The following is a 71,530-nucleotide window of genomic DNA, read 5'->3' on the forward strand; positions in this document are numbered from 1 at the left end:
GTTACCTCATTCTCTATATCCATGCAAAATATCTATCAAACAAATAAAATTAAAATTTTCTTTTGAAAAATGCAACCATTCATCAGTATTTTCTTATGACGTTATCACGTTAAACTATCGTCAGTAAACCGACTTTACAGACAACCTCTTTTTTTCATTGCATAAAAAATTTAGTTACAAATTCTATAATTATATGTACATATGTACCTATGTATATATTAATGGATACGACTCTAGTGAAACAGATAACTCGTAATGAACTGTTACAACAGCAACTCTAATGAGTCAAAGTCGTAAATGTATTTTGATTATTTTTATTAATTGTTTTTCTTTCTTAGAATGAAAAAAAAATATGGCAACCCATATAATAATATATACAGTGCACTCGCGGTAACTCGAATAGCCGCTAAGTCGAACGACGTGCTAACTCGAACACATTTTTTCCCCTATTGACTTCTTTGTAACTCGAACAATAAAATAGCGCTATAACTCGAACAAAAAAACAAATTTATTTGTACACACATTCTTTTCAAACATGTACATTTTGTACATACATACATATGTAATAGTATATGTATATAAATTATATGTATACTAGTGTATTGTCCATATGAATATTTCGACGTTAATATCCCGTTAGTTTTCTGGGAACAACATCTTGCATTGACCAAATTGCTTTAAATTTGTCATTTGTAGTGTATCAGTGCATGTGAGTAATGGATCGTAAAAGGTTGAAGTGTTTAACATTAAAAGAGAGGGCTGAAGTCCTTAACAAAATTAAACGTGGATGTAGTGTTACTTCTCTAGCGAAGGAATATGGGGTAGCCAAGTCCACCATAAGTCTTATAAAAAAGAAAGACAAGGCAATTTTAAAAGCAGTAAACAACACGTTTTTGGGTCCTGGGAAGAGGAGAACTTTAAAAGCTTCTGAGTTTCCTAAAATGAAAGCCGCTTTATACAAATGGTTTCTGTCCCAAAGAAAAAAGAATTACCCAATAATGGACTCATCTTGAAAGAACATAACATGAAAAACATAATTTACAGGTCGAATTTACGCTTTATGATGTTAACAAATGGAATGATGGTGCCGAATTTACCGACACAGAAGTAATAATTGAAACTAGTGATTCTGAGTCTGAGTTTAACAACACAACTGAGACATGTGAGCGGATATCATCTGAGGAGGCAGTTAGCTCTATCAATAAGGTAATTCAGTGGGCCACAACTGAACAAGTAAGCCCCGCAAAGGTTAACACTCTTCAATTGCTGCGTGAAAAAGTCATATTCAACATTGCTGCAGGCAAGAAAATACAAACACACATTACAACTTTCTTTTCGGCCTAACTTTTCTGTTAAAGCTGACTTTTTTTGTGTAACTGACACAAAGACTGCCAAATATTTGATGAAAAATATTGAAACGAATTAATTATTTTAAACATATTCATGTTCATATCCATATGTAAATAAATAAATAAATTTAATTGAAAAAAATCGATATCGATGACTGTTTTTTTAACATGGCACACTCAATTGATAAGTCGAACAAATTCGATAAATCGAACAGCGCCTGTTTTAATTAGTTCGAGTTATCGCGAGTGCACTGTAATGTGCCGAACTGGTTTTACTGAGTCAAACGCGTAAACATATCAGGTCAGTCCATAAGTTCGTGTGTTTTTTAAAGGTGGTTTTAAAACTAATAAAAAAGATGTTTAAAGTATTTATTAATCAATAATATATTTTCCTTCCTTATTTGCAATGTCTTCCCAACGTTTAGGCAAATTTTTAATTCCCTGTTCAAAAAATGTTTTTGTCCATGGAGCCAAAATACGCCACGATATCACTTTTTATAGCTTCTTTTGCGGCATTAGCTCTCATCCGAGCTCGTTCAGCTTGTCTAATGTTTGCCTTGCGCTATAAGATCTTGCGTTGTCGTGGTGAAACAAAACTTTGCGTCTATTCACTAAAGACGGTCGATTTTTGTTAAGTGTCTCTTTCAGGTTTGATAGCTGATGGGATAATAATCAGAAGTTATCGTCTGGTTTGGTTCCAGAAGACAGCAGAATCTTCTTGGGGTGAAGACCATCTCTAGTGGTCGCTTCTGGTGTTTCATCTTTATCTAACCATTGGCGTTTGCGAACAAGATTATTGTAAAGGACCAATTGTTCATCACCAGCAACGATACGGTTCAAAAAGCTTTCATTTTCAAGCCATTGCAGCAGCTGAGAACACACATTCACTCTCTGCTGAAGGTTGGCGACGGAAAGTCTATGCGGAACCCATTTTCCCAGCTTTGACACCTTTCCCAACTGAACCAGGTGCCTGTGAACTGTTCCATGCGATGAATTTAACCTCTGAGCTATCATATCGACTATCAAATTTGGTTCAGCTTCCACGAGTTCGAGCGTCGGAGATTAAGGCTTCAAGACGACCAGCGCGCGGGGCATCCTCCACGTCGCAGTTACCACTTCGGAATTTTGAAAACCACTTTTGCGCAGTCCTTACACTCACAGTATCCTCTTCGTGAACAGTGTTATTTCTGCAGCACCAGTTGTTGAATTTTTACCACTCTTATAAAAAAAATACAACAAATGCCTCTTATACGCGTTCGAAGATTCCATTTTATTTTTTTAACAACACGTACATACTTCTATCCACGATTAAAATCACTTGTTGAATGTGCAATATATCAAAGAAAATATAAATAGTTCCGTTATATTCCGCGAATAATTTTTTGTATGCAAAAATTGTACAAAAGTGAAACTATGGGTAAAATACGCACGAACTTATGGACTGACCTGATATTAAGCTCAAGCATTTTTTTAATATTTTCTTTTTATTAAAAAACAAAAATATGGCAACCCTTTCTGTAAATAATATTCGGGGCTGGTTTCAATGAGTCAATGAGGTGCTAGATCGAGGCTGCATGGGGGTGACCCATTAATTCGATTTTCTCGAAAAGTCTCTTGTGTGACCCGATACGTGAGAGCTCCATTGGCTTGGTGAGATTAGTTTTCCTTAATTCTTCAAAAGCTTCTAGCAAACAAGTGGCTGTGTAGCACTGAGAATTATGTAACTGTTTTAAGTTTCTTTAGCGGTACAGTAGCGACATGACCAGATTTGCAGAAAAAATTGGACACCATTTGCTTTGAGGTGCTTCTTAAGCGAACAACTTTTAGTTTATGAAGCTCGTTTCGGAGCACACGGACTTTCGATTGCTGTTAGTTTCCGGTCATTAAATAGGTCCAAGATTCATCACCTGTTACGATATCATAAATGTGGTTTGAATCACCGCGGCTGGTTTCTTCAGCAATTCGACACGAGTTACTTTTTATGCAATTGTCAAATTATGCGGATTCCAAAGAGAATAAATCTTCTTGACAACTAAATGTTCATGCAATATTGAATGTTTGCTGATCTCATCAATGCCCAAGGATGTCTTTATCTCGCGACATGTCGCAGGATAATCCTTCGTTATCAATTGCCGCACAGCATTAACTGTTTGTGGCACGACAACCGTTTTAGGATGGTCTTTACGAAATTCATCCTGCAAGGATCGAAGGCCACAAGTGTGGAGCTTCAACGTCAAAAGTCGAAGTAAGTTAATCAATGCACACCTGTCTCGATAATCCACGTCGAAAATCGTAGTAAATTTTTACGAATTAATTCCATCTTTTGGACGAACTCACTGAAAAAAGAACAAATAAAGCTCACAAGTGAAAATGTTATATGTAAGTTTATACCACGAAATACCAGACTTTTCCTTAAAAATAACGAATTACAGCTCATCACACTTAGTGATTTTTCGCCAATCTGCGGCATTTTTAATTTGGACTTTTCATTGTGCGTCTTATGCCAATCGATGGACTTCGTTCTGGTCCATCAGTTAATCGATAAAAGTTTTCTATATCTCACATAGTTGTGGAGATATCGCAGATAATTGTGCATATTTTTCGATTTAATAGAGCTGATTTTTAACATTTACTGTTACTTTCAATTAATCGATACTTTTTCCCATATTTTTTCGCCTGTTTTAAAACATAAATAAAAATTACAATGTGTACGTTTGATATTTTTCCATATTTAATATTTGTATTTGTATTCCAATAAATCTCCCTACTACAATCCGTTCACAAGTTATTCCTGTACTTATCAAATATCAATATAAACTACGCCATAGTTGGATTATTTTATTTGTTGTTAAAAATTCACACATACATCTACAAATATATAATATTAACCAAACGATAGCAATGAAATGCCTTTTGCTATGCGCTTAAATTAAATGAGTGCACAATGCAGACGTTCGTATGCACATCGTGAAAGTTTAGCAAAATCAGAATAAATAAAAAATATATATTAGCAATAACATACAAGTTAACAATTGAAATGTTTAAGAAAGCATTTAAGTAGCTAAACATTTAAGTATAGAAAATAGTAACGAAAAAATTGCACTTTATTTTGTATAATAGATGCTGCTAGCAGCTAAACTCTTTCATTTTTTTATCTCGCTTACGCTCTTCGACTCTCTCTCTTTCAAGTATAAATCTAACTGCTGCACTAAACTCTCCCTTTACTTCCTTCTTCCTTCTCTTTCTTTTTTGCTAGCATTCACTTACAACTAATTGCACGGCGTTGCTTGCGGGCGGCGATTTTGCAATGGCAAACAATGAGCTTTGATGATGTGAAGAGTGAACGTGATAATGAATGCAGTTAGGACGTGTTTACATACAGTCAAGAGCGCCTGAAATGGCGAATTGAAGTTGGCTTCAACGCAGAATGTTGAAAAATGCGAACTCAGTGTGAGGCACGCAACAGTTAACGTACGAAAAATGGCACTCTTGACAAGGGACAATCAAATAAGAAGCGTCTATGTAAACGCGTCTTTACTCGCCTTTTGATTTGATTCACATATATGTGCGAATATAAAGTGTTACTGATAATTTTATTACATTTTTTTTCATGCGTTTAAAATCTTAACCCTCATCACACACAGCAATTTTCACCAGCATCTTCATATTTTATACCAAATCTGTGGATTTTTGATAAAACAACTTAAGGGGTCGCGGTGGTCTAGAGCTCGAAAATTTAGGGTAAATTCAGGATTTTTTTTTACAACAAAAAATTTTTGTTTTTAATTTAAAAAATGGCGCTGACCCTCCCTAAAAATTGGACCTGGACGGTGTTGTCCATCTTGGCTCTTTTATTTATCTGAAACACAAAAACCAAAAAAATTATTAATCCGTATCACTCTAGCTATGTCCCAAAGTACTAGAATAAAAAACGAAAAAAAAAAATTGACAAAATGGCGCGGTTTTGAATATGTCACTCTAAAAATTGGGGTTTTTCAGTTTATTTAGAAAAAAAGTACGAAATAATAATATATATATTCTAGTACGGGCGATAGCCATTGACGTAGTGAACAACATATTAAAATTTAAGGCGATCCGGTTGAGTAGTTTTTTTTTTTTTTGACAACACCAGGCCGAAAAAAGTCGTTTCGAGATAAATGGGTTTAAAGTTTGAAATGCAGGAGCGCGCGGACCGCTCTCTACCTAGTTAATGGGCTGTAGAAGCTATACTATAGGGAATTTCCGCATACAAATTTCACAGTATGTTCTTAATACTATACTTTCGAAATATCGAAATAACAAGAAATCAATTTTTTGAAATATCTAGACCACCAGGTCCCCTTAACGCACTTGCGCATTTCTTGCTTTTGGACCAATCAGTATTGATTTTTTCACAGGAAAATTTAACATTTTTATACAAATTTTCTGAATATGAATGCTTAAGCTGCAGCTAAGCATGATTCATTGTTTCAATATTGCATTAGAGCACAAAAGTTTAGTATTTACTAATTAAAAAAGCTTTTTTGAGTATTTGGAAGTCTTCATTTTGCCCTTTATGCGCTCCATTGCTTGCTCGTCTCTTTGTCTCTGGTACAGCTGCCTCGTTACAAGTGTCAAATATGATTGGCGTACGACGGCATTTTCAAAAATTATAAAACTTCTCACAGGGTGATTAATTTCGTGCCACCCTGCTTATTGCTTAATAGGCAGCAAACGCCAGGTCGGCTTAAGTTGTTTTGACAAAAGTCCACAGAAATGTTACTATGCAGATTTACACCACCATTAACCTTTTTCGCTATAAAACTTATACGATTACAATTTAATTTAGTGGAATGGAATGTGTAATTGGCACGTCATTGTATTTTTCTTATTTTCGTCAATTATTTTTGCTCATAATATATATTTATGCATCTATGTATGTATATATGTGTATTGGTAATAAAAACTCTGCTCATGTCTCAAAATCATATCTTGAGATTAAAAACTGTATGATGCGACGCAATAATTGTTACATAAGTACCCTTTTTACAAAAAGCATTAATGGACAGTTTTAAGGTACAAATTTTAAGCTAAACAATTTACATTTTACGTTTTTTCTTGTTTTTTGTTTTTTTGATTTCTGCACTTAATAATAAATTAGTTTAAACTACGTTTAGAAGCATTGCACAAAGAAAGCTTTTCAGGATTTTTACAGATATTTAACAAAGCGAATAGGTATAAAAAATTAGTTTAAATCTTATGCTATAGTTAACAAAATTTTAAACTATTATATATAAAAACTTAGGTGTAAATATGTGAACTTTGCATAGATCAAGGTGTGCAACAGATTTTAAAATATGTGAAAGCGCATTGAGAGCTGTCGAATAATCAATTTTTAGAAATGTATTGGTATTTTTTTTCAATTAATAGAACAAATTTTTAGTAGAAAGGTGAAATTTAACTCTTATAACTTTTTTTTTTTATATCAAAAAGATTTTTTTAATAATACTCGTATAATGAAAACCAAGCCCTCCTTACGCTACTAATAACATTGAGTTTTAATAAAGATATTAACTGCTAATATTCAGATTCTAATTACACCTGAAAGTATTTTCGTATTCGGCAAGAGTTGTTGTGGTCTCTGTTCCAACTCTAGGAATTAATGATGATGATGAAGACAAACTCTTCTTTATTAAATTAAAGGCTTACAACTCTTCTTACCATTAACAAAAAATAATTAATGTTAAAAAATTGCATAGTCAAATATTTTGTTAGCCCACAAGAAACTTCAAACGCTTAAAGTGAAGCCTGCTATTATGGGCTTTTCTTAACAGATTTTCAACACAACACAAAAGTAAAGCCTATATAAGTATTTTTACTTTAAAAAACTTTTAACACAAAAACATCCTACTTTAAATGAATTGCCCCAAACAAATTTAAAAGAAAAAACTCTTCAGTTTATATGAACTGCCGGAAACAAATTGCAACAGAAAAAACTCCTACTTTTAAATGAGCTGCCTCAAACAAATTTCAACACAAAAAAAATCTAATTTTACGTGAACTGCCTCAAACAAATTTCAACACAAAAAAATCTTGTCTTTATACGAGTATCATGATTCAATTATAGAAGGTTAGGTAAGTAAGCAGCTTTCTCGCTTCCTCTTGACAAATCGGCTCCCTTATTTGAAAACATGTTGCTTCTTTACAAATATACGTACATGACTTATGAAAAAACTTTTAAATTGTAGTAAAAATTAAACTTTTGGTGCAAATTATTATGTCGGCAACACCGTTTCCATTTTGACGCTTCGCCTTATTCATTATTCGTTGAAAATCGTAAACATTCAAACTGTAAACATTTGAGTAAGTATCACATTACGATAAAATTGAATTAATTTTCAAATTAATAACGTTTTTAATTATTTGGGTCGATGGTGGTCGTGCTTCTGAAATAGTCGGATAGACAAGCAGTTATCAAGGTCACCTCGGATATATGGGAAAACTTCAAAATAAAGTGCGAGGACATATACAGACTGAACGAGCTGGCGAGTACAACCACTACAATATTCCAATTATGTGGGTGCCATGAAAGAACGGAAAAAATAAAGAAATATTTAAAAGAAGTACTTTGGTGAAGAAATTCATTCATTTGAAAATCTTCGGCAGTCTAAAATGTTCATTGACGTCCCACATAGACCAAACTTCAAATTTCTTTTTACTATTGACGAACTGTTTTAACAGTGGCTTTCTAGATCCTAAAAGCTGAAGTGGAACTTAAGCTAGGGGGCATTTGGGGCTATTGTTGATACAATCACACGATCCATTCCTTTGAACAATTATGCTTCGGTAAGACAATCTTCATGAAGGTGGTCCTATCGAGTTCAGCCCTAAGAACATTACTCGCTGTATTAATGCGATGGTCCACCTGCTTGAGCTTCAGAGACTTTAGGGATCATGGGACAATATGGACTGTTTGGAACATTGATGTGATACAATAAAAAACTATTCGCTATGATAAATGTAGCATTCACATGCAACGAGTGTATCCTAGCATTGGAGTGCCAGGTGGTACTCCCTAATAGATATATTTCAGACCAACAGTGTATCATTAAGTATAAAAGGGTATTTTATCCCTTAGCAACACTCACAATATATGTACCTATACTAGCAAATTGTGCACTGAAATACGTAGATCCATAAATTGAGTCGGCAATTGTAAATGCTTTTTTCATAAGATAGCAAAATAATAAAATAAATTCCTAGTTACTGTAAAAGAAACGGAGCCAGTTAGTTTCGTCGGCCTCAACATTACCACGATCAACTAATATTGAAGTATTTCGTGCTGTTAATAAAAAGCGTTAAGTTATTCAGAAATGAGTAATATATGCATTCATTCACCTAATAAATATCTTCGTAATCTATATTTAAATTCCATAGGACTAGGATTGTCATACAACCCGCCTTTGGCACGCATCGCCCCGAAAATATGCTCCAATACATCCTGATTTAATCGATAAGTCAGAATGTACTGAAAGCAGTACTTTTCCTGAACATAACGATATAAGTCCCTGAGGGACTTGTTGCTTAGTTATATGCCTCTTTGAAAAGGCAACATTGAAATTCGTCCATAAGCGCGTGTTTCATCGTTCAAGGCGTCCATCTTACTTATAATTTCATCCTGCTGGCCCAAGTCCATCCCATAGGGCTTTTTTGCAGCAGCAGTTTGAAAATTCGAAAACTTTGTATTAAAAATATCGAACCAATCCATGGGCTGATACATATCGAACCCCAACGCATAACACCTTCGGATTGCACTTGCTGTGGTGTGCGAAAACAACTGTGCTGCTAACTTCACCTTCTGGCGGCCTGAATGGTGCACGGTTAGATGCAGCTCCGTCAGCTTGTGCGTTATTCGAGCATCGGACAATGACGTATACGCAAGAATCTGAGCGATAGGTCTTGCCGTTAAGAGCGTGCCTTTGTATAAATACCCGGTGTCGATGAAATGATTTCTTAAAAGTTTCAGCAAATGTGGAACATTTGCGAACACGAAAACCTTTCCGTCTGTCGCTGGGTGGGCAAACAATGTTTGACCGAAATATAAATAAGTATCGAATAAAGCATCTTAACCGGTGCAATAAACAAAAGAAGAGAACAATGAGCATTCGATAAGATAATTGTAAGTAAAGTATGCAATGCTTTGGGCGTCTACTTGTGTTTCTGTGTATATATAAATTTATCTTTTTTAACACAGATTTTATACTTGTAAGTTTGCAGGTAATCTCGTTAAAAAATCAAATGTATGATTAGCGGACGTGACGAAATAAAAGTGGTTTTTCCTCGTTAAGAGTTTCCACTATTCTCAAGTTGTTTTATTTATTACTTCAGTGTAGGTTTACAAGTGGCACATATAAATTCCAATCCGATGCATGGTCAAAATATATATATGACACAAATCCATGGTAATAGTTAAGTTAAAAATATAAATAATTAAGTACCACTTATAAAATAACATAAAATTATTCTATGGCTTACAACGACCTTTTTCAATTTTTTACTACATTTTCAGAAAGGGGATAAACTTATGCTCTTTTTCCCCTTGCTTCCAAATTGCATCAATGGATTAAGTAGCATCCGAAATCAGTAGTCAAACTTTACTTAACCTTGTATAATTGAATCATGTACGAGTATGAACTGCCTCAAGCAAATTTCAACACAAAAAAAAATTCTACTTTTATGGGCAGCTTCTAAAAAAAAACTGTAACATAAAAATAACTCTACATTTACGAATCGTTTAAATAAAATTTTAGCATAAAAGTGAAGTCTATTTAATGGACGGCGAAGTCTACTTTTATGAGTTGCCTTAACAAATTTTCACTACGAAGAAAATTCTACTTTTATATGAGTTGCTTCAAACAAATTTCAGCATAAAAGTGAAGTATACTTTTATACGCGCCTTCTAATTACATTAAAAATAAAAAAAGGTCTAAATTTATAGTTTGTGGTAAAAAATGTTCAACATGGAAGTAAAGTATACTCGTTGGCATGGTGAACTCTGTTTTTATGAGTTGCGTTACCAGATTTTCAAAACAAAGGGAAGCTAACTTCTATGAGCTGCCTTGTCTCTGCCTCTTAACAGAAAAACAAGGTATACTACAATTATGAGCGGATTAAAAAAAAAATTAAAGAAATTTTAAATTTAGGCGATAAGTTCCCGAGATAATAGAGGAGTATACTTTTTCGGACTGTTGTTTTTTTTTTTTTTTTTTTTAATAAAATTTCAACAAAACAGTACGTGATTTTTAACAAGAATTTAAGACGAAAGTTAAATGTATTTTATGAGTTATTTTAAAAAATTCTCAACTTAACAGCGAAATGAAAGTTTTTGTACTTTTTTTTAATAAAATTTCAACAAAAAAGTGAGCGGTTTTTAACAAAAATTTTAAAATAAAAGTTAAATGCCATTTTAGGAATTATTTTAACAAATTCTCGGCACAAAAGCCAAATCTACTTTTTGGGACTGTTTTTGTTTTAAATAAAATTTTAACAAAAAAGTGAGTGGTTTTGATCCAAAATTTTTACACAAAAGTTAAATGCCGTTTTATGCGTTATTTTAACATATCCTCGACATATATATTAATAACAGCGAAATATAATTTTTTGAACTGTTGTTTTTTGGAAAAAATTTTAACAAAAAAAGTATACGACATAAAAAAAGTTTAAACAAAAGTTAAAAATATTTTAACAAATTATCGACATATTTAAAAGCGAATCCTACTTTTTTAGGTTTTTTTTTCAATAAAATTTTAACAAAAAAATATAAAACTTTTAACAAAATTTTTTAAACAAGCTGTTGTTAAAATAACCCAAAATATTTTAACAAATTCTTATCATAACAGCGTAATATAATTTTTTTGACTGCTGTTTTTTTTTAATAAAATTGTAACAAAAAATTTTAATAAAATTTCAAGAAAAAAGTTAGGTTAATTTTATAAGTAATTTTTATCAATTTTCTGCAATTTTCTATTTTTAGTCCATTGTTTTAAAAAGTTTTCAACAAAAAGTGATGCATACTTTTATGAGCAGAAAAGAGAGTTAAGATCTCCGTTTACAAATTAACTCAATTATTTTCCAAACATAAAAAAATATTATTTATGAGCAGCTTTAACAAGTTCGAAATCGATTTTCTAAAACTACTTTCCATTCGAGGTCATTTTATAAATATTCACCATCCGACAGCCTTGGCATGCGCTTTCTTGCCTATCAACTAAAAAACGTATTGCATAAGTACATACAATAATTAAAAAGCTACATACAGCCACGTCCACAGAAAGCAACTAACTGTGTAAATATTACATTCTGCCAACCACATTTCTTTCTATTTATTTTTAACTTTCACATTAAACTTTATGTTGCGAGTAGTTTCGTCAGAGTATCTCGTATTTATGATGTAGGTATGTATGATAAGCGGCGTTAGGCCAGTGGCGCACTATTAAGTTATTTAGTTAAGGTGAATGGTTCCTTTTTTTGTTGCAACTACATTTTCTTCTGAATATCGCTACTATAGAAAGAAAAAATAGAGAAAAATACTACTAACTTCCTTTTGCGTTCGCTTTAACTTTGCTAACAGCTGCTTTGTGGCAAAATGGCAACACACAAATGCTGAGAATTCCATAAGTTCTTTTAAAAACCTACCACTACTTCATTTTAAAATAGAATGTACGAATGATCACGCTCCAGCTGAGTTTTGGCGCGCATCGCCACATTTCCCATGGGATCGGAGGGTGGCGGTATGCCGCTGGTTGGGTGTGCTGCTCCCTTGTAAAAAACTTCGGTGCGTCCCGATTTGTAGCCATAAAAGACGGCGTCGTGTGACCTATAAAAGAAAGGGTAGTATAATTTTTTTTTCTTTTTTGTTGAAATATATGAGGCCTTCATTTTCGGAATTCATTTGCTGGCGTTGGCTTTTCAGGCGAATTATTCAGCAAAGCAGGGGGTTTAAAATAATTATAAATTTTTGTTGAAATTGTTTACCTCAAAACCACATCCGTTAATTCAACATTCGACTGTAAGTCTTGATGTATGCATTCCAGTGTATTCAATTCCAACGGATTCCATGGTCCATTGCGCTCTAGCGTATCCCACTTTGCATCGATGCACATGAAACTGTAGCCGCCTTCACGCTTCTCGCCCTCCACATTGACATTGAGTGTTTGATTTAAATGTGATTCCATGTGCGGAAATTTCGCCACGCAAATATCGAACTGGAAAAAGTAACAAAAACAACATCTCAGTAAAAATAAGAAATAAAAATAAAATCTTAGTAAGAATAAAAAAATATAAAAATTAAAAATAAAACTTTAGTAAAAAAACTTGAAAGTGAAAAAAATTAAAAAAAATTTAAAATATTAAAAAAAAAGAATTAAAAATAAAACAAAAATTAAAAACTAGAAAACAAAATCATAAAATTAAGAAAAAAATTAAAAAATAAAATTTAAAACTTAAAAATTAAAAATTATTAAAACTAAAACTACAATTTTAGTAAAATTTAAAAAACAATATTAAAAACAAAAAAATATATAAAAAATTATAAGTAAAAATATATAAAAAGTATATATGAAATAAATAAATAAAAAAATAAAAAAAAGAATATAATAAAATTGTAAATAAAAAATTAAAAATAGAAATAAAAATATTAAAAAAATAAAGAAACACATTACAATAAGTAAATAAATAAAAAGAAAATAAAAAATATATAAAAATGTAAATAAATACGATAAGTATAAATAAAAATATAAAACAAATAAATAAAAAAAAGAAACAATATAATAAAATTTAAAAGAGAACTGAAAATTAAAACTAAAAATATAAATATTAAAAAATAAAAAAATGTAAATAAGTAAAATAAGTAAATAAATAAATACATGTATAAAAACTAAAAATACAATTTTAGTAAAATTAAAAAAAATGTTAAAAATAAAAAAAATATATAAAAAAGTATAAGTAAAAATATATAATATATTAAAAGTATATATAAAATAAATAAATAAAAAATTAAAAAATAGAAAAGACTATAATAAAATTTAAAAGTGAACTGAAAACTAAAATTAAAAATAAAAATATTAAAAAATAAAAAAATTTAAATAAGTAAAATAAGTAAATTAATAAATAAATATTAAAAAAAAGAAAAAAAAATATTATAAAATTAAAAAAAAGAAAAAAAATATATTATAAAATTAAAAAGAAAATTTACAAAATATAAAAATTAAAAAAAAAATATAAAAAGTATAAATAAAATTACATACTAAAAGTATTATAAAATAAATAAATACAAAATAGAAATTACTACATATTATAAAACAAAGTCGCTTTTTCTGTCCCTATGTCCCCTTATACGCTTAAATCTTTAAAACTACGCAACGGATTTTGATGCGGTTTTTTTTTTAAAGATAGATTGATTGAAGAGGAAGGTTTATATCTATATAATGTGAAGAAATATATAAAGGGGGCGTGGCAATCGGTCAAAATGTGGCAAAAAAACATAATATTTTTGTTTTCACGGCCATAAATCATAAACGAATCAACCAATTAAAATGAAACTTTCTTGAAGTTTAACTTTGAAATATTTACTTTCATTCTGTATCAAAAAAAAATAATTGATTTATTTGTTATTTATTGTTTTTGAGTTCATGCAAGAGTTTAAATACATAAATAAGGATATGTGCTTATCTATACAAGATTGTATTCAGGCACCTAACAGAGCATACTTTAGCCATATCGAACTTATGAAATCTTCATTGATATCAAAGGAACAAAAATTCCCGATGTACAAAACTATAATAAGACCGATTCTCACCTACGGCTGTGAAACATAGATCCTTAAAGTGAATGAAGTGAATTTACTGATGCGGTTTGAAAAAAAAATCTTAGAAGAATATTCGGTCCTATACGATTTGAAGACGGTATATACCGTATACGGATAACCACGAGCTGAGTGTTTTAATCTCGGGAGGAAATGTAACGCGGTTTATAAAGCCCCAAAGATTACGGTGGTATGGACACGTTTTAAGAATGAGCAGCAAAAGAACGACCGAGCAAATCCCGCAGAAGCAAGAAGGAGAGGCCGGCCAAGATGACAATGGTTGCAACATGTAGAAGATGATTGACGAAAGATGAGAATCTCAGAATATAGAGCGAAAGCGGGCTGTCGAGAAGAATGGAGGCGTATTGTAGAGGAGGCAATGGTCCACCGCGGACTGTAATGCCAAGATGATGATGACGATATATAATTTTAATATAAATTTTAATAAAAATATATTAACCCTTTAGTGCATGAATTAATAAAGCGGGGAAAAAAATTGTTTCACGGTGGAAATAGCTATATTTATTTATCAAAAAAAAAAAAAAACATAGTAAAAGAAAAACAATGAAAACGTTTTATGTTTTGGTTCTTTTTTACGGAATCAGATATAAAAATTATAGGGTTTTCCAATAACAGGTGTTAGGTGTTAAACAGGAGAGATAATTAACGATTTTTTATGGCCGGAATTGGATGGTATTGATCTGGACAGCATTTATTTTCAACAAGATGGCGCTACGTACCACACAGGCAACGAAGCCATTGATTTTTTACGGGAAAAGCTTCCGGACCGTGTTATCTCTCGAAGAGGTGATCACAATTGGCCGCCGAGATCTTGTGATTTAACACTTTGTGACTTTTTTCCTTGGGGCCGCGTGAAAGAGAAGGTCTACGCCAACAGCCCAGGGTCGATTCGAGACCGCAAAGATGGAGTTCGTGAGGCTATCGAGAACATGGGGCAGCCACTTTGCAATTCGGTTATGGAAAATTTCATGAAAAGTGATGTTATTTTCCACTATTAACGGTATCACTACATATTATAAAACAAAGTCGCTTTTTCTGTCCCTATGTCCCCTTATACGCTTAAATCTTTAAAACTACGCAACGGATTTTGATGCGGTTTTTTTTTTAAAGATAGATTGATTGAAGAGGAAGGTTTATATCTATATAATGTGAAGAAATATATAAAGGGGGCGTGGCAATCGGTCAAAATGTGGCAAAAAAACATAATTTTTTTGTTTTCACGGCCATAACTCATAAACGAATCAACCAATTAAAATGAAACTTTCTTGAAGTTTAACTTTGAAATATTTACTTTCATTCTGTATCAAAAAAAAATAATTGATTTATTTGTTATTTAACCAAAATTGTTTAAACAAAAGCAGCTCTTTTTCCAAAAAAAGCTGTTTGTGTGTTTGTTCGCTGTCAACCGAATGAAGCAATAGGCGTTAAGCGATAATCTCACCACACCTCATTAATGTTGAATTACATCGTATGGTGACGTATGTATGTATGTATTTACGAATCGCTCGCATTATTTCATTTCGGACATATGTACATATGTATCTATGTATGTACTGAATTCCATGTCATTATATGTACATACAATTGTACAGCGAAATAGAGCGCTATTTTCAGGTTCTATATTAGTAAATCGCACATAATTAAAATACAGTTTTTGAATAGTTTTTATTGATTCGGAGCGCGTTTAGTTTGCTATCGATTCCATACAATAACATTTTTTGTCATTTACTTTTTACGACAACTAATAGCTTATTTTCGAAACGATTTCAACAAATGGGTACAACATTAATCCTTATCCAATTAAATACCTTAAATACATTGTTGTTTTCATATAGATCTATGTATATGGCTCTTTACAGCATATAATTAAAAACAATATTTTTCAAGATATTACAACAGTAATTAGTAATTGAGATCTACCGGAAAAATTGCGTTAGCTGTTGCGTCATCCGGCATTGCCGCTACTCTTTTGGAAAGAGTCTTTTGGAAAGAGGCCGAACCACACACTCTACAATCAAGCACCCGCTGAAAATCGCCACCGATGATGATAACAGCGTCTGTAGTGTTTCTAGACAGAGCAATACAGGAAAATTGATGCGTGACTGCTCATTAATAGTCTGGGACGAAGCTACCATGTCAAATAAGACGTCTGTGGAAGCACTGGATAGGACAATGCACGATTTGCGCAACAAAAATGCACCTATGGGTGGATGTACAATTCTGTTCTCAGGAGATTTCCGTCAAATCCTACCAGTTGTGACTCGAGGAACACGTGCTGACGAAATAAATGCTTCGCTAAAAAGATCCCACCTTTAGTCGTATGTCAATAAATTAGAGCTTAAAACTAATATGAGGATTTCGTCATCTTCACGTGAGAACAGGCTATTTCCAGAGATGCTGCTAAAAGTTGGCAATGGAGAATTAACACAAAGTGAGGGAAGGATTAACCTAGAAAACCTTTGTGTTTTGATAGACAACATCCAAGAGTTAGTCCACAATGTCTATCCAGACATTGATAACATAAGTTATAAGACAATATCTTGGTTTAAAGAAAGAGCTATTCTGTCACCAACTAACGAACAAGTAGATAAAGTAAATAACTTGATTATTTCAAAGATTGATGCGCCGACGAAAATATACTACTCGGTCGATACTGTTCTCGATTTGGAAGAAGCTGTTCAATTTCCTACAGAATTTCTAAATTCTTTGAAACCGTCTGGACTCCCTCCTCACAAAATGGAGCTGAAAATAGGTTGTCCTGTTATTTTATTAAGAAACCTAAGTCCACCTAAACTTTGCAATGGCACGCGTTTGATGGTAAAATCACTGAAAACTTTCATAATAGAGTGCACAATACTCACAGGATGTGGTACCGGAGAAGATGTATTGATTCCCCGAATCCCTCTGATACCATCGGATCTACTATTCCAATTTAAACGCTTACAATTTCCGGTAAGGACATCTTTTGCAATGACCATTAATAAATCTCAGGGTCAAATCTTCAACGTTGCAGGCTTAGATTTGAGTGTTGACTGTTTTTCACATGGCCAACTGTATGTCGCTCTTTCAAGAGTAACCTCTAGAGAAAACATGTTTGTATTGTCTAATGACAAGAAGGCTATGAACGTTGTATATACAGACATTCTGTAATATATTAATTGTTGTAAAAACAAAATAAATACATATGTAAAAATGCAAAAAGTTAATATGCAAAAATGTAGGGTATGAATTTAGATATCCCAAAGATAGCAGGAAATCTTCATGCTATAAAGAAAGGAGAATTGTTTTACTCCAAATTTAACGCGTGCGGGCCACGGGCAATAATGAATAAGCCAGAACTACTGGATCGATTTTAATCATTTTTTCAGTGAGTGACATAGGGTATATATTTTATATCCGTGCGAAGCTGGGCGGGTTGCTAGTACATAATAAAATTTAAAAGAAAACTAAAAACTAAAATTAAAAATAGAAATTAAAAAATTAGAAAAAGTAAATAAATAAAAAAATTTTTTAAATATAAAATTAAAAAGAAATTAAAAAATATATAAAAATTATAAATAAAAGTATATATAAAATAAATAAATATAATAAAATAAAGCTAAAAACTAAAATGAAATATAAAAATAAAATTAAAAAAAATATAAATAAAAGTATATATAAAATAAATAAATAAAAAATAGAAAAAAAATATAATACAATTTAAAAGAAAACTAAACCTAAAATTTAAAATAAAAAAATAAGTATATAAATAATAAAAAATTAAAAATATAATAAAAAAAAATTAAAAATATAATAAAATTAAAAAGAAAGTTAAAAAAATATAAGAAGTATAAACAAAAATATAAAAATAGAAAAAATATATAATAAAATTAAACAGAAAATTAAAAAATAGAAAAAAACATAACAAAATTAAAAAAGTACCTAATAAATTAAGATTTTGATTAAAAAATATTGCAATATTGAGAATTTTAAACATAATAAAATGTTTAAATTCAAAAATAATAATTAATAATTTACAATAATAAAATTAAAAAGTAAATTAAAAACAAAATTTAAAAATTAAAAAAGGATAAATAAAAATAAAAAAATATAATAAAATTAAAAATACAATTAAAATTAAAATATTGTTTAATATTTTTTATACTAAAGACCTCTCTGTTCGCCACTTCTCTGCTCGACTAACTTAACTAAAAATTTGCATGGTGACAGCAACAACAAAGTTATCGAGCAAAATTCGCCGCTAACGAGTATATCTAAGAGGCCTTAAGTTACCAACAGTTTATACGTGTAGAGTTACCACCTTTCCCAATGAAATTAGAGGCTAACAATGCATACAACTATAGCCTAAATTTCTCTAGGAACTCTTCAGCTCTGCCATCCACTTTTCGCAGAAAAATATCCCTCAACGTACGTATGTCAACTCACCATATTATGCACAATGGGCTGCTGGCGCGCGGTTCCCTCTTCCATTAACAACAACAAAGTCATATTTTGCTGGCCACACATATACAACTCCAGCCGCTTTAAGCCATTCGAAGTGCTCTGTACGTTGGTAGGCAATGTCGCCAAGGCGTCTACAGCGTCCTCACATTTCAATGAACTGCGGCGCGAAAACACTTTCGATGTGTTTAGTGGCGTCTGAATCTCTACCGAACTGGCATCCCACGTATTACTCGTATGTTCCTCATTCAAAGCCAACACTGAAAGCTTAGCCATGAGTGGCGTGAGTGGCACACCACCCGGCTGCTTGCGACTCGCTGCAGCAAATTGCTCGTTTGACGCTGTATCGGCGAGTGGCTTCAGAGGAAGACTAAGGGATTTCTTGTCTAGTGGAGTTTTAGCTTTTTGCGTTGCCACAACTGCAGGTGCTTCTGTATTTAAATTTCGATCTGCTTTGAGCGTTGTGGTGGTGGTGTTGTCGGTATTGTCGCCTATTTCCTGACGTATCGACCCATCCAACTTTTTCAGCTCTTTATCAAACTCTTTGAATTCCTCAATGAGTTGTGCGATTTCTATATCCTTTTTTGCGCTGCCATTGCCACTGCCACTTTCCGCCCAAAGGCGGTAGTATTTTTCGATAAACTCTTGGAAAAGACTACGAGATATGGGTTGGCCATTCTCGTTAAAAACAGGATAGGTGGGATCTGTTATGGTTCGTGAAATGCGGTTATTATCATCCGAGTTGTCTGAATTTTGCTCTGCATCATCGTCATTCTCTATAAAATCGGGCGATTCGATGGCCTCGATGCCGCTGATGCTGCCATTGCGATTGACGTCAGTCTTAAAGCTATGCGAAAATTGTTTCAGTGACAATTTCTTCGAGATTTTCTTAAGTGAATCTTGTAAATCGGTAAAGGATTTACGTCGCTCCAATTGTTTATTAGGATTAGCAATAAAATTTTGAAAGAATTTCTCAAAATCAAGACGCAACGAATTACGACGGTTCGCAGTTTGTGTCTTTTGCTTATTCGAATTACTTTCATCCTGAAAGAGAATGAAATGCAGGCAAGACTTTTACAAATTCACGTGTATAAAATTTCGTCTTTCGAAACTCACCTCTGGATTGGCGCAAATTGACATAATATTCCCCACTTGCAGCACTTTATTCTCAGTCATCGGTGTTGAACACACACTGGTGCGTCCAATGAACTCCGGATACGAATCTGTCTCATCAAAGTTTATCGAAGCTATGCCCGACTCAGGCAGCTCCTTCGAGCTACCCATGCCGTTGCGATGCCGTAACGGTAGGTGGGTGGGGCGTATCAACAACGATTTTGGCCGCACGGCTGCCGGCGTTTGCAACACAGCCGTTGGTGTGGACACGCCTTCCTCCACATGCTCACCTACCGTGCCGCCACCAGTACTGCACTCCTCTGGTATGTTAGTGAAAATTAACGACTTGTCGCGTTTCATTTTGCGCTTCGAATACTGAAAGGGCAACAGACCCTGTGACAATTGGGTGGTCTGCAAAGTTTGTGCGCGTTGTGCGTCCGCAGCTAAGCGACTATATTGCGGCACATCCACATAAACGATTAACATTTGCACGCCATTGGGTATATGAAAATCGGTGATGTGTATCTGTTCGGCGGTAGTACGTATATGAAGCGGATCGGTAAGTACGAGCTGCTTGGTAATGGCGTCGCCAAGCTGGGAAGCAACCACTCTATTGGAAATTAATAAGATTAATTAAATACAAGTTCGGAATATGCCTTTGCACAGTAAGTATGGCAAGCTACACACTTGTTATGGTAGAGTACGGCACCGCCCAGTATGCCCTTTGTTTGCTGACAACATTGTAGTGTTTGTATGGCATCCAAAAATATATTGCTGGCCGTCTGAAAAGGTGCAGGTAGGATTTAGTAATTTATTTAAAATGTAAGCAGTTTCTTTTTTTACCTTAGGCATTCGCAGCTTTGGTACGTTTTGGAAAATATGTCCGTTACGTTGTAAAATCGGCAGATATGTTTCGAATATGTGATATAACTTTTCCGAGAGGTTTTTATATTGCGCCTGCTGTGGGAACTGATCGAAGAGACTTTGCAAATCGCGATGAAAAAACTTGACAAGCGAAGCGAGCAAATCAGCGCGTTGCTCGAGCAAATAATCGGTGATGTTACGATCGGTGCCAACGGCCTGCAAGATAAATTGCACGATTCAAGAGAAAAATAGTGAAAATTAAAATAATAAAACGCTTGTGGTAAACTCACCAACGTAAATCTGCCGAATTCCTTTAGCACAAATTTTCCATTTTGCAAAGCCATAACCTTTGGCTTAAAGAAGCAATCCTTCAGAAAGAATGATATGCCCATTAGCTGTCCACAAAGCGCCACTTTCTGCGTATCCGATACCCAGCTGGGATGAAAATAAAGCACTGCCTTCACGGGATCATCGGCTTCTTCTTTTAGACACTCATTGTCGTAGACGAAAACAATCATCGTCTCCCTGCAAATAAATCCAATTATGAATTACCAATTATATAAACAAGCAAAAATAATAACTATGGCTTGTCAACAATTTTGGCCACCAACAACACCTTCCATCAATGTTTCTTCGATTAGCACGCTCCACTTTCGACCAGCGTAAGCGTTTGTACTTTCGCAAGCCTGCAAACATTTTAGTATTTTAGTTACTTTAAAATCTTTCTACTGCCAACTTCTGAATAAATGTGATTTACTAGTCAACAACTCTTTACTAGCTATGCCGTATTTGTGGAGTTGGCATGTTGGCACGACTACGACTAAATGAACGCCTATCAACATTCTAGTGATAAAGCGTAAATTGCCAATTACAACGCCATAGCACGTCACCAAAGTGAAACTGATAAGACAGCTTGTTGGCACGATTAGCCCTAGCACTACCGCCCACATTGTACTATAGTAACTAACGCCATAGAGTAGCCAGCCCATATTTGTTTGTCTCCAGACGCATTCTAAGCGCGCGACTAGCAGAGTGGCAGACTACTAAATATCAATTACGAAATTGCGTTGATATACGTTTGAAGAGAGAAGTATGTGATTGTGCAGAGTCGTGGGAAATAGTAAAGGCGTGTTCCCGTTGTAGTGGGGGTGATGTGGGCAAGCGAATGGCAATTAGTCGATTGAAATATGAGAAGACGTGAGAGTTGAAATGAACGACAGGCATGCTTATTTGTTTGCGTTGTTCTAGTTGTTGTAGCTGGATCGTTTGTGTTGAGAGGTGGGGCAGAAAGCACTCATAGCATTAGCGTATACAATAGATTTGATTGTTTTGTTGTTGTTGTTGTTGTCAGTATGGGTGCACTTAAAAATGTAAACACAACGAAAATCTGGGTGTGCATACAACTTCAAAGCGAATGGATAAAAGGAATACAAATTGAAGGCGTGGGTCCCACCACATTGCGTACGAGTTGTGGGAGAAAATTTATATTTATGTATATGTAAAATTGTGCATGAAGCGTGTATGCCCGAATGCATTATCCATCCAAAAAAGTATTTTCAATATTTTTACTTGGACCGAGAAACAACCACTTTTTCTATAAATAAACTCCTTTGTTAATTTTCCAATCAACTAATCTCTTTCAATAAGGTGTATGTATATTATATTCATTAATTTCATGGCCCTTTCGCAATGAATGGTGCAACACCCACAATCACTTACTTGGCCATCCTTACTACGACACTTTCTCCACTTAAAACTTTTCTTTATTAATTGCACTTCTAATGCAAAGACATTACTTTTAGTTAAACATATTTTAAAACTGTGAATTTTTGGCTGGACTGTAGGAATTTTTTATTTTAAATTCCACTGCACGACCGGACAAACTAAAGAGGGTTGGAATTTTTCTTATCAGTGCAAACTGAGATTATTCGAAATGTCAAAATGCACAATTTATCGATTTTCGAAATAACAGTTTTAGTAGCACTGTGATTGCATATGAATGCCTTGTTTGCCAAACTGTTGGCCAGAATATTAGAAAATAGAGGCGAAATACTAATGTACAGAGAATTTAGAAATTTGGCCAGAATATTAGAAAACAGAGGCGAAATACTAATGTACAGAGAATTTAGAAATTTGTTAAATGATACTTTTAAAATAACATAAATGAAAAGGTTAGGTAATGCAAGCTGATCTGTAAAAAGATGTCACTCGACTCTCCTTGTGGAAGTATCAGAACCTTTGTGCGTCTAAGAAGTTAACAGTCAATTCCCACACTAGTCATTTACTAAACGGCCAGATTTATCAGAGTAACATCTCCTGGGCGACCGCCTTGGGCTAAGCCAGATCCGAACAATAGTTTTTGGCAACAGCAATATCGAAAAATGATACATAGTACTGAAACAAAAATGTGTAGAATTCATTAGGAATAAGAGAAATAATTTAATGTAAGAAATGTAAAGTATTGCTAATACTAAAATAAAAAAATATATGAAAAAATTACATCATATTTCGTCAAACTCAGCATTAAACATGGACAATAAACACAAATTATTTATTTAATAAAAAAAAACATATTACAATTTATCCAATTTTTTAAATCAATATTTTATACGCAGCATTCGCCAATAGGTTAAGTGTTTTTCATAGCATGCAACCCTGCATATTTTCCATGCCCACACTGGTGGTTGGGCAAATTCATCCACTTTATGTATACATACAGAAGGCGCTGAGAGCGATTTCAGCTATGGCCACCGACGCACTCAAGTGAATTAAATTGTGCTAAAGATTTGTGTTTTGTTTATTTGTTGTTTTAAATTAAATCATATTTTCCAATTATCCCTAATTTTTGGTGAGTTAAATGTGAAACCAAAGCTCTAACAAAACAAATTTTTCATATCAAGTGTGCTAAATAGTGAAAATATTGTGACAAAACCAGTTGAAAAGTGCAGGAAATTGGGGCTCATTACCCGTTTTCGTATTTTCTTCGCGCTGCTTGTACTGGGCGCTGTAGCGTATATACATACGGACGTACATAGGCGTGCATATGTGTAGTGTATTTGTGTGCGTGCAAGCTCATCGTTTTTGTTGCATTTATATGTGCTGTGTATTTTTTTGTATATAATGCAAACAGGTTTTGTTGGAGTACGCTACGACCAAACATAAAAACTACAGCAACAACAATTGAGCATAATACAGTACAACAACAGCAGCAACAAGCACAGTTAATGTATGCATAAAAAAAGCAATAAGAAAACAAGAATAACGTCAACAACACCGTTGCTACGACGTTATTATTGACGACACAACGACGTCGTCGGCGTCGTCAGCTTAGATGGTTGACTATGTTGGTGGTGGTGTTACTTTAATGGACATAGAACCGCGGGGGGAGCGCGATGTGTAGTGACAAACCGAAGAAAAATAAAACTCGTCACAAGTGGGGCCACAGGTGAATTGGAGTGGATTGGATTAAGGCGGGGACCCACACGCTCTCGTTCGATTACTCGTGTGTGATCGGCGTTCGCTCGTAGTTTTTGCTGGCTAGCTTTCTGATTGCCTGACTGGCTCGCTTGTGGCAGCCATTGAACAGCAGCAGCCAAAGAACCAGCATAGAACAGAAGTAAAAGAGATGAAAGTGTAAAAAAAGTAATAAAGCGATTGAACAAGCCAGCAACTAAGACAAAAGGTCTAGCAGGAGCCAAGTTGGTTAGCTTGAGTGTTGGCGGTGGTGTTCAGATACTATTGGCAGCAGCACTATTAGAGATTTAAAAGTAGCAGTAGACCACTTAAATAGTATATATGAACTGGTGATTGGTGTTTTATGTTACGTGTGTTTGCAATAATTCCGCGATTGTCATTTTTTCCGTTTCAAGGGTAGCTGCGACGTTCTGTCTGCCATAACATGTAGTGCCATAAAAGTAAGTGCCAACTTAAACAACTAAGAGACTACCAAGTTGTGTTAGTTGAAGGTGATGATGGAACAATTTGTGTGCCATTTGCTCTACGAGCTATACTGAATACCATAACCAGATCAGCAATGATAGTTGTTTGGGAGTAAACTGCGGCTGCTGTTTAGCTGAATCCATTGTAGGGCGGCCAAGTAGGTGTAAGTAGGTCTGAAAATGAGTCACAATCGCCGGAAGGACTGCTACTTGCAGATCACATTCGCTGTGAAAAAGTTTATCTGAATGCTGTTATGGGCTATATCAACTTGCTATTCCATACTTAAATATGTACATACATACCCGAATATGTATGAATACATACCCAGTCATCAAGCTTCCTACTATATTTGCTCCTCTGCTACTGTTCTTGAGCTATCACTGCTCTTTGCATTGTAAATTTTTCTGATTAGCATTTTTATCAAGTAGCGGATGCACGAATGTATTGTGGAGCGTATTTCAAATACACACATTTACATACATATGTGTATGTGTGGAGAATACTGAGCTTAAACTAAATTGGACGGCACGAATTGTATCTTGAAATTAACGTACATACATACTCACAAATTAACATATTTCATTCATGCTTTTGGGAAGTAGTACAGCGCAGCATCTTTTCCTCAGTACCTTATCGGGTCAGGGTGTTATGAGTGGGCGCTGGCGGTGTTTTTATGTGTGTGTACAATTATAGTCTTATTATATGTATCTGGTTTAAATTTTATATTAAACCGCAACATGCTCTCTAGGTTCGGTGCGAAATATGTTAATATGTATGTGTACATAAGTATATGCATGTAAGTACATATGTAGAACTTTTTATAAGACAATTAAAACAGATAGAATCATGTGATCAATGAGAGCAACAGCAACATTCATTAACGTGACATGACGTTTACGTATTGTAATTAGTTGAAATTTTCCTATTAAATAATTACACTGTATTGCTCGATAGATCTTTGGCTTGAATATTGTTGGGCTATCTTTGATAAACGTTTACAATTGATTGCAAACACCTGTGAATGTGATTGTGAATTATTTAGTTATGCATGACTACATTAAATTTTAAACAATTCAAGAGAATCAAATGATTCATATAAAACACGCTACGCTGTAGCTGCTACACTGGAAATCTTTATTGACACATTGTGTCGATTGGCGAGAGCGTGTTTTTAAATCGCATTAAGCGTGAATACACGAGCGAAGAATAATATATTGGCCAATAATACATGTATCCATCATGCGCGCCCACCCTAAATAGCAATGCAAATGTTTATTTTTTTGTAGAAAAAGCAATGAAAAGTACAAACAAAAGCTATGCAGCAAGCTGAAAATAAATAAAATTCGCGGAATACAATATTTCAAGCATCCAGCAACAAATAAATAAATGTACTTGAGCAATTTGGCAAAGAAATATACGAATTTGTTGTCTGTTGCTAAACCAGACGAAATTTGTTTACGTTACGATTTTGCTAACACCTCGCTGGACAATGCGCGAATATTTGCTGCAATATGAATTTAAAGGAAAAGAAATTGAAACTCAATAGCAAGCGAAACGTCCCGGCTGCTAAAATTCGCCAAATTTGGTTCTGCCCTCCCGCGTGAAAAGTAAACAAAAATAGACACTTCACTAGTTCATTTCATTTCTGGGGAAAAAGTACTTGTATAATGTAGCAACGCATACAAAAGGGCGGGCCGGCCAACACAACGACCGTGAAGTGAACGTAAACTAAAGCATTATCGCTACCACGCTTCGCTACACTTTTCTCAGCGTTAAACACCTTCATACGCCGGTGGAAAGCCATAACATAACTATTATTTTACTTTTCTTCAACTCGCCTACAATTCAAAAGCGTAAAAGTACATGAGTCATGCCCCAGTTCATTGTGGTGAGAGAGTATCTAACATTTCTTCATTTGTGACTCTTCTAATTCTTTCCATTGTTGGGGTGGTGGCTTTGTAATAAAGTTTTTGCTACTCAGTAGCCGTAAATAATACCAACAATTGTCAGCATTTGATGAGTTGCGTCGCAGTAACCTAAACCGTGAAATACAATATTTTGTGCTATTGACACTTGAATATTGACATTGAAATCCATTATTATTTATTACATATTGTAATTCACGTTTATTTGGAGTATTACTTTGTGATGCTTTTTCAAATTTCTTTAAACTCATCTTCAACTTTGCTAAGGTGTGCGTGAGATGTTATAATTTTGTTTTCGGTTAAAAGAAAACGTTTGTTAAGTAATGCATTAAATTGAATTATTCATAAACTGGCTTTTGTGTTAGTTGGAGTGAGTGAAAACACTAAAACACCAAAAGTGGTAGAAGTTGTGTTAGTGTTAGTGAACCCAGTAGTAAAAATTATGTAGATTAAATCAAATTCAATCAAGGCGGCCAATGAAACAGGTGTATGTAAAAATTGTATTTCGATAAAGTTTTAAGCTTATAATTTATTACTAGAAGTGCTTAAAAGTGGAGCATGTACATATAAATAAAATCAACGCACAAGCAAAGTGGTTTGATATAAGAGCGGAAGAAGACAGAATAAGAAAAGATAAAACAAACAAAAATAGTATTAATTTAAGCATACATACATATGTATGTAGTATATGTTTGTATGTGATCTTCCGCCAAGCTGAATTATCCATATTTTCACACACGGTTTAAGTAAACATTTATAATACGTATGTATGTGAAATGTTTTTCCTCTTGCTTGAGTTGGTTCATATGGCAAACTTGTAAACATACTTGATTCTAGTAAATACATAAATGTATGTACGTATTTGTAACATACTTGCATTTTAACAGCTATATACAATAAAAATTAAATGTTTGTGAATTGAATTGAAGTGAAGTGAAGTAGTCCCGCCGCATGTTAGTGACATTTCTAAATCAATACATATTTTGTAATATTGTATGTTATATAAAATCATTTTGTGGCAAAATATCAGTAATATTTACTATAGCTATTTTTTTTTGGAATACACAATTATTGTATCCAGCGACTTTGAGTTTTTAAGATTTTAATACTTTGCCTACATTTTGAGAAGCTAACTTAAGGGGTACCGGTGGTCTAGAGCTCGAAAATTTAGGGTATTTTCAGTAATTTTTTTTACAATAAAAAAGAAAGAAAAACGATATTTAAATTTTTTAGGCATTGACCCTGAAGATGACCCTCCCGAAAAATTGGACCTGGACGGTGTTTTCCATTTTGGCTCTTCTATTTGTCTGAAAAGAAAAGCCCAAAAAAAAATTATTAATCAGTATGACTGTAGCTACGCGTGTCCCGCAAAATGTCGCGTTTTGAATTGGACACTCTAAAAATCGTGATTTTTTTAAAGTTTTTTAATAAAAAAAACGAAATAATTGAAATAATAATATGATTCTAGTACGGGTGATAGACATTAAATATTAAAATTTTAGACGATTCGGTTGAATAGTCAAAGCCGAAAAATCGTTTCGAGATAAATGAGTGAGTTTAAAGTTTGAGATACTCGTATAGAAGCGCGCGCTCTCTACCTAGTTAATGGGATGTAGAAGCTATAATATTGGGAATTTCCGCATGAAAATTTCACAGTATATTCTTAAGATAATATACTTTCGAAATATCGAAAAAACAAAGAATGGATTTTTTGAAATATCTGGACCACCAGGCGCCTCTTAAATACATATATTGTTTTAAAGTAATTGTTTTTCAAAATTATGTTCATAGGACTACCATATTTTTAGAAATTTGTTTTCATGCTAATTGATAATGAAGTTAAATAAATTATCGTGAAAGTTAAAAAAAAAATCACTTTTTCAACCTAATCTTATTGTGTGGTCGTGAAATAGGTGTTTGTGCAGCCGTCAATCGAGTAAAAGTAAACAAAATGCAAGTAGCGTTTCGATATTTTTTTGAAATTTGTTAAATAATGGGCTTATTTGAGAGACTTCGAAAGGATTTTGAAAATTTTCCCAAATGGTCTAACTACTCTTCAAGTCAGTGTACAGTTTTTTTTCTGTTTGCAAATTAAATATCTCCGAAACTGTCAAATAATACAATATAGCTGAATATATGTATGTTCGTAGTTTATAAAATTATAAAAAAAAATTGCCTAAAAATCATCAAAAAATATTTTTTGGGGGAATCACTTTATCTATAGTTGCTATATAAAGTAGATATCGCACCCTAAATACAAAAGGGTCACAACTCAAAATGTCCCTTCTGCTCAAATATGAACGAGACGTTATCAATCCGCGGATGACATATGACAAAAATAAATTTTTTGTGTTTTGGTAGGACTGTTATAAGCTTACATGGCAAATTTCAGCGTGATATGTCACATAGTTTGTTTTCTGTGCTACTGTAAACAAGTCAAGTTCGAGTGTGGAAAATTTTGAGTTGTGACCCTTTTGTATTTAGGGTGCGATATACCTATACAGTGGACCCAACTAATCCGACAGGTTTAAATTAACTCAAAACTCTATAAAAGCTTGAGAAAGATGTTAAATTTTTTTAATAATAAGTACGCATGATAAGAAAGGGCCAAAAGATGAAAAAAATGAACACACAAATTTACAATTCACAACACAAGGAATTACAAATATAAAATAAGTATTGGCGCTTACACCCTTTTTGGGAGTCTAGCCAAGCTCCTCCTTCTATTTGTGGCGTGCGTATTGATCTTGTTTCACGAATAGAGGGACCTACAGTTTTAAGCCGACTTCGAGCGGCAGATATATTTAAGAGGAGTTTTTTCATGGCAGAAATACACTCGGAGGTTTGCTTGTTATTGCCTGGCGAGGTGAAAATAAGTAAGAAAATAAATAATAAAATAAGTAAGAAAATAAATAATAAAATAAGTAAGAAAATAAATAATAAAATAAGTAAAAAAAAATGGTAAACAGAAAAATGTAATATTTGGTTGTGTATCACCTGGATCGCACTACCGCTTGAAGACGTCTGGGCATTGACTCCATCAGATTGTCGCAAAATTATATAGTTTTTGTGGAAACTAAGTTTGTCCGATTATTCGTTGAATCCACATTGAGAAGTATTAAATCATGGTATGCATTTCGAACCTGGAAACATATTGTATCTGCTATTCTTCATATTAAAATACTTCATACCCAATTCTCTTGCGAAATCTAAGAGCATTGGGTTGTAGTGAATGTATAAGCTTTTTCTTTGGCATTACTAATCGAAGTGTTTTCCTCTTCTTCTCGAGATGCCATTGCATTCTAGGTGCAGTTGATGAAACATGCTGGTTCGACGGGGTCAATCTAAAGGGAAAGAAGTGTTAGATGAGCAGGTTTAAAGGGGCACGTGAATAGGTGGTTAGTGCCTGACGAAGTTGTTGTTGTGACATTTGACAGGAGGAGTGACATTTTGTGGCCGGATACAAATCCGGGTCGCTTCGGCAACGTAGAAAAGACTGTCCAACATAGTTCCATACTCCCTAATACTTGTAGGATAAAAAAAGAATGCGGAGATGAGCCAGATACTGCCGTTGTAATAACAACAAAACTCCTATGACCTACTGGGAGACTAACAACGACTATCAGAAAGAACATTTATACATATTTCAAAATTGCAGCAAACATCGACATCTAATCGGCACTCGAAGGGAATTACCGTGCAGTTCTACGAATATTTACTATATTATATGCCTATATTTCAATTAGCTTGTTGATCAAGTTTTCCTTGCTTCTAAATTTTCCAACATAAATTGACAGCTTCCATAGGTACATATGTATGTACATAAGTATGTACATTGTAAATTAAAAGTTAATAAAAGTCGAGCATTGCTTTTGCAACTATTGCAGAAAAACTTGTTCACTCCATTTCAATCACTGTAGATTAGTCTTTCCATTCATTCGGTTGAGTTTATTTCGGAATGCACCTAATCCGAATTCCTTTCATTGTGGAAAGCGGAAAATATCGCCATGCAATTCTCACACTCAAATCATTCAAATCATAAAATAAACATGTTTGATCTCAACCATAACAATGTATGTGTGCACACAGTCATTTCTCTTGTTGACTTTTGCCTAAGCCAGGCGATCAAAAGAGATTTTGCTGCTGCTACATGAGAGCAAAAGAAAAGCCAACTCAACTGATTATTGTTGTCACCGTCGCTGTCGCGTCACTCTAATGCTGCTGTCTAGCCGCCACAATGGGTGGCTGGCTAGCTTGTTGGTTTGTCACTTTAATGCAGCCAACAGTGTGCAGACAAATAGCGCATCGATACCTGTCACTTATCTGCTTAATTATCAAGCAAGCAACCCAAGTGTGAGAAAGTAGTAACAATTGCTGGTGAACTGGTCGGCTGGTTTATTGTTTTTTTTTTCTTTACATATTTATTTAGTGCTCTAAAGTGTTGGTTGTTGTGTTACTAGAGTGTCCTTTGCATCGCGTGCTTGCTCGCATATTTCGAAAATTTACACATACCGCTTGGCAGCGCTGCTCAAGTCACGTTTTTCCCCCAAAAGCAATTCGGCTTACCTAACGCTTCATTTTACTATTAGTCAGCGCGCAGCAAGCTGCTGGTTACAGTGTATAGATTTTGTGGAAAACCTCGTACGTGCTTTCCATAAAATTTTTCCAATTTTCGGCGAAATGTGTCAACAACATGTGTGTGGCTTCAAGGAAGGTAGGAAGGAAGTAAGAAATGTAAAAAAAGCCAATTTAAAGGACCAAGTTGATTTGTGTGTGATTGTGTGCCTTATCTGATATGCGCGATTAATGCTTGTGCTTCTTCGCTGTTACGGAAAAGCGATCGTTTAAATTTTCGTCCTGATTAGCTGCTGCGTAGTTGCCTGTACTCGTTTTGATCCGGTTGCAAATTTTCTTTTGATATCCTCACGTGCGCTCCATATATGATATTTGCGCAGAGCTCATTGCTATGCAACGTTGTGCGCTATACATATGTGCACATTACAGCTGTGTGCAACATAATAGCAGCGGCATATTGCAATTTTTTGGCAAAAAATAAAAAAATTATAAATAAATAGACAATAAATAATAAATAAATAAAAAACAAAATAAATAAATAAAGAAAAATACATATCTTTATTTATTTTGTTTTTTATTATTATTTTTTTTTAGTTAGTTTAGTTTAGTTAATCGGACTATGAATAAGTTCGTGCGGTTTTACAACAGATGGCGTAACTTGATTATTATTCCATCGATCTACATTTCCAAACATTCATTGGAGAGCTACTGTCGTAAGGCACAAACGTCAGTATAAGTTTTTTATTTGAAGCGTAAACAACAATATTTTTACCACACTTGAAAATGTCGAATTTCGTGCCAAATAATGTGTTTTTGCGGGGAATTCTTCTTCATTATTTTAATATGAAGAAAAAAGCAGCCGAAAGTCATCGTATCTTGGTGGAAGTTTATGGTGTGCATGCTCTATCTGAGCGAACGTGCCAGAAGTGGTTTGCACGCTTTAAAAGTGGTGATTTTGGCTTGGAAGACGAAGAACGCGAGGGTGCGCCGCCAAAGTTCATGGATACCGAATTGGAGGAATTGCTCGATCAAGATCCGGCTCAAACGCAAGAAGAGGTTGCAAAAACTTTGGGAGTTGATCAATCAACCATTTCCAAACGTTTAAAAGCCATGGGAATGATCCGAAAGGTAGGCCATTGGGTGCCGTATGAATTGAAGCCAAGAGACGTTGAACGCCGTTTTATGGCATGCGAACAACTGCTTCAACGGCACAAAAGAAAGGGTTTTTTGCATCGAATTGTGACTGGCGATGAAAAGTGGGTCCATTACGACAGTCCAAAACGTCGGGCAACGTATGGATACCCTGGCCATGCTTCAACATCGACGTCGGCGCAGAATATTCATGGCCTGAAGGTTATGCTGTGTATCTGGTGGGACCAGCTGGGTGTTGTGTATTATGAGCTACTGAAACCGAATGAAACGATTACGGGGGATGTCTACCGACGACAATTGATGCGTTTGAGCCGAGCACTGCGAGAAAAACGGCCGCAATACGCCGATAGACACGACAAAGTTATTTTGCAACATGACAATGCTCGGCCACATGTTGCACAAGTGGTCAAAACATACTTAGAAACGCTCAAATGGGATGTCCTACCCCACCCGCCGTATAGTCCAGACCTTGCGCCATCCGATTACTATCTCTTCCGATCGATGCAACATGGCCTGGCTGACCAGCACTTCCGTAATTACGATGAAGTCAAAAAATGGATCGATTCGTGGATTGCGGCAAAACCGACCGAATTTTTCACAAAGGGAATCCGTGAATTGCCAGAAAGATGGGAAAAAGTAGTAGTAAGCGATGGACAATATTTTGAATATTAAATTTGTAACCATTTTACGTCAATAAAGTTTCAAATTTCGAAAAAAACCGCACGGACTTATTCATAGTCCATTATTTAGAAATGTTTTATTTTTTTATTTATTTTTGTATTTATTATTATTATATTTTTTTTTATTAATTTTTTTTTTTTTTTTTTGTATTACAACAAAAGCCAGATAACTCAAAGTTTCCAAATTTGCACAAAAAAATCTACAAATTTCCATCAAAATTTCGTACTTTTTAGAAAAATTTTGGGTATGCAGTTGCAACCCATTCAATTTTGGTATAATGTTTTTTAACAGTTTACAGTAACTCAAAAATCGCGTTAATTTTTGATGCTTTGTTGACGGTGTATTAGAAAAAGCACATACTTGTCAGGACAAAAAAAAATTTTGAAAAATCAACGTACAAATCATTTTTGAGTCACTTCAAACTTGCGCTTTATTATACCAAAATGTAATGATTTACAAAACCGGATACTCGAAACTTTTCTAAAAAATCAAATTAAAAAAAGTTTAAATGCTGATGCAATTTTTTTGAATTTTTTCAAATTTCAAAACTCTAACTTTCATGTTTTTTGTTGAGGTATAAACTGTATTTCATAAAACAAAGTGATAACTCGAAACGTTTCTAAAAATTCATATTAAAAATTTTTTAAATGTTTTGATTTTTTTCAAATTTCAAAACTAATAAGTTTCATGCTTTTTGTTGGAAAGGAAAAGGAAAAAAAATTAAAAAAAGTAATATGTTGCGCTACTATTATTCTGCACACAGGTATACATATGTACATACACTTACAGAATTTTAAATTTGCTCCTAATTCGAATGTTAATTGTCCTATTTATTATTAATGCAACGCTCTTTTTCCCATTGTATCTTGCAGGTATTTAATTTCCATTGTGTTGTGTGATCATTTGAAGCACTGAGTCTGGCATTTGACAGTCAGCAGTGAGCGTGTTTTCGCCTGCATCACAGGTCCGGACCACCAGCACATGCGGCCGTGTGCTTTTAATCGCCATTTAGATTGTCTTGCTTGCTGTGGTCGAATGTGAAAAAGTTTGCTTTGCGCTTGTGGATATGACGTTAGCCGGAAAATATGTGTCAATTCGCTTTCAGCAATAGCTGCATTCATCAGCAGTGCCGGCAAAACGTTTAACGCCCGCTGCCGTATTAGGTGGAAATTTAAGCGTAACAATTAACTAACTCCATACCAGGCATTAACGTAATACATACTTATGTAGATGCATATTTTGTGTGCCAGAAATAATAAGCAATTAAAAGCATCGCCGTACAAAAAGAGCGCAACAACAACGCATACATAGAAGAGAATTCATACAAATAACAATAATTATAATTATTACAATGCAAAAGCAAATGCAAAAACGTACAACTAAAAGTGTGTTCGCCATTAAAACGCTAATTAGTTGCGGCACGTTATGCCTGCTGCTAGTGTTGCCGCATGCCGTGCACGCTTGGATGCCCGATGTGCGCCCAGATTTACAGCCGAGTAAGTGTGCTAGTGCAGTTGATTAACATTTCCGTTCTTTAAACTCAATTCGAAATGTATTCATTTTACATTTTATGTATTTTATGTACCTTCGCCGGCGTAGAGCAAGATAAGATCATTGCCAAGTTCCTGGGTAACAGCACGGATTATTTTAAAATTTTGGCTTCTGACGATGCCACCATATTGGTGGGCGCTAAGTATGTATTCAAGTCATTCTAACACTTACCTCGTTACTTTACCTACAACAATTACTTAATGTCCTCTTTTGTTTCTACCATCTCTCTATCGCTCTGCAGAGACGTTATGTACAACATCAGCTTAGATGGTTTACGCGAAATCAGTCGCTTGGAATGGTTCTCTTCTGATGCTGATCGCGAATTGTGCGCACTGAAGGGTAAACGTGAAACTGATTGCCACAACTACATACGCGTTTTTTCACGCCTCGATGAGGCGCAGATTTTGTTGTGTGGCACCAATTCGTACAAGCCGCGTTGTCGTCACTATGCACCCGCCACAAGTGAGCTGAGCGCAGCTGCCGGTTCCGGGCAGCGATATGAGATAGTACGTGATGTGGAAGCGCAAGGTCTTTGCCCGTATAGTCCGGCACACAATAGCACCTACGCTTTTGCGGAGGGCCAACTTTATAGTGCCACAGTAGCTGACTTTTCGGGCAGTGATCCCTTGATTTATCGCGAGAATTTACGCACCGAACAGTATGACTTGAAACAGTTGAATCAACCGGATTTTGTGGGTGCTGTGGAGCGTGATCGTTATGTAATGTTCTTCTTTCGCGAAATTTCAATGGAGTACATGAATTTCGGCAAGGTGAGTGAATGCAAAGAATATGGGGTCAATGGTCGTGGGAGAAGTTGTGGTTAGTATGAAGTTGATGAAGTTTTCTTACATAATTTTAGAATTTATTAGAAAACAAAAAACAAATTAATGTTTGCGTTAACCTTGCTAATCCTATAGTAACCAAAAATACACATTTACCAAATTGCATGTTCTACAACTTGGAGATTCTCTGCATCCTATTATTCAGCAAATTAGCAATATTAAAGATGGAGAGCCTTAACATACTTGCATGAAACTTTTGTTTGTGGCATAAAATTCTAAAATTAACCGCTTGGGGACGAGTGTCGGCATATAGCCGCCCAAACCGTTTTACTGTGTCGGCATTTAGCCGCCCAAAATAGTTCGTAGCTGTAAGGCTCGCGACGTCTGTCGTTCTGAGCGATAAGATACGCATAGGTAGTAAAAGAGTCACGTTTTCATTCAAAGACATTAGGGGCCATTAGCGATGAAGTCTTATCTTCCTTATAATGTAAACTTACGACGTGAGACGGCGGTAGAGTCAAAACGAATTTCAGTTCTTCGATTCAGTCTCTCAGGGTCACTGCCAGAGGGACCAGTGGCACCAGTGGCCAGAAACACTGACGAATATTACTTTGAATCTGATAAGACGGAAGATGACGGCATTACTACTTGAACAATGCCACACAATCCGGAATATAAAACGTGTATAGTACATAAATTCAACCAAATTTCTTTTTGTGTTTTTTTTTTTTCAATTTGTTTATAATTACTTTTTGATTTTATGAACAATTTTTCTTCTGTTAAATACAGCCTTAGCTTTTATAACGTTCAACGTATTTATTTTCTTTACTGCGCACTCCAATACCTCCCGTCCTCAGCGACGCTCGTTTGTCGAGCGGCTCCGTCGCCAAAGAGTTAATACTAAAATATTGCCGTTATTCGAAAACAGTTGTTCTATAATGTTGTAGGTTTTGAATACAGAACCACTTGCCCTTCCTCACGCGCTAGCACTACCACTTAGGACTAGGCCAACGTCTGTCTGTTCCGCGAAAGTTTTTAGGAAAAGTGCCCAGCTATCACGTATTCCAGTTAAGATTCATATTTGTAAATAATTATTTTCCATTCATTACTAAAAACAGTCATATTGCACCTAAAGCAATTATGTTTATAAAAATTTGTTTATTTTTGTTGATTAAAAAAAACTGTTGTTCTATATTTCCCCAACAACATGCTGATTGCGTTCCAGTAGCGCATATTTTTGACTCAGCCCCTAGCCTCACTGTTTGCGGTAACAAATAAATCCATAAATTCGTATGAGCAGTGAAATATTTGATTAGTGAATGAAAAGTAAATTAAAATGCAGTTTTTGTTGTTTTTGTAGGAGGTAGTGATATATAATTTCAATATAAACAAACCAAACTAGTTATTTTTTGTTTTATAATTTCAATTGCATCATCATTTCTTCCAGACAATTTACTCCCGCGTCGCACGCGTTTGCAAGAACGATCGCGGCGGTCCCTACACACTCTCCAAGAGTTGGACTTCATTTTTGAAAGCGCGTCTAAATTGCTCAGTACCTGGCGAATTTCCATTTTATTTTGATGAAATTCGTAAGTATAAAGTGAAAGCTTCTAATATAATATAAGCCGCGTCTCTTTACTAAATATCTTCTATCCTTCATCCCATTACTTACAGAGGCCATTACACCTATAGTCGAAAGTGGTGCAAATCCACTCATCTATGCCGTTTTCACCACATCAGTAAATGCCATACCTGGCTCCGCTGTATGCGCTTTTAATGTGAATGATATTATGGACGCCTTTGAGGGTAGCTTCAAATCGCAAAAGGACAGTCAATCGCAATGGCTACCCATACAGGATGAACAAGTACCTGAACCGCGACCGGGGAAGTGTGTTGAAGATTCGCGTATGCTATCCAGCATTGCGGTGAATTTTGCTAAGACTCATCCGTTAATGGAAACCGCTGTGCCCGCTGTGTACGGACGTCCCCTACTCACCAAAGTCAACCTGCATCACCGACTCACCACAATAGCAATTGATGCGCAAATCGTAGCGCTAAATGGCGAATACTATGATGTTATCTATTCGGGCACAGATGATGGCCGCATAACGAAATTCATCAATATACCCACACCCAGTCAGACAGGCACCAGCGCTAGTGTTGACAAATTAAAGACGGTTTTGATATCTGAAATGCAAGTCTTGCCATTGGGTGTGCCAGTGCGTGAGCTGGTTGTTTCGTCAAAATCCAACAGATTGCTAGTGGTTAGCGATGGTAGTCTGGTCACAGTGCCGCTACATCATTGTGCGCACATTGTTGACTGTTTGGGCTGCCTGAGCCTGCAGGATCCAAATTGTGCTTGGGATCAACAGAATCATGAGTGCAAAAGTCTATCGGCTAAAAATATTAAATTCGGTACCAAAGCTTTCCTGCAAAGTTTGAATACTACAAAGAAAGCAGCAGCCTCGCTGTGCCCCAAATTTACACGTGGCACACTCATGGCAGATGGGCCGAATATAGGTGGTGGTGTTGTGGCAAGCCCAGGCATTGATTTGGTGACTGCACAACAACCGCAAGCAGATGAGGATATGAGCAAGAAGTTCCACTACTCAAAAGTCGGTGTGACTGCTGGCAATGCCGCGGCTACTAGCGGCAGTACTACGGTCCCAGAGAGTAGCGTGCCCGCTGTTGAAGTGCCGACTGGCAGAGGTGGCGATTTGGATGCGAGCACTGGCGCGGGTAATGATTATTTGTTGAACAGTTTCAGTGACGAGAATAAAATTACACTGCACTCGGTCGACCCCGATGAACTGATGAATACGTTGAGTGGTGAGTGGCAAGGTAAATTATTGTTTTTTTTTCTAGAATGGATTAATGGGTTTTTTGATTTTATGAAAACTTCAGCTAATGAAGGAATTTCAATTCACTTTAGTTGTGTAATGGAGCTTCCTTGTATACTACATTGCAGTTTTTGCAAATTCATTTTCAAAAGTTTTTTTTTATTTGAACTCGAAAACTACAACTTTACACTTCTTAAATACTTTGAACGTCAACGAGGTGTCTAGTAAAATGTCAGAAAAACTTGTTTTTAGGTTTTATTGAATAACCGATGAATTTTTGTGCAAAATAAAAAAAATAAAAGTCATCGGTGACTGACACGACTCCATAGGAACAGTCAGACAAAGCGGTCAAAGCGTTAATTACAGTCTACCTATTTCTCAAACACATTTTAGTTAAAGTGTGATAATGGGTTTTGCGAATCTAACCTTAAATAATGTAAAGCTAGCTTCAAAATTGTGTATTGAAAACTTTTCTCTGACGTTTTTTTGTACAGTACTTTTATTTCTTTTAAAGCCGATCTTTTCTGTTTCGAAGCCAAAGTTAGAGCCGTTCAAAATCAAAATATCTATATTTTGTTCATGCAGTTAAAGTAAAAATCCTTTCAAATCAAAACATTTCATGGCTCGTTCGAGTCACGCCATGGTTGTAACGGTTATCAAGCTATATTTTTAGAGTAGAATTTATTCATTGCAATAAATCATATTGCTCTAACCTATATTAACTTCTTTTTTTTTTAATTTTTTTGTACGATTTTCCAGACCCTTTGCACTCTCAAGCTAGCGTGAATGAGAAGAAATTGAAAGTTGCTGGCAAGAGCTTATACTGGGCACTCGCTCTCATCGCCTTCGTCGTGGGCATTATTGTTGGGCATTACACCTCCAAGCGCGTTTGTAAAACCACATCGTTGCATGCAAGCCATCGCAATCAATTTACTTCAAATTCGTAAGTTTTATTAAACTTTTTGTAATGATTTATAGTCTATAAACTAATTCTCTCTCTCTCTCTCTGTGAATTTCAGACAATTTGGCGTCAAGCATCACAATACCGGCAAAGATATTAATCTACTAATGAATCCGAACCATTTTTGTAATCAGAAAAAACCCAATCTCGACTTAGAGAAGGACCGCAGTCATGAATGCAAAAATTCAACAGAGAATCTAGAAAAGGAAATCCCTTGCAAGACGTCCACGTTAACGAAGGTTAAACGCACATATATATAATCTATAGCTTATTTGCGATGCACTGCAAAGCATTGCGTTGCATTTAAAAACTAGTGGAATTTTTTATAGATTAGTTTACATATATTTTTTTTTTATATTAAGCAAATTTTGTTGAAAGCATATGTGTTTGGATGTGGAATCGAATGTGAGGCTTTGAAAATGGTGTATGACTGATCCTTTTTTTTAAGTTTAGGAAAAATTACAATTTACGAAAGAGGTTTCTGTGTAACAGGTATATACTAATCGTATATGTAAACTTGAACCGTCTAAATGCATGCATCAAAAGCTATGCCTAGCAGTAGATGGCTGCTGTGTACGTGTATACGAGCGCTAAGCGGGCTTAATTCGACTTAAATGAAATTAATTGATTTTTATAAGTGCATGGCGCCTTTCTAAAACGTCCGCTAGCCGCCTTGGTGTGCACAGCAGCCGCCTCCCTGCTGAGAGCATAGCCAATGCAATTGCGAGTCTTAATTTTTATGTATCATTTTTAGTCGCTTAGTTTATATTAAGTTTAGTTAATTATGCAATGTGAGTTTAGCGAGCGGATGGCGAGGTTTTTTTTTACAAAAACAAAAACAAAATATAACAATTAAGTACAAATGTAATTGCAAGTCAGCCGTGAGGGAGCGTCGGCATGTGGTTTGTTAAGTGGAAGGTTAAATTTTATGAATTATAATGCAAGCGAAGGTAAAACAGAGAGCGCGTAGCAGCAGTGGTAGTGTAAAAGAAAAAAGTTCCCATAACTAAAGCGATTACCACAATCACAAGCCCTGAAAATACGATTTACGTGTTGTGATAGCTGCCGTTCTCCACGGGGTGCAGAGAGGAGGAAGCACACTTTAACCACGCTATACATTTTTCCCAAACCGCAAACCACCACTGCTCGGCTCCTCCCTCTACGCCTGCGTACAAACATATCGAATATCTACAAAATGTATACTTTTCCAATGAGATTGCAAATTTTTTCGCGAAATGTAAGCAAAAAGGCTATAGTAGTGTTGTTAGTGCCTGCACTTCAAGGCAGCTACACAACTTCCTCATGGCTATGAAGTTCATGTTCGCCTCGGTCGCTGCACGCCAACCGACACTACTCAGCGACTTAATACAAACACGCACGAACGCACAAAATGTGAACAAATGAAGTAAAATATTCATAATAATAGTATAACTTAATAATATTGCAAAAGCAAACAAGTATTAATGTAATTAGACTGAACGGTTTACGAACAAAAGCAATACAAAGTCAAGTATTTTCTATGTATAGCCGCCGGTAGACTATAGAAAGCAAGGAAGTAGCAAGGGAAACGTGAAAATGGTTGACAATTGTGTGCCTAGACTGTGGTTGTTGTTTTTTTTTTTTTTTTGCTCCCCACCAGTAGTGAGTGTCTTGGATAGTTTGCGGCTTCTTCGTCCGTCACTTATTGCGCCCTCACAATGCACGGCTATTATTATCATCATTATTGTCATCTTCAACTCGCGCTCGTCCCCTCACACACACTTGATTGGACTTGGCATTCATCCATGTAAACAACTATTATCATCACTCTCTTTCTCGAGTACCTATGCATTGTACTTTACCACTTTCACTCAATCACTACATTTTGCATCTATTGTTTGTTTTCTTCTACACACACACACATTCCCAACTGCGTTTGCGCCTGGCACGCGTAAGCCCATTCGACGCACAAACAACACTTGAGACGTTTGTATTTTCTATTGAATGGCTCGTACATTGAAGGTCAGTACCCTGCAGGAAAATTATTGCGTACCATAGCAATTTGACGCTTGATTGCATAGCGGAATAGGAAGTCGAGTATGTATGTAGGTGTACATTTTTGATTTTTTTTGTACTAAAATCGAAATTTTTTCAATATATTAACAGGTTGTTATAAAAGTGAAATTACGAAGCTTACTCTTATTATGTACATCATTGATGTTTTTTACGGTGAAGTTATTGACGCTCGCTTTGGTCATCTAGGGTTTTCAAACAAAGTTTTAAAAAGCGTTTGTGTGGCGAAAAAGTTATCTTATATTAGCGTCAACACATTTAAGCATGCGCAAATGAGTTTATTGAACCTTTTTTCGTATACTTTTGAGATATAATTGATGAAATTAGCACTGATTATAAATGACATTTTGCAAAAAAGTTCTGTTTTAATTTGTGATTCTGCTTAAATTAAAATATAAATTGAAAAAGTAGGTTTTTGTTGTTGTAGCAGCATAAATACACAGGGGATGCTGCTAAAGTGACAGTCCTTGACCAGATATAAATCCGGGTCGTTCCGGTTACGTAGCAGCAACTGTCGTTTGAACGAGAAAGCAGGGAATGAAAAAGTAGGTAATTATAGTTGATGTAAAATTTGTTACAATTTTTTCTGTTTGAGGCAAAAAATATATAATTTAAAATGCAATGTTTAAGAAAAATGAATCGTTGCTAAAAAGTTAATGTAAAGTACAAGGCGAATCTATTAAAGGGAATATCGGCAAATTAGCTGATTTGTTTTGTTCTTTCGGCGTGTCCATGCGGCTGTCAGCCCAGAATGAATCAAGGCGAATTAAATTTTTGTTTTCTACTTTTCCAATACTTTGCTTTGACAATAAAACGTACAAAATATTCTTGTTGGTCTAGTGCTACCACCTTTAACGAATGCGCCTTGGTAAAACTTGTTCAGCTATTTTTCTTTTGTTATTGTTGTAATTTGAGACCTTAAAATTAATTTTTTTAAATCATTAAACATAAGATGTATTTTTTTTTAATTTGTTCATTTTTGAAATCTCACATCGTTTTCACGACCTACTATTTAAATATTTTCAAGAAACCGTTAGATTTTTTAGATTTCGCCGTACTCCAACAGAAATTCAGATTGCTATGGATTAAAAAAATTGTTTTTCCTCCTGCAGTGTGCCACGCCTTTCTGACAACAAAATATACATATTTTCCAACTTTCTATTTTCATCAAAAAAATGAAGTCGCATATTCATTAATACTCCATAGTTTGCTTTTCTAACTAAACTCAAATAATTTCAATATAACTCATACATTAACTAATTTACATACTAATCTAATTACAAACAAATAACCAACAAACCCGTAAAAGAAGCTCAATTAGTTAGGAATTGATTTAACATTAAAGCAGGGTGTGTAAAAATGTGGATTGAAAAAAAAATATTAGGAAGAGAAATTTTTAACAAATTTGTTATGTATGATATGTATTATAGAACTAAAATTATTATTGAAAAATTGTTGCCTTCGAGAATTAACGTCAATTGACAATTGAAATGACTTTTTGGATACTAAAAATTATTAAAAAAAATTATTTACATATTTATTATGAACAACAAGAAAGAAACCAATCAAATGAAAATTAACGTAATACATAAACAAATGCTTTGAAGCACCCTGTATAAACAAACTGCATACAAATTAAACGGATTTTTAAAATTTATAGCCTTACAAATCGGCTGATAAGCTCGAATAATTATAAAATAGATATATTTTTCTTGCACAGGCGTACTGGTAATTAAGTTAGTCCGTCCGTTTAAGGAATACTTTAGTTATAAGTATAATTAATAAATATTTACAATATATTTTATACAGCTATACATAGAAATAGATAAGAAGTTAGTTTGTAAGTGATAAAGAAAGGAATAATGTGAGCTTAAGAATATACATACATACTTGGCGATTGTGTAAAATATATGCATATATTTTTTCTATAGCATAATTATTTTAACTATAATTTTTTAATACGTGTACGATAATTATAATTTTACACACACACATACTCGTATGTACGTAGATGCGAAATGTCGCGTCGACGATTTCGTTTTATATCTAAAATAGTGTTTAGTGTATCACCTTTAAAGAAAACAAAAAAGTTGTGATAGATCTAAAAAAATTGTTTTTCAACATGCTAATTGTATTCGATCGATTTTACGATTTTGTAATGGATTAAACGAAAAACACGAGCACGTTGTCGGTGGGGTCTTCCTAAAGTTTTTAAAGCCAAGCGAAAACCGTAAAACGATCCCGATTTGCTCGTTGTTGGAAGTGAACATTTTTCATTTTAAATTGGAATAAATAAAGTGCTTTTTTAAATAAATAACTAATTGTTTTTATTAATGAATTAATAAGTATGTTGGAACAGCATAGAACACTGTAAAAAATTGTACGATGGGCTGTTGGGTTAACTTCTTTTTCTAATCTGAATCAAAGTCATTTCTGTAGGGTCGAGCGGACTACCAAGCGACCAAGTAAGGCAAGGTATTTGGAAGCTGTTACAATTCTATGGAAGTCAAAGAAAATTTATAAGTAAACGATTCAAGTATTTAATATTGAATGAAGAAATTATAAATTATTTTCCGACTAATTTAAAGAACTTGAAATGGTTGTAAATAATGAAATATATTAATCAGTAGAGCAACAGGTAACAAATTATTAGTATTGCGTATTTACAACAGAAGGCTTCAGGTGTTAATGAATTGAATATCAATAATCGATTAAACAAGAAATGGAGCTGATAGATTAACAGGTTTAGCAACCCGAAACCAAATTGGGAATGTAACTTCGGCTGTTATGACCATAGGCAGCAATGAAGAAATATGAGTGAGTTTTGCGTTAATTTTTGCTTAATTTTACCAATACAATCTCTGTTTTATCGTAAACAAACCGCCGTCATAATGCAGGTGACGCCAGCAAATCAGCTGATTTATTCAAAATTATTGAGAGGCGGTAAACGGTCTGATGTCTGCATTCTGTACATCGTGATAAGGTAGCATATTCGGAGGGCAAAGAAAAAAGTAAATTTCTGGTCGTGACGTCACACCGTTGACACTTCTGCATTATGTATATCGCGACAGGATCACACATTCAGGCGAGAAATAAAAAAGTAAATTTCTAGCCGTGACGTCACGCTTTTGATACCAAGTTCGCTGTTGTGAAATGTCACAGTGGAAGAAAACAAAAAAAAGCTGTCATGGAGTGCGTTTATTAATGGTAAAATACATAAGTAAAATTGGCTGAAAATTAACAAAAACAATTTGTGAAATAAAATTTTCATGAGAGAAAATGGTTTAATGGTTTCTCGGACTAACTAAACGGCGGAAAATATGAAAGCAGAGCGAAATGCAAAAAAAAAACGAAGCGTTTCCAAAGCGCTTTGCCACCCCCACTTTTTGCTCAAATTCGATTACAAATACACGGTTGGCCGATTACGTGATCTTTAGTTAATGCTGAAAACAGTGAAGCCCGCACGGAATTTCCTTACCGCAATCCCTTACTTTAGTTATGCACAAAACTATTTCCCGTAGATAACAGCTGTTTTAGTTGGTTACATACATACAAACAATATTTACAAAATACATCGGTGACAAAATGGATGAAGAAGACATCGAAATTTGCGACTTATTTCTTAATTTATTTCAACTATATATTTTATATAAAAAATACAAGGACCAAAAAAAGTGCAGAAGGTATAAAGTTCGGCCATTAAATAGGAATTGGGGCACAAGTGGTTATCAAATCCAATTCTTTAAAAAAACATTATTAGTTATCGCTTTATAAAAATATTCCAACTATACTTACGGTCGAGGAATAACATGCGGCCTTACAAATGGCATGCTTTCAATCAGATACCACGGCCTCTGGTATTCTGCTCCACTGCCTGATGGTGCTTCTGATTTTCTGGCTTCTCTGCCATACCGATCGCGAAGAGCTAACCACCTCCGTCTGCATACCTCACCTTTAAAATAACTTTGTTATGAAATTTGAAATACTAGTAAATATAGCTCCCACTCACCACTCGACGGTTTCCTTCCCTGGAACTTATATAGAGGATTGCTCTTGTCTTGTACTAGCGATACAAGATGCTCGTCGTTCAGCGCCATTTCCGTGTTTAATATGTTTGTACACAAATTTATGAATATATATAAATATGCATCTGCTTGTATCGACACAATGTTGCCATTGATATTTTTGCTTACACACTTTTTCACACATCCGCGTTATCAGTTACAATTTTACATTGTTTAATAAACCAAAGCCAAAAACCAACAAATGCAAATAGTTCATTTATCTATAATTAACATTATTCAACAGTATTTTTAAGCTATTTTAACAAAAATTATCATTTTTCTAAGTTTATTTTGTAAATGATTTCGAAATGTACTGCTTGGCAGCACTGTGTGGTGAGAGAGCAATCAGCTGGGTCGGAATTACGGAATTTTTTTAATAATCGTGAAATAAAATCTACGGTACTACGATACGGAAGGAAGGAACTTTTCATTTACATGGGGTTCTCATTAGTTTGATCGAAAAAGCTGAGTCGGAATTGCGTATACGGGCTTCACTGTTTTCAGCATAAGTTCATAACTGACTGAACAGCTGCTTAGCTGTCATTCGTCAAGAAATAAGCAAAGCGCGTTTCTTGAGTTTGGATATAAATAAGAATGCAAATACAGGGATAAAACTTAGTGAGGCGTGGAATTGTCTCGAAATGGCTAAATAATTATCAATCTGCGTTAGCAGAAATAAGAGAATAATCTTAAATCAAATAGATAAACAAGAAGTAAATTCAAAAAGCAAGGGGAAATCAAAGTAAATATCAAATACCTACATTTAAGGCATGGAAAACTACAAGTTACAAATCATCTACCCCGATGCGCAGAATGATCAGCCGCATCCACATTGCCCACATGGACCAACGCTGTTGTTTCAAACGCCAGCCCAAGCTGTGGGCAATCAAATCGCTGCCTATTATGCTTGTGCAGCGCATCGCGATAAGCGTTTATGCAACTATCATTTGCCGGTTGAACAAGTAACACCTCAAAAATTGGCAAAACGTTATGAGTTGGACGGTATCATAGACCTTTATAGACAGCATCGCCGCAAGGTAAGTAACTGTACTTTGCTTTGTATTTGTTGAAATCTAACTTAGTTTCTATAGTTATTGTCGGTTTCTAAAGGTGGCGCGTGTCACTACTGTCTTCGCTGCAATTTGCCATTGCTACCTGACGAGCTGTCGAGGCATACGGGACATGAGATGGTTTGGAATCTATCCGCGGAATTGCTTCGCGACCCAACACTATTTCTACGACCACTTGACGACGATAAAGTACAAGCACAGTATTTCTTTGATATTAAGGCGTTAAGTTTTTTTGCTACTTGTTTTCATAATTTAGGCATAAAGTGAGTGCTATTTGTTGATAAAGTTGGTTCATTATACTTCAATCTAATGCCATTTTCCAAACTACAGCAAGGTTGTGTGCATGGGTGCCCCGCGTTTGCATGCGTATATACGCAATGAATGTACCGAAATGCGTAGTTTCCTACTGGATTTTGATCATCGCATGTTCTACTTTTATGACGATGATAATTTCGCGTGGTATAACATGTGTAACAACCACTTCTTCGACCAAGCACAGCGTAAGCAGTTTAAGAAATTTTTAAAGTGCGAACCGTAAGTCCATTAACAAGCTTTACTTTCATTTATTTTACTTATTTTCTAATTTTCCATTAGTGACGAGAAATTATTAATATTCACTGATCCTCCGTTTGGCTGCCGTACTGAACCTCTAGCCGCCACTTTACGCCGGCTTACCAGTCTCTTCTGCACCTTAAATCACCTGCCATACCAACCTCTGCCAATATTTTGGATTTTTCCGTATTTTTCCGAACATTATATACAACAAGAAATGCCACACATGCGCATGTGTGACTACAAAGTTAACTATACCAACCACGTCTCATTCAAAGATGTCGGTGTTGGAAGCCGTAAGCTAGGCTCACCGGTACGTGCTTTCACCAATGTGCCGTTGGAGCTGTTACGCTTGCCCGTTAAAGAGGAATATAAATACTGTGCCTTATGTCAGCTTTACACTGCTTTAGAAAACCGCCATTGTGACAAGTGCGCTTGCTGCCCATCGAAGAACGGTAGCACTTATCGTCATTGTGAGCTTTGTGGGTGCTGTGTCAAGTCCAAATATTTGCATTGCAAAAATTGTAGGCGTTGCACGCAGTCCGAAGAACATGAGTGCCAAATGTATCAAGCCAATCAGCATTGTTGGATCTGTTTGCAGAAGGGACATACAGAATTCAGTTGTGCCGAGTGGAGTAAACATTGTCGACGTAAACATATTGTTGACACTTGTGAGAAGGTGATCACCTGCTTATTGTGCAAACGAAAAGGACACAATGAGCGCAGTTGTGCGCATCGGAGCAAATATCTTGACGAGGTCACATTTATGGGCGTGACTGAAGTAACATTCAAATAATACAAATGACGAAAGAAAAAATGTTCTTAACAAAATGCTGCATTTATATGTTTAACAACAAAAAGTAACTTTATTTAATACTTAATTTTAAATCTCTAATGAGTACCACATAAATGAATTGTACGATTATTCACTAAGTAAAAGAGAAGAGTTTCTGCTACTTTTTGTTAAGTGAACTCAGATACACTCGTCTACAATGACCCAAGAATATTCTCGTTTTTGTTCGTCGAAGGTGATCGTCACTGTATAGACAAATTAAAGGTTTGATTATAAAGAATTTTCACGCTTGTGCGATTTCTTTTTTGAAGGTTGCTCCTCGTAACCAGCCAAAGAGACTGGTATCCCGTTGACAGCCGACGCATGTCCTGTTGGTGTTGTAGTTGTGGTGTACATATCATTATTCAATAACGGTCAACTTTTTGTATGATCAGGCTTTTGCTGTTCCTGTTGAGGCTCGCTGGTGGTAATTTCCGATTCGATATCGCGAAGTTCTATATTTTGTTCACGCATGGCTCGCTGTAAATATATGTACATATGTATGTATAAATTTGAAGTTTTATTATCACTTATACATATTGATAAACACTAACCTTTACACAATCTTGATATACTTTGAAGATTGGTGCACACAGCGAATCATTGTGACGTCCCTTTAGAAAATGTTCAGTAAACCAAGAGTTGAAGCAAGCGTCATACTGTTTCTTCAACTCCGTACAATCATCTCCTAAGCTATTCATGGTAACAACTTTTGCTAATGTGGATGATTTTATATCCGTTAAATAGACGCAATCACATCAGTTTGCGTGTGTAAAACACGAGAAAACGAATGTCAAATTGAAGCCAATTGGGAAATACGAATCAGATGGTCGTACTAAAAGCAGGACTGCCAAGTCTACAAATCAATAATTGAGACCTTCACCATGGTACTACTTTGGTCAATGAAACTTTATATTTGAAGTTTAAAGATTAAGTGAAGAGCTTTGTAATAAATTTTACATCAAATATATTTATTTACATATCAGCTATTCGTTTGGCTTCTCCGGTCATTTCGATTGATATGCATAATAATAGTGGCATCACCCTTTGTGTGGGAATTAGCTCAAGCGAGTGGTGGGAATCTATCGATAGTTTTCGCCACATTTGAAAAGACTATCAATTATGTATGTAGTTTGCACAGCAATACAAATTATTAAATTTTTTTAAAGATATATCTTCATACTAATGGCAGCCGTCATAGCCGAATGGGTTGGTGCGTGACTACCATTCGGAATTCACAGAGAAAACGTAGGTTCAAATCTCGGCGAAACACCAAAATTAAAGAAAAATATTTTTCTAATAGCGGTCGCCCCTCGGCAGGCAATGGCAAATCTCCGAGTGTATTTCTGGCATGAAAAACTCCTCATAAAAATATCTGCCGTTCGGAGTCGGTTTGAAACTGTATTCTCTTCGTTAATTAGTTTTTTCACATTATTCAAATTTTTATATTCCAAATATTTTTCCTTAATTTTTATTTAAAATATGTCTTCTTCTTGATTTGCGCGATAAACTCTTAAGCGATTTCTTTCTCGTACTAACCGGTAGCAGTTGGAAATGCCAACTGAGGCCACCTAATCCTTCCAACACTTTCCTCTTCCTCTGCTACCACCAGCTGGTACCGCGTCGAATACTTTCAGAGCCGGACTATGTCTATGTCGTTGTAAAGCTCATACAACTCATTGTTCTATCGCCTGCGTTACTAGTCGTTGCTAACGTGCAAAGGTCCAAAAATCTTACGCAGAATCTGTCTCTGACACACTCCAAGGGACGTCTTATCCAATGTTGTCATCGCCCTAGCTTCTGAGCCATACGATAGTACGGGCATGTTGAGAGTCCTATAAAGTGTTAATTTAGTTCATCTAGAAAGGACAATTCTACTTAATTTTCTACTTAGTTCAAAGTAGCACTTGTTGGCAGAGTATTGCTCATCATCACAAATTCCTAGAGCTACAATGTGGAAAACAGGGCCGCAACGAATTGTTTCTGTTCAAGTCTGTTTGGGCCAATCGCTTTATTCCAGCAGCGTGGCGCGGGTTTCTGACTCCAGCAATCGTCTTCATATGCTCGCTGGCCTTCCTCGCCTGTGGCTTCCTTGGGGGTTCCAGTCAATTGCTGCCCTTATTATTATACACTTTGAAATTCATACATAATATAAAATTAGGCAATCTACCTGGATATCTAAGTAATAGAATGATATACAACAGTGAAATTCACAATTACCAAACAAGGAACAGAAATAATTTTCACGTCCCAATAGCCAGAAATGAATTGGACAGGAGGAGCTTATACTGTAGAGGAGTTAGAGCATATAATGAATTACCTGTACACTTAAAAAACTGTGAGAGTCCAGAAATATTTAAGAAACTTTTATATGAGTATTCTAAGCTTTCCATAGCATTTAGATAGTTAGAAATATATAATTGAAATTTATTGTGCCAATAATACCCACCTTATATACTTGAAGTTTGTTCAGTATATACTTTATATCTTTTAGTAGTTTTAATGTAATTTTGCCAATATTATCTAGGTCTAAAGACCGTAATAAATAAATAAATAAATAAATTATGTCGCCAAAAGAAAGCATACTAGTAAAAGTTTGCGAGTAAATTGGCGATGTTATAAACAATTCGTAACTAGATGGAGGAAAATAGACTTAACTTTAATTTTCTGTCCAAGCATTCGTACCGTTAGGCATTTTGAAATTTGTTTTAAAATCACGTCTACGTTCTGGCCAAGGCGAATCGATTAAAGGGGGTATCGGTAAATCAGCTGATTTATTTTGTTTTTTTCGCCGTGTTCATGCGGCTATCATCCTAGAGTGAAACAAGGCAGGTTCATTCTTTGTTTTCTATTTTGCTTTTTGACAATCAAACGTACAAAATACTGTTGTTAGTCTAGTGCCATCACCTTTAATGAATGTGCCTTGGTTCTGGCACAATCAGCACATACGGCATCACCAACACCGAAAAAACTAAAATTAAACAAAATTTATTATTTTCACATAAAGAATATTTGGAAAGGAATTACATAAATGCGAATGTTTCTTCAAATATTCTACAGAAAGGATAAATGCAAAGTAAGTTTCGATAGTTTTTAACCATCGATAGTATTGGAAACTTATATATCGATAGTACCGTCGATAGTTTGTACCGCTAGTTCAAGCAAAACAAGTTCTAACATTTGTCGCTGGCTAATGTGCGCTGATTAAATTGACTGTGGTGATTGCCTTTTTCAGTGAATTTTTTACAGAGCAACTTAAAACAAAATGAGTAATTTAACAAAATCTGTGCTTCGTTACGGTAACATTCTGATTGCCGCCAACTCTTCGAATGCATTGAAAAATGTCTTTGGTAAACGTGACTTCACCCGAACACTTTGGCACTTGTGCAAAAACCCCGATGCTTCTGGAGCAGCGGGTGTAACCAGTACTGTCCTGAATGTACACAAGCCTAGCCTGAGCTGCAGCTGCGGTTGCGGAGGTGCCAAACACATGCACAGCAAAGGTAAATGTGTGGTTGAAACAAGTTTGATTAGCACTACCGGCTGAAATGATATTTGTTACATAACCTCCAAAAAAACGTGATCAAACGATTACACCATGGTGTAATAATATTTTTGGCACACCATGCCTTCTTGAATGACAACAATTTTGCATTGCTTGTTTTCTTCTTTCTACAGGTGAACGTGAGCTTGTGGAATTCCTTACAGAAGAAATTTTGGCCGAGCGAAAATCGCAAAAGGTCAAGACAATACCCACCACTTTGGATGGATTTAGCGTGAAGCTTGAGGGCGCCGACGTGGAGTTGACTAAGCAAACTGAAAAGGAGAAGTAAGTGAAAAACGAGTAATGCTTCCGAAATGAATTATAAGTCAATTCTTAATGCAATTTTATTCTACAGAATCGTCATTAATTTCAATGTCAACCACACCGTAGATACTGAAGATGAGCCTGAATTGAATCCCAATGCTGAGAAGGCCGAAATCGGTGAGATGCGCAGTAAACCACGTTTTGAAGTAGATATCATTAAGGGCAATACAACACTCTCATTCACGTGCTCTTTCTTAGAGGGCACACCACAAGAGGGTGAATACAGTAAGTGGCTGTTGAAATTATATAATAAAACTTTAGATAATATATAATATCTTATATTTGTAGATGATATTTTTGGCATCGATGAAATGAGCATTTTCCAAGGTGAATGGAATGATAAAGTTTATGCCGTGGCCGGTGATGTGCTTGATGGTGTAAGTAAATGTGTTTATAAACGAAATTTAAAATTTCTATTTAATGTCCTTATTTAAAAAAAGCACATACTTTTTATAAAATATGGATCACCTCTTTATCTTTTTTGCAGTACCTTTATGACTTGCTCATGAATCTCCTGGAAGAGAAGGGAATTAGCAATGAATTTGCTGAAAAATTGTCCGATTTGGCCACCGGATTCGAGCACAGTTCATACATTGCATTGTTGGAAAGCCTCTCGAAATTTACCACCGGCAAGTAAACATTGCCACCACAACACTATTTCCTTCAAGGCTTTGTTTGTAGAGCGTTTTCTTATCATTTCGTAAAAACCTAAGCGACACATTTAATTTACGTTTAATGTTTAAGGATTAATAACAGGCGTAACAAACCATATTTAATTTTTTGGAGACAACGTTTTCGTGTTATTATGTAAGCTTTATCAGAACGATGGTGCATGAATGCCAATTATTCATTGTGGCTTAAAAAGCATATTTTAAGTACTGTTGAACTGTCTTACTATTATCAAAATGGTAAATCAATATTTTTAATACAAAAACAATGCTATTAAAATTGAATTTGATTTGGCTGCCAAATTGGTTAGATCCAATAGTACCTCAGCATTTTTTGATTTACATACAAAAATCAAGAATAAAATAAATTTAAGGGAAAATGAACTAAAAATGGTAATTTAATTTACAAAACATTTCGCGTTCTCACGATAGTTGTTTCTACGTTACCGGAATCACCCGAATTTATATCCGGCCAAGGACTGTCACTCCAGCAGCACTCCACGTACATGTTTATGCTGCTACAACAACAAAAGATTCTGATCAGATTAGATTTCACTACAGAAGAACGGGAAGGCGTCTTTGTTGTTGTAAAATTCTGGGAAAGGATACGTTTTACGAACGAAACTAAAATTATTATGATTGATCCTGAAGGAAGACGTTTGTTCATTGTGAAAAAAGTCATAAGTTCAATCCCCGCTATACAACAAAGACCTTAAAACAGGGTAAGGGTAATTTGAAAGTTTGGGGAAAATTTTCCTGGAATGGAGTTGGCGCAATAGTGAGGGTGAGGGTAAATGGCAATATGGATAAGTTTGCTTCTCTTGATAATCTCAAAAATTCGAATCCATGCCCCTAAACTGGTTGTCCATGCATGATAACGACCACAAGTATACAGTAAAAGGGGTGAAAAATTGGCTTTCCAAAGAAAAAATTGCAGTTCTGGTTTGGGCAGCACAAAGCCCCGACCTTAACCCCATTCTGATTCTGTGGAAGCTTATGGTTGGGTAGGTTAGTCTGGTTGCTTGTTCAACACAAAACACTCGGTGGCCCTAAGGCCCATTGGATAACTGTATTTGTTTTCCTTCCCCTAATAGAGTTGTTTAAACCACTTAGATCTTTTTAAGAAGGTTACTCGCCCCTCCAGTGAGACATTTTGCAAATTTCCCAGATCCTTAAAGAAATAATCGCCAAGATATTTGGCACGGCTTCTTTGAAATGCAGGAAATTCACAGAGTAGGTGTTGTACTGACTCAAATTCTTCTTCATCTTTACAGCTCCTGCAGAAGTCATTGTGAGGTACACCCAAACTACGGCTAAGGTGCGCCAATAGTGTAGTTACCCGTTATGAAACGTGTGAGGACACTGGTAGTTGATCTGTTGAATCCAAGCAGACATTTTGTCCTTTTATCATTTGTCAAAAATATGGTTTGATAGAGTCACTCTTATTTGGTAATTTGTTTTAAAAGTTTGCCAACCCAACCATTGCTAGCGCGGAAGCCTCCAGGCTTTTCCTGTAATGTAATAACTTGCCTTTTAGCGTATCGTGAGTTTTTGGCACTTTGACCCGCACACCAACGTCTTTTTCATGTCTTTTACCTGGACCGAATTCAGATCGCGTAACAAACTTTTTTATGGACCGCTCATTTTTTTTAACAGGAGTTATTGTTGCTCTATGCACGTGAAAGTTTTTTGCTAATGCATTAATGGAAATTCGCGCATTTAATTTCTTCCGAATGTCAGCTTTTTCTTTTATTGTAAGCAGCGTAAATTTTCTCTTTGCTGCAAATAAATTAGGCGGTACTTCTTTTGAATTCTTCAGCTGATTCATTTGAGAAATGCAATTACCAGAAAGACATCGAAGGTACTTGCCCCAGCTTTATTTTCAAAAATACAACGTAAAAAGGGCAAAAAAGAAAGACAAAACAAAAAATGTCGTAAGAATCGGGGCACTGGGGAAGTATTGAGTAAGCAATGAAAAAAATGAAGTACCGAGTTTCTACTGTAGTAAGTTTACTGAAGCAGTTCTAAAAAATAATGCATACTGAACAAAATACTAATCAGGTAAGAAATAAATAAAAAATTTAATTAATTCGAATAATTGATTTCTGTTGCAGATCGAAAAATGTGCGCTATTTCAGTGTTCAGCTCAAAATGTGATGAATTCTGGTTTTTTCGACCTCTTAGATAATTGTAGGTATTGAATTGTTATTTTTTTTTTTTAATAATGAAACAAAAATAAAAGAATAGATATATGCAAAAAAAAGCTGTTTTACTGGGTCATCCCGATAAAAAAAAATCATGACAAGTTACTGTGGGGAAGTGCGCTATTTATATGTTTATTGCCGTGTGCACATATAGGGTTTTCCAATAAGAATTGGTATTTTGATATTCAAAGAAAAATGCTATTTTTTCATTATAAAGAGGAAGGTATGCCGTTAAGAGTGGAAAATAACATCAGGCAAATGACTACCACGACCACGCTTACAGGACAATATCCTTTTCATGAAATTTTCCATAACCGAATTGCAAAGTGGCTATCCTATGTCCTCGATAGCCTCATGAATTCCTTCTTTGAGGTCTTGAATCGACCTTGAGCTGTTGGCGTAGACCTTCTCTTTCACGTGGCGCCACAGAAAAAAGTCACTAGGTGTTAAATCACAAGATCTCGGTGGCCAATTGTGATCACCTCTTCGAGAGATAACACGGTCCGAAAACTCTTCCCGTAAAAGATCAATGGTTTCGTTGCTTGTGTGGCACGTAGCGCCGTCTTGTTGAAAATAAATGTTGTCCAGATCAGTACCATCCAATTCCGGCCATAAAAAATCGTTAATCATCTCTCGATAGCGCAATCCATCCACCAATAACACTTGTTATTGGAAAACCCTTACATAGGATTTTTTGGTCCTTTATAAAAAAAGTTAAAAAAAGAAAACAATTCATTGCAAGCATAAACAAATTTTTTTGCAAGGCTTCATTATCCATCCCAAATTTAAACAACCTACAACGCGCAAAAAAATCCACAAAAAACGGCGTTCAATTTCTTTGTGCAAATAAAAATCCATTAGCGCTTGCAAATCAACAACCGAAGGCGTTTCTTCGTTAGGTATTTTGTATGCAATTTGAAGTGTTCACGTTTTGGCAACATAAATTAAGTGGCATGCAACAGTGAGTGAGTGGCCCAACTACATGGATAAAACCTCTTAGGTACGTACGTAAGTAAATATATATATAATTGTACATATGTATGCATGTGCAAGTAAAAATGTATGTAATTATGTAAATGCTTATGTTTTATGTGTAAAATTGTGCTTATAAATATTAATAGTATTTGTCTGCACGCGAAATTGATGGCTCTAAGCAATAAGTACGTACGTATGTATATGTGCACTCGTACCTACGAACGAATTTTGAAAGTTTTCAAACTGTGTCGATGCCACATACTATACTTGTACTTGTAATGTGGCACACAACAGAGGCAGCAGCAGCTAGACAGATGATGCGCACAGGGTAAGCTTTTTTGCAAGAGTGGTTTTGTAAGTATTTTTATTAGAATTTTTTTTATTTTTTTTTTTACTTTTATTTGAATTTTTTTATTTTTTGTTTGAATTTTTTACTTTTATTTCAATTTTTATTATTGTTTTTTGTTTTCAATAGCTGCACGCCCGCACGATTCAATCACTTATGTTATGTGTATAAGCAGCTAAAACAATAATAAAATGTTATAACAAAAAAAAAAAAAAAACTCCCCAACACGAAGGGGAAGCTGTTCGCTTGGTGCTTCTGTCACGCAGCTGAGTGCTGAGAGTATGAATGCATCGGCACTTGCTGATGGCTTATCGTTGTTGATTCGGTTACTAAAGCATTTGTTTTTGTTATCAAACATACTGCTGGCGGTGACATGTGATTGATAAAAATAAATTCTCTACTCGATTTCCGGCGTTGATTTAACCGATTTACGAGCGATCGTGCTCTACTAAGCCTACTTCTATGCACATATACATACTATATATGTGTGTATGTATGCACATTTGAATGCAAGTGAATCTACATTTTATTATATGCAAGTGTGTATGTGTGCTTGTGTGAATCTGCATATATGTAAATAATCAAATCGTGCGCTGCTGCAGTGAAAGGGTCTATTGCACACTTCATTTACCGCCAACCGCTCATCTGCAGGCACTCAGAATTGTGGCAAATCTTCAATACAACCAGATTGCAATCGACACAGCACTTCTTCGAAGTTGTTGTTATGTAAAATTGACGATTGCATTGTATTGATGGTGGTGGCCGCGGCTGATGCCATGCAGTTCGTCGCATAGAAGGCATCATCTTCACAGCACGATCGATGTTATTGCTTTACTTATGTACATACCGACATACGTCAACACATATATACCTGTGTACGTACACACATACATACATATGCTCATATAGACGTATTGTTGCCTAAGCATTTTCGACTTGCGATTTATGTGGGATCGTTGACGATCGACGGCTTGCCATCGATGGGCCAAATTTATATGTATATGTAAGTATATATGTATGTATGCATGTGAAACATATGAATGTAGTGCCTCGCTTAGGCGCCATAAGGTTCACTCTACTGCTCCTAATTGTGATAGATGACTGTGAATGAGTGCGCGAAAATGAATTTTCGCATTCATGTGGCTGACACTTAAGGGAAGATTACACGAGTGCACATAAATAACACACTAACACACATACATACAGAGATGTTTTCCTTCAATTGTACAAACATTGTAAAACTACTTTTATTTTCATTTTAAATTTCATAATTTTTCTTTTTATTTCCTCCAATTTGAAAAAAAAAATACTTTACGAAATTTATTGTAGGAGCTTATAATTGTATGAAATGAGGAAATTTGTGCTAATTTTAAGCGCAACCTGGTAGTTGTCTATGATGGATCGATTCGCCATAAGATATCGTGCGTGCTCTTTGTTGTTGTGAGATGTATACCTACCTAATGGGAGAGCTATTTAGTATTGCTAGCACTAATGGATTTGGTTTGCGAAAATTGTACTCACACTTAGTTTGTCCTGATTGATGAAACACCAGGTATAATTTTAATGTATTTTAGTTGCGTGAAAAGACGTGAAAGACAAGACGTTACTATTGGAAAGTTTAGCATATTTTGCCATTAACGGACTCAGATCGCTTTGATTTGTAAGCCATATTAGTGGTTTTCAAAATTTATCTCAGCAAAAAAAAAAAATTGGAATTAAAGTGTGAACTTTTTCGTCTGATTATTTTTCACAATTTTCGACGTGAATTAACAAGACAAGAATGCATCGATGAACTAAAATCATTATACCATAAGTTAACACCGTAAAAAACTGTTACAATCCCAACCCTCACGATACTCCTTGAAGCGCCGTGCTCAGGAATAGTTCTGTGTCTTCTACTTTCGTTTCGTGCAGTTGCTGTGGGCACGCATTTGCCAGCTGCGGTTTGATCTGCTGATTCCTCCTTCATTGTACCAAAGCTCTTGGCAAAAAAAGATATTCCAATAATGCTGTGCCCAACTCGATATTGGTCCCTGCGACTTTTTTAAAGTTGCGGTACACGTGGACAAGGAAGCTGTACCCGCATTGATGAACGGGTTACGTTCAGAGGAATATCAAGGCTGTTTCTAAACGAGTTGGAGGAGGACTATTAGGAAGATCGATAATAAAATTTACAATACTATGCAGTGCGTTGAATAATTATTGCACTGGTGCTTATTGTTAGTTTTTGATTATTTTTTGTGTATTATGTAATTTTTTTTAGGAAAATATAATTAATTCTTCTACGAAAATCATTAAAATCTAGGTTTCAGACTTTGATGAGCTTGCGGATTTTTTCCATATAAATGAAATTTTTATATGAATGAAAACGACCAATACCGTTATAAAAATATTTTTATATATCAACGCGTATTTTGAAATTCAATGAGATAATTAAAAATTCTGATTCTGATTTAAAATTTTGATTCTGATTAAAAATTCTGAATTTGAAACATTTTTTAAACTTTTTTTTTAATATTGCACAAAGTTTGAAACTTGGAATTAGTATATAATTTTTTTACTATAATAAAATACAAAAATTATTAAAATTAAATAAGAAACAAAAAAAAAGTCAAAACTGGCCAATAGGTTTCTGTGCTTTAGTTATTTAATAATTTATTTCGCACTGTGGCGAAAAATCAATCAACAAATTTTGTTTTTGAAAAAAGTTTTTTGTCTTTTTCAGCTGTCTAACTCACAAGTGTCAAATATGAAAATTATAAATCTTCCGACAAAGTGATCCATTTTGCGCCATCTTGTTGGTTTGTTGGTTAGAGTGGTGATTCATCCAGAATCCAACTAGCGCTTCCGCGCCATTTTGTTGCCACATCCTCGTTACCAACTTGATTAACAGTTATTAACGGCAAGACTATATCCAGTCTGTGCGGTTTAGGAATCTTATTAGGCTGTTGACGTCTAAGCCAGACAGTTGTTCGATACTCTCGAACAGCGGTTTGCACAGGGTTAACATTTTGTCTTTCCATAGGGCAGGGCATTCACAGAGGAAATGGAAGATCGTTTCCTTTTTCTCCGATTGCTTACAACTACGATAGTATGTGTTGTGAGGGATACCCATTTTGGCAGTTTGTTCTCCGATAGACCAAAAGCCAATTATGACTGCCGTTAGTCTACAGGCGTTCCGTCGTCTCATGTTTATCAATGTCGACGATTGCTTGAGGTTGTAGGTGGGCCATAATGTCCTGCTAATTTTGCATTTCGTCTGGTCTCTCCATCTACAATTCGCGATTCGAAGGTATATTAGGGAAATGCATTCTTGACTGCACCTAATGGTATGAATACCAATTCTCCAAGAGCGATATTCATGGCACATTCCCCTTTTGCCAGTTCATCTGCTTTTTTGTTATCTTCAATGTTCGGGTGTCCCGGAACCCAAATTAAGGTTACTTTATGGTTTTCACTCAAGGTGATAAGGCTATTGCTATTTTGTTCCATCACTATAGAGTTGTTGTAGCCGAATCCAGTGCCTGAATTGAAGCTTGGCTATCTGAAAGAATAGCGATATTGCCCTTAAAAGAGGGATCTGCGATTAGTAAGTCACAAGCTTCCCCAAATGTCAGTACTTCCGCCTGAAAGACACTGCAAGCATTAGGGAGACGCAAAGATTTTTCAATTTTAAGTTTATGAGAATATATTCCAGCCCCAGCACCACAATCCATTTTTCTGCCATCTGTATAGACTGTAGTGCCGAAATTGTTTGGTGAGAATCCATTACTTTATTTTTTCCTAGATGGAAAGAGAGTGGCAAAATTTCTATTGAATGTTACCGCCGGGACGATGTAGTCAGTCCTCTTAGCGGGAAATTGGGCTGGTGGTAATAATAGACTTGCATGACCATAACCACGTTGTAAAATAATATAATATGTAAATAAAATAAAATAAAAATAAATAAAATCATAATAATAAATAATAGTAATCGTTAACGTACTTTACTTGTCTTTTATAAACTAAATTTCCTGAGTTTAGGTGCCATTTTATGTAAATCTAAATAATTAATAAGTCACATTTCATACTCTGGAAGACCCTCTGCAATTTTTTGGAGCGTCGTAAGCTTATTGTTATAAATCATTAGTTAACCACATTCTTTAACAAAATAATTCGAAATTAATTAGTAGCACATTTTATTTTATATTAACCTTCTTTGACTAGATCCTCATACATAGTTAATTCGAATTAATTTTATTTTTATTATTTGTTTTTTTTTTTTTAAGTTCTTTAATAGCTTCAAGCATTTACAATTGATTCAAAATTAAACTAAGTCTCTTACGTGTTGTCACCTGCTACCAGCTTTCCGTTAACTTAACTGCTCACTCATAGTTTAGTGCTTCCATTCTCCCAAATTTTATTATTTACCACTCTCTTGAGCTCTCTGTCTCTGCAACTCCATTTAAAGTTGCTCTGCCGAAGTTTAATATGCAACAATTGTCACTGATTCTCTTGCCTTGCTCTCGCTCTCTCATACTCACTATTGACTTTTCTTCTACCGCTACTTCGTCTTTGATTTGCCTTTAGCCCGTTTCGTGCTCTTGGCTCTTTGCCATTACCAGCATTTCTTACACAGCCACCAATTCTTGCGTTACCACTCTGATAGCCAAGCCCATAACGCAAGCTCCACTCTATTCCACACGAACTCGACTACCTTGACGCTGGCCAACAACGTAAGCTGAGGTTAGTTTGACTCGAAACGCGTTTATGAACGGTTTAACGCTGGTGCGCTGTACGAAAAAAGTCGTGCGAATAATTCCAAAACTAAAAATAAAAACAAAACAAATTATAATAGTATTAACAACAATTTTACAGCAGTGCAACAACAGCACGAACACTTTGCACGGTTCAACGTTATGTATGTGTATGCGGGTACTTCTACATAATTTGTGGCTTAAATCTATTGATTTAATTGCAATGGCGAGCGGATTTTTTTGCGTATAAAATTTGACTGCTCTTAAAGTCAAAATATTTATATAGTGTTATTGTTGTTCTTGTGTTTTGACTGCACAGTAACCAAATACAATAACAGAATGAAAGAAAAAAATATTAGTGAACGAAAAGCAAGAAAGATATGAATAATAATTGATATGACAAAGAAAAAAATGCGAAATAAATTTTAAAATTTTGAAAAAAAAATTTTATTTTTACCACTTCATCGCTAGCCACTTTTATTTCTTTAGAAGCGCCGTTGTTGTTGTTGCTTGCTGCGCTGGTGTTGGAGGCTTCCACACTGGCTCGAATTTCATTTGTTTATTAATTTGTATGCAGGCGACAGCGATAATTTTGCATTTCAACAACAACGCAGCGCGAAGTGGGTGTAGTGACTGCAAGCGAGTGGTTTGCTATGTCTTCGTGATTGCCATTTATGGTGGCTAGCGCTGGCGGGCGACGGCGGCGGGTATAAAAAGTTTATTACAGTGACAATTGACTAGGAGAAATTAATTGAATATTAAGAACTTAATAATATATTATAAAAAAAGAAAATAATTAAATAACAAAAATAAATAAAATAAATCGCTAATAGAGTGGAACAAATTAGAAAGTAAAAAAAATGTTTCTAAATACAAAAATAAATATATTATTGTATAATATATGCCGATAAAATAAAAATTATAGAAATGGATGTATAAAACAAAATAAAAAAGTAGATATATATATAAAGATAAATATTAAAAAAACTAAAAATATGGATATGATGTATAAAAAAAATAGATAAAAATATACATAGAAAAAAAAAAATAAAAACATTTAATAAGTAAATGTCACATAAATAAAAATAAAAATAAAAAATCGAGTTGTCTAAAGCTATTGACTAGTAGCTGCTTGACTTCCTCACTGCTGTTCGTGGTTTTGTTGTTTTTTCTATACATTTTCAAATGCATTTAGTCTTTCTAGGCTTTCTTGACTTCCTACATATTAAAAATTTTAACATAAACATTTGAAGCAAATAAAATTATGTTTATAAAAAAGTGCTCAATTAACAATAAAGCATTAAAATAAAATAAAATTAATTAAAATAAATTAAAGTAATATAAAATAAAATAATATAAAATAAAATAAAATAAATTAAAAAAAATATAAAATAAAATAAAACTATAAAAAAGATAACTAAAAGTAACTTTAAAATAACATTGAAGCAATAAAACCCAAGTAAATTTATAAGAAAAATTACAAAATAGAATTTAAAAATTAAATAATATCCCTAGTAGCCAGTGTGCTAATTAAGGTAGGATTATATTGTATATATCTCGTATAAATAATAATAATAATTAAATGTTATGAAAGCAATTTAAACAAATTTTTTCAAGTTATTCCCGGCTATCAAATTTAAAATTCTTTTCCTTTAGCAATTAACGTTTACGGATATTTTATGAAAAAATATTTAAATTCACAAATGAAAAAATAAAATTTTTTTAAAAATTGATAATATATAAAAAACTAAAATGGATAAAAATTTGCTTAAATCCGATTTTCAACATTTTCACATCTTAAAATTAAATTTAAAATGAAAGACATACTCATTTTTGAAACTTAGTAAAAAGGAAAATTTGTAAAAAATAAATTAAAAGAAAACCATTTTTAAGTTTTTCATTGCAATGAAAATTTTAATTATTTCATTTCAGTAATCTCTATGATAAGTTTCCTTATAAAATATACTAATTACTGATTTTAAAATTAAGTTCAAGAACACTGAAAAAAATCATGCTAGTATTTATTTCAAACTAAAATTAAAGGAAAGGGGCAAAAAACATATTCAAATCTAATTTTAGATTCATTTTTTATTTTTGTATTTAAAAACAAATTAAAATAAAATTAAAAAATAATTAATTTTTTATTTTTTTTTTTTATTTAAAGACAAATTAAAATAAAATTAAATTATAATTAATTTTTTATTTTTCTTTTTTTTTAAAACAAATTAAAATAAAATTTAAAAAATTTATATATTTCATTTTAAGTTTGTATTTTTATAATTTTTTTTACAGCTTAATATTTTGCATACTTTTTTATACACTAAGTTTCAAATAATGTTTAATATTCAACAATTTTAGAAATGTAATAAGAATGCATTAATAAATATAACAAAAACTAAAACAAAAATTAAAAACTAAAAAATAAAAAACTTAAAAAAAAATAAATAAAACATTAATGAAAAAACTTTAATATTTAATTTTCAAATAACTGATATCGTACTCATTTTAAAATAAATGGTCTTAAATTCATTTTAAAATAATTCTTTTTCATTAAAAAATATATTAATAATTAAATTTAAATTAAAAAATATGTGTTTAGTAGTTATTTGAAAGAAAAAAAATAAAAAAAGTCAAAAAACATATTAATGTTTAATATTAGATTAATTTCAAATATTTTGTTTTTTATTTAAAAACGACTTAAATTAAAATTTAATGATTAATATTTTTTTTATAATTCTGCAAATTTACTATTTTTTAAAATGTTATTTTTTATTGTTATATTTTGTATAATTTTTTATACATAAAGTTTGAAATAATATTTAAGATTCAACAATATTCAATAACAACGCATTAATAATTATTAAAGAAATTATAAAATTAAAAACAAATACTCAAAAAATAATTAAAAACATTAAATTTAAAACAACCAATTTTATAATTAGTAATAATTTAATTAATTTTATAAATATTTTTACTTATATATAAAAATAAAAAAATATTAATAGCTAAATGAAATTAAACAAAATTTTGAGGAATTATTATTTGAAACTGAAATTAAAAATAAAAAATGAAAAAAACATATTATAATGAATTCCAGATAAATTTTAAAATATTATTTTTTAATTTAATTTGTAAAATGAAAGATAAATGTATTTTTTTATAAATTTCCAAATTTAATATTACCTACTCTAAATTTTTCTTACCATCATTCTTTGTATAAGTTTTACTCATAAAATTTTAAATAATATTTAAGATTCGACAATTTTTGAAATTCAACAAGAACGCATTATTAATTATTAAAAAACAAATCTAACAAAAACCAATAATAACAAAAACGTAAATAAGAAATTAAAAAATAAAAAAAAGTATTAAAAAATAAAACAATAATTAAAAAAAACAACGAATTAATTTTACATTATTTTAAAATTAGATTTTGTTTAAAAAAATAGTTTAATAAATAAATTTCAACTAAAAAAAACAAGTTAGAAATTATGTAAAACTATAAATAAAAACATAAAGTTAAAAAATCTATTAATAATCAATTTCTGATTATTTTTAAAGTACCGTAGTAAATAAGAAAACCTAGAAACAATTAATTATAAATTAAAATTAAAAATTTATTATTTTCATAATATTGTTAGATTTAATATAATATATTTCATAACTTTTTTTAATATAAAATTTTTTCAAATTCAAAAATTATAAAAATTCCTTAGAAATGTTTAAATCCAGTCAAACAATTTGAATAATATGAATTTTTGGTGACCGCTTTTTATTTACACTCACTTTATTTATCATTTTTTATTTTCTGTTCCTTTCTGAATACCCATTCTGGGACTATTCATTTCCATATTGCATCTCTTTCCGTCTTACTTTCAGCTGTAAGCCCTTTTTCATATTTTCTTATGCGGTTGCCTTCGCTTATTTTTCATTTCTTTCTATTTTTGCACAGCAGGGTTAGCTCTCATTGTTGCCATTGTTCGCTGCAAAGTAAAAGTTAGCCAACGCTATGTGACAATCTACGATTTGGGCTATTGGAAATGTATGAAACGGAAAAAATTATAAATTAAAATTAAAATAAATAAAAAGGAAAAATAAAATTAAATGAACATTTGGTATTGCAATCAGTTATTCATTACCTTTCGTACATCACTTGAAAGCCAAGAAAAGTGTTGCAAAATGAATGTCGAAAAAGCTTCCAACTAATAGTTCCGTTTAATCACTACCATGGCGCTTGCGCAAATTCAAAACATAGCTGTCGTATTATTGTATACAACGCCAAAGTAGGCACAAATTTAAATAAATAAGTCACCAAACTAGTCTACGTACACCTCGCACACTTGTCAACGGACCATTTGCCTAGCGACCAACCAATTCATCTGCTGCTTCGTGTGCAAGTTCGTTTCGCTAGTCTTTTGTTTTGCTGCTTTGCAACTTTTCAATTAACCAATCGACCAATTCGAGTGTGGAGAGTGTAGATAATTTAAACATTTTTTTCATAACATTGTTTTTTATAAGTGCAGTTACATACAAACATTTTTACTTTTAGTTGCATGCATGTATTTATGGTTTACTGTATATTGACTTCATACTTTTCTAATCTTCGCCAACAAATTACATTACAGATTAGCGTGAAATTAAGTTTAGCTTTTATTGCAAAAGAAGGAACTACTCTTAGCAGCTGAGATAGGCTGATAGGATAGATTGAATAAAATATTAAAAATGAATAAGTCAGTGAAACATATTGCAATTATATAATTAGAAATAGAAAAAAAAGAGTGAGCTGGAAGAAAAATTAATAATAATTGTGCCAGTAATTCAGAAATAGTAAATGTAGTTTGACAAAGTTTAAAAAGTCATTAAAATTAAGCGACCACAGCATTTGACCTCACTTCTTACTACTGTTGTTTAGCTAATAAATATGACGAAAGCTGTAAGCTACATAGTTTTTAATTTTCCGGCCCTAATTCACTTTCGCGAGTTGTTATAGCTTTTTGAGTTTAGCGAATCAATAAAAAGCTGCTACCGTAAGCGTAATTTGCTCAGTTTAAATTACTCATAAAAATTATATATCTGTCGAAAGGCGGAGAAATTCGATCTAAATTTGTCAGGGTGGTACGCACCTCACTTGGAAACAAAACTTCTTAGAAGTCTTACTGAGAAATCGGTAGGGGCAAAATTCGCAAAATAAATAAGTTGGGTGCCTGGGTGATACCAAAGCAAAACGTAATCAATTTTCTACGGAAATAATATTTTCAAAGTGTGCTGTTGTAATGTTGTCTACTTCAGGACGAGCAATTTAACACTTCAGAGACGTTATAGTGATAGCAATTTTATGACTCTGGGTTTTAGAGTTTGGCTGTATGAAAATGAATGGGAGGTTTTAAATGCCTCTATCATTTTCTTCCTTCAACCAACTACCAATTTGTAATAAAAATTTGCTCGCCTATTCCAAATAATATCAAGTCTGTGAGCGTGCACCAAAATTATGTCAAGTGAAGTGCTTTGTACCCAACTTTGCAGGCTTGCACTTACGGTGTAAAATTTTTTCGCATTTCAAAATGTAATCAAAGCTAATATTTATATTTTAGCTTTAAAGCAAAAATTTATCGTTAGTTTCTATTTCAGCTGGCATCATGGCATCAGTTCGGCAGGCAATGGCAAACTTCCGAGGGTATTGCTGCCATGAAATAGATCCGCATATAAAAGCGTTCGGAGTAGATGTAAAATTGTAGGTCCCTTTGTAGAAAAATCTCAAGACACACCACCACAGGGGGAGCTTAAAACAAAAATCTTTTATTAGTTTGTAGATATTTAAACCAATATCCGTGGCCTTTTCGTCCATGCATTCGAGAAACATTTGTTTTCATATCTGTTTCAATTAGAGAAAACAGACTTCGTCTTTCAGCTCGAAAATCCATTTGCTTAGTTATGAAATTTTTTTATCGAATTTTATATAAATAAATTATTACCTAATCAACAAAAACAAGGGGGAGCCCTAAAAAAGACTGTTGAATACATTTTAAATAAATTTTTTTTAAGTTAGTAAACTTGCTGGGATATTGGTTTTAATTTCATTTAAACTTCGTCTCGGCAATTCGTTTCAGGTTTACGAAATATTAAAAATATTACGAAACTAAATTCTGTTACCTGAGTGAACTGAATTTCTTAGCATGGTAGGCATAGCCTAGACTAGCAGCAAAGTGCAAGCAAAAACAATCAAGCGAAGGTCGCATAAATTACTGCGACTGTGTATAGCCTTTGCCATACTCTGTTCAGATTCATTTAAGGTTTTAGAAAAGTTTAATAAAACTCTTTCCAACATTTACTCGACTTTACCACTCAGTTGCCTACTTAGTCCAAAGTAGCACTTGTTAGAAAAAGAGATTCTACGTAGGATTTCCAGGCTGACATTGTTATTGGTCATAATGCTGGTACCTAAATAAACGAAGTCTTTTACAACCTCGAAATCATAACTGTTAACAGTGACGTGGTTGCCGATACGTGAGTGCACCGACTGCTTATTTAATGTCAGGAGGTACTTCGCTTTGTGCTCGTTCACCACCAGACCCATTCGCTTGACTTCTTTATCCAGTTTGAAAAAGGTAGACCGCGGTTGTTAAGGCCGATGATGTCAATGTCGTTACTCGTTACTCGTTAAACTTTCTTATTTATTTAGTCAAAAGCTATAAAAAAAAAATTAAAAAAAAGATTAATTTTGCGCCGCCTGGTGCTTACAAAGGTTTATGTAAAAAATATGTATTTCTTCAGTCCCACTAGGCTCTTCCTATTTCCTCGAATGTATGTAGTTCTCAACTGATTTATGCAGTTTTTAATGCGCTTTAGTGTCACGTGAAAGAGAAGGTCTACGCCAGGGTCGATTCAAGACCTCAAAGATGGAATTTATGAGGCATACCTTCCTCTTTATAATGAAACCAACATCCGATCATTTATATTAAAAAATAGCATTTTTCTTTGTATATCAAAATAACACCTCTTATTGGAAAACATTTTACAATAAACAAAAATAGGTCTTTAATTATTTATTTTATTTATAAATTTTGTAATTTTAATGTAGTACATTATAAGACTCAAACTCGACTGTTAATTGTTTCTCAAATTTACTCTAAGTCTACTAATTTGGTTCGCTTTCTAGATATACCACAAAATTTTTAATTGCCTTTTTTATATTCAACTATCCAGTCACTCAAATGAAATTGGTTTTCTATCAAAATACGCTCCAAATACCTGCAATCATGCACGCGCACATACACACATATTTGTTAATAACATTTTTATACATTTATTCAAAGATACAACCACCATCACAACAACTCTGTTAGTTATTGCATATCTATTGTAAGGTCCAGCTATAAGTAAACGAGTTAAACATTAACATCAGTCAAGCCCAATTCCGTGCTGCCAATCGCTATTGAATGAATGAATGCACAGTAATGATGCATGAATGAATAAATGTGGGCTAAAAGTGCAGGCGGCAAATTAGAGCAAATCATAGACAAATACAAAGTGAAGAAAATAAATAATTAATAGGTAGGCAGGCGAGGTACCAACAACAAGCACAGTTCTTTGAAATAAAAGGCATGAAGGCAAGTGTCAGAAAGTCGAGCAATTTTCGATACTTAGCGAGAGCTAATTTTACCTTGAATTCTACTGTGACTTTGGCTAATTTGTTTTTATTAGTTTTTTGTTAAATATCCTATAGAAATATTAGTGTACTGAATATATTTTCGATTTTGCCTTTATTTTTTAAGCTTTGATTTTTTCTTAAGTGCCGCAAAAATCAATTAAGAAACTCGGCAATCATTCAATTTTGTTTTTTAATAGGTTTTATGATAAATCAAAAAAAAAAAAAAAAGATTTTGAGTGATGGAAATCTTTATTTTGGCCTTTACGCCCAGCTGTCTAGTTTGTTTTAAGTAATTTTGCGGAAAAAGCTCGTTTTATTAAATTTTACTAGTAAAGCTAGTCGGAATAGGTACAAACTCTCCACCTACCATCCTCTGATGTACAGAGCTATATGAGAAATGTTTTTGAATTGCAACACTTCTGAGGTTTAGGGTACTTAATTTTTAATTCATTGAACGAAATTTCATTTAATTATAAAAGAGGAAGAGCTGTGGAATATTGGACCCGCTGCTGTTTTGTCCCTAAGCGTCACAATTTTTTGTTTCTACAAAGTATTGCATTTTTTTTTAATTTGGTCAGCCTCATTTATTTGAAAAAAAAAAATCATATAGATATATTTTCCCTATATTTCCCTTAAAATTTGCTTTAAAAGCCTATCATAAAATTCAAAGGCGCTTAATTTTGTTGAGCATCTTAAACCAATATTTTTTACAAGTGCGGATAAGTTTACTCATATTTTGAAAAAACTAAAAATATCAAGTTTTTATGGGTAATGGAAGTTTAAATCGAAAGATGTAGATATTTTGCAAGTGGCGTCGTACGTCAATCATATTTGACACTTGTGAACCAGACAGCTGCACTATACAAAAGGACAAGCAATGGAGCGCGAACCGGTCAAAATAAAGATTTTAATTTTTTATTTTTTTTTCTATTTTTTATTTGGTAAAGAAGTTATTCAAAAACGAAATTGCATAATTAATTGTGCGCCACCTTGTGCATGAAAAAAATTGCTTGTGAATAAATTTACAAATACTAATGATTAAAAACTTTAAAAATGACGTATGAAAATGCATAGTTTTGAAAAATTTTAATATATAATATATATATTAATTTAAAATTTTGTATTACCATTAAAAAAGTAGTAATAATTATTATAATATTATCATTAAAAAAGTTATATGTTAAAAGAAAAGTTGAAATTTAAAGACTAAAGAAAATATATTCCGGCATTGATAAATGTGAAATATATAAATAAAACATATATATAAAATAAAAAAATAAAAATTTAAGCGTAAAACAAAATACAATAAAACAAAGTGAAGCAAAATATTAAAACATAAAATTAAATTAAATATATTAAAACAAATAAATAAAATAAAAAAATTAATAAATCAAATAAAAAAAAAAACATAATTAAAAAAAATAAAAATAGAAAAGTAAAATAAAATACAATAAAATGAAGTGAAATAAAATAAAATTAAAAATATTAAAAAATAATAAAAATTAAATAATAAAAAATAAAATATATTAAAAATTAAAATGTGAAGTGAAGTAAAACATTATAAAATAAAGTTAAATATAATAAAAAACAGTAGTAAATAAATGGCCATTCGGCCATACTGAATAGGAACACTGTTATCTCTTCCGACATGGACTATCATGTAAGTCTTCCATCACCACCCTTGCTATTCTCCTGTTCACTCTCAACTAGGGAAGAATGGAAGACAAATCTTACCGAAATCGATGGCCCTCAGATTATATATACAGATGGTTCAAAACAAGACGGCAAAGTGGGATTTGGAATCTTTTCCAATTCCCCTCACATCAATCTATCATTTAGATTACCCGACTACTGTAGCGTATTCCAAGCGGAAGCGCTATCTGATATGCTGCGAAAACTCTCTTAGAAAATAGAATATCACTAGAGGATATCCGCTTTTTCAACGACAGTCAAGCGGCCGTTCGAGCACTCAGCTCCTCTTATACCCACTCAGATGTGGTTCGATCCTGTCTCTTATCTCTTAACGAGATAAGTGTTCAGAATTCTGTCCAAGTTATCTGGATATCGGGTCACAGTGGATTCGAAGGTAACTGCAAAGCTGATGAGCTCGCAAGAGCTGGAGCTGCGCAATCAAATGTTAGTAACTTACCCACAATCCACATTCCGCTCTCAACATGTAAATTACTCATTGATCGAGAATTTCCCAACATTGCTGATCGGAGGTGGCGAGTGGAAACTACTTGCGTTACGACCAGACAAATCTGGCCATTCTACAATCTGAAACAGACAAAAACCCTTATAAGTCTTTCGAAACACGAACTAAGGCATATAATATCTCTTATCACCGGCCACTGCCTGTTGGGCACTCACGCACGTCGGCTCGGGGTTCCTCAAAACGACCTGTGCAGATACTGCGAGGACGAAGATGAGGAAGTATCGAGCAGACATTTGCTGTGCAGTTGTCCCGGTCTAGCCAGAAGTCGACTCGCTCTTCTTGGCTCTCCAACAATTGACAATCTTTCAGTACTCTCGAACCTGAAAATCGAATCTCTCATCAAATTCTCGAAACGAATTAATATCTTTGACCAAAATCTACAATAAAAATCTCGGTTAGGTGGGGAAATCATTTAAAATAATGAGCTCTAGGGCAACACAACGGACCCAACTTGCGGTCTATGTGGCACTCCGATGCGGGGTCACCCTTAAACCAACCAACCAACCAAATAAATAAAATAAAATAAAATAAAAATTAAATAATTAAAAAAAAAAAAAATAAATAAAAATAGAAACGTTAAATAAAATTCACAAAAATAAAGTGAAGTAAAATATTATGAAATAAAATAAAATTAAAAATATTGAAAAAATTTAATTGAAATACTTTTATCTTGTCTTTAATATGGAATACGTCATAAGTATGTCTGTAGTCTGCTCGCCAATGATGCATTTTACATATACATATGTAATACATTACGTTAGAAAATAACAACAAGAACAACAACAACAACAAGTGATCTAAAATCATTAACTTGCATGAAAAATACTTTTAAAAATTTTGAATGATTTTAGTATTTCAGAAAAGAACTCAACCAATGTAATAAAGCATGAAATGCCAACAGTCAATCAACAACAATAACAACATTTTTGTATTTAACTACAATAAAATAATAAATCAGCTATGATACAATTGTCAGCGAAACCGCGCGCTAGCAACTGCATTTAATACATACACGCACACACACATACTAACCAACATACTTACGCATTATACCATACCAACACACTCGTATGCATATGATTTGCCTTTGCGGATAACCTTGAGAATGCTGTCATACGTCTGCGAATTGCCCACAGCCAGCGTCTCATTTATGGATACGAGTTCTTTGCACCACTAAGCACACTTAATGTTTTTGTTTCAGTTATATTACAAAACAAAGAAAAAAAAACAGAAAACAAAACAAAACAGGCACAATTACATTTTATA

The 71,530-nt window shown here is 34.0% G+C and overlaps 6 protein-coding genes across 10 annotated transcripts; 3 read left to right on the forward strand and 3 right to left on the reverse strand.

Moving 5' to 3' along the window:
* Nucleotides 1-4,058: 4,058 nt before the first annotated feature.
* On the reverse strand, nt 4,059-22,551 carry LOC128868907 (uncharacterized). Of its 3 annotated transcripts, XM_054111505.1 has the most exons (9): nt 21,245-21,571; nt 20,919-21,153; nt 20,608-20,844; nt 20,452-20,546; nt 19,768-20,374; nt 18,637-19,695; nt 12,363-12,592; nt 12,024-12,204; nt 4,059-11,889 (listed from the first exon to the last, which is right to left on the reverse strand). In XM_054111505.1, exons 1-8 carry the CDS (start codon nt 21,322-21,324, stop codon nt 12,036-12,038), a joined length of 2,712 nt encoding a protein of 903 aa, XP_053967480.1. In that variant the 5' UTR covers nt 21,325-21,571; the 3' UTR covers nt 4,059-11,889; nt 12,024-12,035. The 3 variants fall into 3 exon arrangements, with proteins under 3 accessions (XP_053967480.1, XP_053967481.1, XP_053967479.1); XM_054111506.1 differs by lacking the exon at nt 21,245-21,571 and adding an exon at nt 22,348-22,551 and having other exon boundaries at nt 4,059-12,204; XM_054111504.1 differs by having other exon boundaries at nt 4,059-12,204; nt 21,245-21,494.
* A 797-nt stretch (nt 22,552-23,348) lies between these two features.
* LOC128868726 (semaphorin-1A) lies at nt 23,349-43,022 on the forward strand. Of its 3 annotated transcripts, none has more exons than XM_054111153.1 (8): nt 23,349-23,476; nt 33,773-34,396; nt 34,500-34,593; nt 34,693-35,221; nt 36,681-36,822; nt 36,908-38,074; nt 38,833-39,016; nt 39,093-43,022. In XM_054111153.1, exons 2-8 carry the CDS (start codon nt 34,252-34,254, stop codon nt 39,292-39,294), a joined length of 2,463 nt encoding a protein of 820 aa, XP_053967128.1. In that variant the 5' UTR covers nt 23,349-23,476; nt 33,773-34,251; the 3' UTR covers nt 39,295-43,022. The 3 variants fall into 3 exon arrangements, with proteins under 3 accessions (XP_053967128.1, XP_053967130.1, XP_053967129.1); XM_054111155.1 differs by having other exon boundaries at nt 36,908-38,062; XM_054111154.1 differs by lacking the exon at nt 23,349-23,476 and adding an exon at nt 23,960-24,542.
* Nucleotides 43,023-44,653: 1,631 nt separating this feature from the next.
* On the reverse strand, nt 44,654-45,183 carry LOC128867212 (uncharacterized). The gene is made up of 3 exons (XM_054108312.1): nt 45,096-45,183; nt 44,882-45,038; nt 44,654-44,826 (listed from the first exon to the last, which is right to left on the reverse strand). Exons 1-3 carry the CDS (start codon nt 45,181-45,183, stop codon nt 44,709-44,711), a joined length of 363 nt encoding a protein of 120 aa, XP_053964287.1. The 3' UTR covers nt 44,654-44,708.
* A 391-nt stretch (nt 45,184-45,574) lies between these two features.
* On the forward strand, nt 45,575-47,568 carry LOC128867585 (rRNA N6-adenosine-methyltransferase ZCCHC4). The gene is made up of 4 exons (XM_054108951.1): nt 45,575-46,187; nt 46,242-46,483; nt 46,551-46,754; nt 46,815-47,568. The coding sequence occupies exons 1-4, from the start codon at nt 45,921-45,923 to the stop codon at nt 47,566-47,568; spliced, it is 1,467 nt and encodes a 488-aa protein (XP_053964926.1). The 5' UTR covers nt 45,575-45,920.
* A 23-nt stretch (nt 47,569-47,591) lies between these two features.
* LOC128867586 (TP53-regulated inhibitor of apoptosis 1-like) lies at nt 47,592-48,434 on the reverse strand. Its single transcript, XM_054108953.1, has 2 exons — nt 48,159-48,434; nt 47,592-48,084 (listed from the first exon to the last, which is right to left on the reverse strand). Exons 1-2 carry the CDS (start codon nt 48,303-48,305, stop codon nt 47,980-47,982), a joined length of 252 nt encoding a protein of 83 aa, XP_053964928.1. The 5' UTR covers nt 48,306-48,434; the 3' UTR covers nt 47,592-47,979.
* A 2,323-nt stretch (nt 48,435-50,757) lies between these two features.
* On the forward strand, nt 50,758-52,462 carry LOC128866014 (complement component 1 Q subcomponent-binding protein, mitochondrial). The gene is made up of 5 exons (XM_054106466.1): nt 50,758-51,107; nt 51,283-51,433; nt 51,504-51,697; nt 51,761-51,849; nt 51,960-52,462. The coding sequence occupies exons 1-5, from the start codon at nt 50,870-50,872 to the stop codon at nt 52,107-52,109; spliced, it is 822 nt and encodes a 273-aa protein (XP_053962441.1). The 5' UTR covers nt 50,758-50,869; the 3' UTR covers nt 52,110-52,462.
* Nucleotides 52,463-71,530: the final 19,068 nt, after the last annotated feature.

Source organism: Anastrepha ludens, chromosome 6 (assembly GCF_028408465.1).
Source record: "Anastrepha ludens isolate Willacy chromosome 6, idAnaLude1.1, whole genome shotgun sequence".
In the NCBI taxonomy this organism is placed as follows: domain Eukaryota; kingdom Metazoa; phylum Arthropoda; class Insecta; order Diptera; family Tephritidae; genus Anastrepha; species Anastrepha ludens.

Coding starts and splice junctions, on each gene's coding strand:
- LOC128867586 (XM_054108953.1), bottom strand. CDS start 48,305: ATGAATAGCTTAGGAGATGATTGTACGGAGTTGAAGAAACAGTATGAC. Junction 48,085..48,158: donor TATATCAAGATTGTGTAAAG/GTTAGTGTTTAT, acceptor ATATATTTACAG/CGAGCCATGCGTGAACAAAA.
- LOC128867212 (XM_054108312.1), bottom strand. CDS start 45,183: ATGGCGCTGAACGACGAGCATCTTGTATCGCTAGTACAAGACAAGAGC. Junction 45,039..45,095: donor GGGAAGGAAACCGTCGAGTG/GTGAGTGGGAGC, acceptor GTTATTTTAAAG/GTGAGGTATGCAGACGGAGG. Junction 44,827..44,881: donor CCGCATGTTATTCCTCGACC/GTAAGTATAGTT, acceptor GTTTTTTTAAAG/AATTGGATTTGATAACCACT.
- LOC128866014 (XM_054106466.1), top strand. CDS start 50,870: ATGAGTAATTTAACAAAATCTGTGCTTCGTTACGGTAACATTCTGATT. Junction 51,434..51,503: donor AAGCAAACTGAAAAGGAGAA/GTAAGTGAAAAA, acceptor TTTATTCTACAG/AATCGTCATTAATTTCAATG. Junction 51,850..51,959: donor CCGGTGATGTGCTTGATGGT/GTAAGTAAATGT, acceptor TCTTTTTTGCAG/TACCTTTATGACTTGCTCAT.
- LOC128867585 (XM_054108951.1), top strand. CDS start 45,921: ATGGAAAACTACAAGTTACAAATCATCTACCCCGATGCGCAGAATGAT. Junction 46,188..46,241: donor ATAGACAGCATCGCCGCAAG/GTAAGTAACTGT, acceptor TAGTTTCTATAG/TTATTGTCGGTTTCTAAAGG. Junction 46,484..46,550: donor TTTCATAATTTAGGCATAAA/GTGAGTGCTATT, acceptor TCCAAACTACAG/CAAGGTTGTGTGCATGGGTG.
- LOC128868907 (XM_054111505.1), bottom strand. CDS start 21,324: ATGTTTGCAGGCTTGCGAAAGTACAAACGCTTACGCTGGTCGAAAGTG. Junction 21,154..21,244: donor CGAAGAAACATTGATGGAAG/GTGTTGTTGGTG, acceptor ATTTATTTGCAG/GGAGACGATGATTGTTTTCG. Junction 20,547..20,607: donor CAAAGCTGCGAATGCCTAAG/GTAAAAAAAGAA, acceptor GCACCTTTTCAG/ACGGCCAGCAATATATTTTT.
- LOC128868726 (XM_054111153.1), top strand. CDS start 34,252: ATGCAAAAGCAAATGCAAAAACGTACAACTAAAAGTGTGTTCGCCATT. Junction 36,823..36,907: donor ATTTTATTTTGATGAAATTC/GTAAGTATAAAG, acceptor CATTACTTACAG/AGGCCATTACACCTATAGTC. Junction 38,075..38,832: donor GTTGAGTGGTGAGTGGCAAG/GTAAATTATTGT, acceptor ACGATTTTCCAG/ACCCTTTGCACTCTCAAGCT.